This window comes from Pinus tabuliformis, chromosome 6, assembly GCF_031772625.1.
Source record: "Pinus tabuliformis cultivar Carrire ecotype Pingquan chromosome 6, CPIR1, whole genome shotgun sequence".
Taxonomy (NCBI): Eukaryota; Viridiplantae; Streptophyta; class Pinopsida; order Pinales; family Pinaceae; genus Pinus; species Pinus tabuliformis.
The window spans coordinates 395,675,803-395,747,891 of record NC_142292.1 but is presented as its reverse complement, the minus strand read 5'-3'; positions in this window follow the sequence as shown (position 1 = coordinate 395,747,891).

The window sequence follows — 72,089 nt, the reverse complement described above, 5'->3', positions numbered from 1 at the left end:
AGCCAAGATACTAGTACGTAGGTGCTGACCTACAATCTTCCTTCTTCCAGGTATCACTTTTCATACATTTTCAGACTTGGATATTCCTGAAGCACAACATTACAATCTGAAGACCACAATTCATTCAATTTTCACAACAGATCATTGAAGCATAAAACAACCCAACTTTGAATCACTGAACCACTGAACCCTGTCAATCACCAGTTACCAGAACACAGAGCAGACTACAGAACTCTGTAATAACAGTCAGACCCACTGTAAACCCAAATCAAGCTTCAAAAGATATACGCTACTTTAATGAGCAGAAACCGCGTATACACGCGCTTTTACCGAAGCCAACCTGCGTACAGATCTAAAAATAAACTTTCTCAATTTGCAGCTGTACCAGATATTAGTTAGACTCAGAACGTAACATTGCGACAATATGCAGATCTAGAAATACGCATAATCAACCATATCATGATAGTGCATTTCAAACCATTTGATCCCGATCTCTCCTTAGATCTAGTTCTCCATCAACCGATGAGATCTCTCCTTAGCTCAGATCAACCAACTCAGAACCTGCATATCAGATCTCTTTCTCTCTTAGATATTCAGCCTTGTCGAAAGATGATCTTTGCCTAATGATCTTCTTCTCCTTATATAGCCTTAGGCCTTTCTCAATACCAAGAGCCAAAACCATAGTAACACAATACCATCAACTTTAAACTAGGGATCGACACGCCGTCGAGACATAATGGTCCGAAATCATAGGCACAACTTCCAAGGTCTAACCACCATGAACCAAAGGAACCTTTCCACATACACGCGCTTTTTCTGAATCTAACTTGCGTGTACACGCGACTTGGGCTTAACGAAAGAGCGTGTATGAGCTTTCTTGCCATGCTGTACTGAGATCTGTCTTCTGATTGAGTTGCCATCACCTGTACTAACCTTTGAGCACCTGTACCATCCACTGAGTGAGTTGCCATCAAGGACAACACTTGAACCATAATGCCAACAATCTCCCCCTTTGGACTTGATGGCAACCACCACACCAAGTCACTCTCCCCTTTGACATCAAGGGCAAAGGGAGGACCAAGATATTCTCTTCCCCTTCTGCGTCCATATGCTGTCCATACTCCCCCTGAGTACATGTGAAATCTCAAGTGTGCTCCCCCTTTGTGATGCAAAGAGTACCAATCTATCCATCTGCTCACCAAGTGCTGTTCATGTCCCCTTGACTGTAGGCAAGATCTGCAAAAGATGTTCTTCAAGAAGAACATGACTCTATACATCATAAAAGACCTTCTATCACCAAAGACTCATACATACATCCATTTCTCAACAAGTGAGGATATACAAAAATGACTCATCCACCCAACCAAGTGGGGATACATCATATTGACTCATCCACTAACCATGATAATACATGAACATTTCATCATTCATCCCAGGCATAGTGGGGAAACCAACAAAGGCCGTTACATGACCTTGACACCATAAAAGAGACAAGAGAGATACATGACATAGAGACAACAGATCTAGACCAAGACTTAGGAAAGACATCAGCAGCATCTGATAAACATCTTGTTAGATCAGCAACTAGAATTTCTTTCTGAGCTCCTTCTCCTGAAACCAACAACCAAAAACATCTGAATGCCAACAATGCTTTATGAGACTTTTGAGCTGCTCCCCCTGAACCTGTGCCTGTTGCACTCCTGAAACTGTGCCTGAATAATTCTGACATTCCTATTGCTGTTCAGAACTTCAGAGTTTTCCCTTGCTGTTCAGAACTTCATATACGCGTTTTCTCCTGTATAAAACAGCGTATGTACGCGGATATTCTTTCTGCAACAAGCGTCCAGCATACACGCGACTTTCCCACATGAATCCGCGTGTATACGCTCATATTACTTCCGTAACCTGCGTATACCAACTTTTCTGTAGAACAAACAAATTTCAACAACAGGATGAAGCATTAACTACTCCCAGCTTTTGTCTGAGATATTCAAAAGTTTCCCTGGGCAGTGGTTTTGTGAGAATATCAGCAACTTGCTCCTTAGAAGGAACATACTCCAACTTGACCTTCTGTTCAAGCACTTGTTCCCGAAGAAAATGGTACTTGATTGGTATGTGCTTGGTCTTTGAGTGCATGACTGGATTCTTTGAAATGCTGATTGCACTTGTATTATCACATAAGATAGAGACAGGTGGAGTGCAAGTGATTTGAAAGTCCTGCAAGGTCTGCATCATCCAAAGAAGTTGTGTGCAACAAGATGCTGCAGCTACATATTCTGCTTCAGCTGTAGATAAGGCAATCGAACTTTGTTTCTTGCTGAACCAAGATACTAATCTGGAACCCATGAAGAAAGCACCTCCACTTGTGCTTTTCCTATCATCACACTTCCAGCCCAATCTGCATCTGTGTAAGCATGAAGAGTGAGATCTGTATTTCTAGGATACCATAAGCCATAGTTTTGGGTCCCTTGAAGATATTTGAAGATTCTTTTGACTGCCTGAAGATGAGTTTCCTTTGGGTTGGCTTGAAATCTTCCAACCATTCCTACTGCATGTGTAATATCTGGTCGAGTACCTGTCAAATAAAGCAAACTCCCAATCATGGATCTATAAGTGGGTTGGTGGACTGCTGCTGATTCATCATTTGCACTGAGGCTGCATCCTGTAACCATGGGTGTACATACTGGTTTTGACTCTTCCATGCCATACTTCTTCAAGATCTGCTTGAGGTATTTGGTTTGAGACAAGAAGATACCTCCTTCATTTTGTTGGATTTGCAATCCAAGAAAATATGTCAATTCTCCAAGAAGTGACATTTCGAATTCTTTCTGCATAACCAAGGCAAAGTTTTGACTCATAGTCTCTTCATTGCTGCCAAAAATAATATCATCTACATAAACAACAAGAATTAGCAATTTGTTATTTTCAACTTTTATATAGAGATTGCTATCTGCTGATCCTTTTGAAAAGCCTTGTTGGTGAAGATATTTGTCCAACCGATAGTACCAAGCCCTTGGAGCTTGTTTGAGCCCATAGAGATGCCTTTTTCAATCTGCATACAAGGTTTGGATCATTCCCAAGAATGAACCCATCTGGCTGCTCAATATATACTTCTTCTTCTAAGTCTCCATTCAGGAAGGCTGATTTCACGTCCATTTGAAATACCTTGAAGTTTTGAAAGCTTGAGAGAGCAAGGAACATTCGGATGGCCTCTAGTCTTGCCACAGGAGCAAAGGTCTCTTCAAAATCTATTCCTTCTTGCTGTGCATACCCTTTACAAACAAGTCTGGCCTTGTTTCTAATTACTTCTCCATTTTCATTTAACTTATTCTTGAAGACCCATTTTGTTCCTATTACATTCTTATCTTTTGGTCTAGGAACTAATTCCCAAGTGTTGTTCCTTTCGATTTGCTCAAGTTCTTCATCCATTGCTTTGACCCAACATTCATCTTTGCATGCTTCTTTCACATTTTGTGGTTCAATGGAGGAGAGTAGAGCCAAGTAGCTTGAAGCTTCTGCAAGTGTCCTTCTTGTTTGTACTCCTGCTTCTTTCTGCCCCACAATCTGAGTTTCTGGATGATTCTTTTGGACATATCTGGATGGAGTCTTCTCTTCTATTCTTGTCTGCTCCTCTGGTTCTTCTTGAGATTCTTCTTCTTCTTGAGGTTCTTCTTCTTCATCATTTCGCCTTTGAGAGTAACCTTCATCTTCTTCATGATGAACTTGCCTAGGAATATATCCCTTCTCATCAACCACTATATCAATACTGTCAACAATTCTGCCAAGTCTTTTATTGTAGCACTTGTATGCTTTGCTATGTGGAGAATAACCAAGAAGAATGCCCTCATCTGCTCTAGGTTCAAGTTTGCCAAGTTGCTCATCAGTATTCTTAATATAACATTTGCTCCCAAAGATTTTGAAATGCTTCACGGAAGGAGTTTTACCACTCCAAAGCTCATGAGGTGTTTGAGTGCTGTTTACTCGAACATTTGTTTTGTTAAGAATGATAACAGCAGCATGTGCGGCTTCTCCCCAGAAGGTTGCAGGAGTACCTGATTCATCGAGCATAGCACGAGCCATTTGTTGGATAGTTCTGTTCATTCTTTCCACAACCCCATTTTGCTGAGGAGTTCTAGCTGTAGAGAATTCTCTTCTTATCCCATGTTCATCGCAGAAATCAAAAAATTCATTTGATGTGAACTCCCCACCTCTGTCAGATCTGAGGCACTTGATTTTGTGTCCTGATTCATTTTCAGCCAATGCTTTGAAGGATTTGAATTTTTCGAATGCTTCATCTTTGTGCTTCATAAGCCCTAACCAAACAAACCTTGAGAAATCATCAATGAATAATATCAGATATTCTTCCCGTCGAGGTGTCCTTTTCCTAAATGGACCACATACATCTGTATGGACTAGCTCAAGAGGCAAGCTAGCTGATCCTTCCTTCTCTGGAAAGTTAGTTCTGGTCTGCTTTCCAAACTGACAAGATTTGCATATGGTGTTGTCTGGAATTTTGATATCTGGAAGATCGCGAACTGCCTGATATTTGCATGCTTTCCTTATTTGTGAGAAGCTTAGATGTCCCAACCTTCGATGCCATAACCAGTGCTCTTCATCCTTGCTAAGATAGCATTGTTGTTGTCCTTCTTCAAATATGTACAGATTATTTGGAGTTCTTTTGCCTTTGAGAACTGTTTTACCTGTATCAAGATCACGAACAAGACATCCATTCGATCTGAAAATAACCTCTGTTTTTTGATCACACATCTGGCTGACACTTAGAAGATTATGCTTCAATCCATCAACATACAAAACATTTCCAGCCTTGACCTTTTCTTTCAAAGGAGCAATACCTTTTCCTTTTATAGTTGCAGGAGTATCATTTCCAAAAGAAACTTTCTTTCCCTTTTCTAAAGTAGAATAAGATTCAAGTTTTTCTTTATCACCTGTCATATGTTTCGAACATCCACTGTCAATGTACCATAGATTTTCCTGTCCTTCTGCATAAAATGCTATCCCACATCTTTCTGTTTGAGGTTCCTTTATTCTCCATGTTTTGGTGCTTGTGGCTTGTTCCTTTTTCTCCTGAAACCTGCTCCTGCATTCAGAGTCTTTATGACCAAAATTATTGCAAATAGAACATTCAACTTCATTTTCAAGCACCGAAAAGTTGTTATAGGTCCTTTTTGTAATCCCTGTCATACTTCTTTGTTTTTGAGCTTCCCTAGTCATGATTGTTTTATATGCAACACATTGAGCTGCTCTGTGACCAAAGTTGTGGCAAGAAAAGCATTGTCCATTGAAGAAGCTTCTGCGGTTATTGAATCTACCAGCCAACTGATTGTAATTTCTATTTTCATCTATTCTTGAGCCAAACTGAGAAGATTTTACCTGTGGTTGGTTGTAGCTTTTGTTCATCCTTAAGGAGGATTGTCCCTGATAGTTTCTGTTTGTAACTCGTCCCTGCTTTACCTGATTATCTTCATTGTTCTTCCGCTCATTTCCTCTTGCTGCATCAAGATAACTTTTTGAGGTGGATGCTTGAGAGGTTTCTCCATTATAGCCCAAACCTGTCTTGTTTAGAGGAGACCGCTGCACACTGATAATCTCATCCAAAGTTTCAGATCCTTTGACAAATTTAAGATTAATAGCTTTTGTTTTCTCAATTTCTTTTCTGAGACCAACAATTTCACCTTCTAGTTTTTCAAGATGTTTTTCCTTTTCATCAATTTGAAATTGCAAAGTATCAATGATCACATTCTTTTCTTCTATGCCTCTCTTGAGTCTAGTGATTTCATTATAGAGATTATCCACATCTATAGCATCCTCATAATCATCATCTTCAAATGCCATTAACAACTTATATTTATTACCTTGTTCATCTTCATCACTGTTTGATAAGCCATCACTATCTTCATGGGTGTAGTAGCTTTTCCTATTTGCACTTTGTTTCTTGTTCCATCTAGCAGGTTCTTTTCCTTTATCCTTATAAGGACATTTTGCAGCATAATGACCTACTTTCCACAAGCAAAGCATTTGAAAGGTAGCTTACCTCTGAACCTTCCAGAACCCCTTTGAAGATTTCTGACAAAATTTGATTCCTCTTCCTCTTCTTCTGGAACATGGCTTGCTTCATAGTAATCTTCTTTTCCTGATGCCTTAAAAGCAGCTTCCCTTCTGTCAGATGGACCTCCCTTTCTCATTTCATAAGCGGTTAGAATTCCATGTAGCTGAGACATAGTGAGAACACGGAGATTTTCTTTTTCTTCTATTGCAGATACTTTGGATTCAAACTTGGGAGATAAAGATCTTAGAATCTTTTGAACTACTATAGTTTCTCTTATTTCTTCACCCAAATTTTTCATACAATTAACAATCTCATCTACCCGAAGAAAATAATTAGCCACACTTTCATCATTATACATCTTGAGAGTCTCATATTGAATCCTGAGTGTTTGAAGTTTAGCTTGCTTTACCTGTTCATCTCCTTCATAGCTAGTGATCATTTTGTCCCATATTTCTTTTGCTGATTTGAAGTGCATGACCTTCATGAATTCTGTTTGAGATATACTTCCTAATAGAGTACTGACTGCTTTTGCATTTGTTTCATATGCCTTTTTCTCAGCTGGATCTGTAGGAGTAGCTGAAGGAAAAGCATAGCCTGTTTCTACAATGTCCCAAACTTCTGTACCAAGAGATTGAAGATATGCAGTAACTCTTACCTTCCAATAATTGAAATTTGTTCCATCAAAAACCGGTGGCCTGATTGATGCTTCTTTCTCGTAGTTGCTCATGATGAATGATCTTCCTTCAAGCGATCAAGCTTCTCTGAAGGACCTGCTCTGATACCAATTGTTGGAAATAATACTGAGAGGGGGGGTGAATCAGTATTATCAGATTAATCAAACTTTTCAAATGCCCAAAAACATATACGCTACTTCAGTTAAGTGAACCAGCGTGTACACGCTACTGTGACGAAGTAAAACAGCGTATAAGCAGAAAACTCACAATTTAGTTGGCTTATTCTTCAATTAAGTGCATCAGGACATTATTCATCATATTAACAGTAAACATGTGCAGTATAACAGAACAGATAAAAAGCCACACACATGAACACCAAGATATAAGGTGGAAACCCAATGTGGGTGAAAACCACCTGCTGCAAGTTGTCTCTATCTTTCTTAATATGAAACTTCAGTTTACAATCTTTTGTACTGGTGCAGCCTTATACCAGTACGCAGGCTACAACCTGCAGAAGGCTTCAACCTTCTCTCGTTCTCCAAACTTCCTTGGAAGGGAGCTCCAACCCCCTTTTTCTTTTGTACTAGCCAAGATACTAGTACGTAGGTGCTGACCTACAATCTTCCTTCTTCCAGGTATCACTTTTCATACATTTTCAGACTTGGATATTCCTGAAGCACAACATTACAATCTGAAGACCACAATTCATTCAATTTTCACAACAGATCATTGAAGCATAAAACAACCAACTTTGAATCACTGAACCACTGAACCCTGTCAATCACCAGTTACCAGAACACAGAGCAGACTACAGAACTCTGTAATAACAGTCAGACCCCACTGTAAACCCAAATCAAGCTTCAAAAGATATACGCTACTTTAATGAGCAGAAACCGCGTATACACGCGCTTTTACCGAAGCCAACCTGCGTACAGATCTAAAAATAAACTTTCTCAATTTGCAGCTGTACCAGATATTAGTTAGACTCAGAACGTAACATTGCGACAATATGCAGATCTAGAAATACGCATAATCAACCATATCATGATAGTGCATTTCAAACCATTTGATCCCGATCTCTCCTTAGATCTAGTTCTCCATCAACCGATGAGATCTCTCCTTAGCTCAGATCAACCAACTCAGAACCTGCATATCAGATCTCTTTCTCTCTTAGATATTCATGCCTTGTCGAAAGATGATCTTTGCCTAATGATCTTCTTCTCCTTATATAGCCTTAGGCCTTTCTCAATACCAAGAGCCAAAACCATAGTAACACAATACCATCAACTTTAAAACTAGGGATCGACACGCCCGTCGAGACATAATGGTCCGAAATCATAGGCACAACTTCCAAGGTCTAACCACCATGAACCAAAGGAACCTTTCCACATACACGCGCTTTTTCTGAATCTAACTTGCGTGTACACGCGACTTGGGCTTAACGAAAGAGCGTGTATGAGCTTTCTTGCCATGCTGTACTGAGATCTGTCTTCTGATTGAGTTGCCATCACCTGTACTAACCTTTGAGCACCTGTACCATCCACTGAGTGAGTTGCCATCAAGGACAACACTTGAACCATAATGCCAACAATCTCCCCCTTTGGACTTGATGGCAACCACCACACCAAGTCACTCTCCCCCTTTGACATCAAGGGCAAAGGGAGGACCAAGATATTCTCTTCCTTGGTAATCCTTCTGCTGTCCATACTGATGTCCATACTCCCCCTGAGTACATGCTGAAATCTCCAAGTGTGCTCCCCTTTGTGAATGCCAAAGAGTACCAATCTATCCATCCTGCTCACCAAGTGCTGTTCATGCTCCCTTGACTGTAGGCAAGATCTGCAAAAGATGTTCTTCAAGAAGAACATGACTCTATACATCATAAAAGACCTTCCTATCACCAAAGACTCATACATACATCCATTTCTCAACTAAGTGAGGATATACAAAAAAATGACTCATCCACCCAACCAAGTGGGGATACATCAATATTGACTCATCCACCTAACCATGATAATACATGAACATTTCATCATTCATCCCAGGCATAGTGGGGAAACCAACAAAGGCCGTTACATGACCTTGACACCATAAAAGAGACAAGAGAGATACATGACATAGAGACAACAGATCTAGACCAAGACTTAGGAAAGACACCAGCAGCATCTGATAAACATCTTGTTAGATCAGCAACTAGAATTTCTTTCTGAGCTCCTTCTCCTGAAACCAACAACCAAAACATCTGAATGCCAACAATGCTTTATGAGACTTTTGAGCTGCTCCCCCTGAACCTGTGCCTGTTGCACTCCCTGAAACTGTGCCTGAATAATTCTGACATTCCTATTGCTGTTCAGAACTTCAGAGTTTTCCCTTGCTGTTCAGAACTTCATATACGCGTTTTCTCCTGTATAAAACAGCGTATGTACGCGGATATTCTTTCTGCAACAAGCGTCCAGCATACACGCGACTTTCCCACCATGAATCCGCGTGTATACGCTCATATTACTTCCGTAACCTGCGTATACCAACTTTTCTGTAGAACAAACAAATTTCAACAACAGGATGAAGCATCAACTACTCCCAGCTTTTGTCTGAGATATTCAAAAGTTTCCCTGGGCAGTGGTTTTGTGAGAATATCAGCAACTTGCTCCTTAGAAGGAACATACTCCAACTTGACCTTCTGTTCAAGCACTTGTTCCCGAAGAAAATGGTACTTGATTGGTATGTGCTTGGTCTTTGAGTGCATGACTGGATTCTTTGAAATGCTGATTGCACTTGTATTATCACATAAGATAGAGACAGGTGGAGTGCAAGTGATTTGAAAGTCCTGCAAGGTCTGCATCATCCAAAGAAGTTGTGTGCAACAAGATGCTGCAGCCACATATTCTGCTTCAGCTGTAGATAAGGCAATCGAACTTTGTTTCTTGCTGAACCAAGATACTAATCTGGAACCCATGAAGAAAGCACCTCCACTTGTGCTTTTCCTATCATCCACACTTCCAGCCCAATCTGCATCTGTGTAAGCATGAAGAGTGAGATCAGTATTTCTAGGATACCATAAGCCATAGTTTTGGGTCCCTTGAAGATATTTGAAGATTCTTTTGACTGCCTGAAGATGAGTTTCCTTTGGGTTGGCTTGAAATCTTCCAACCATTCCTACTGCATGTGTAATATCTGGTCGAGTACCTGTCAAATAAAGCAAACTCCCAATCATGGATCTATAAGTGGGTTGGTGGACTGCTGCTGATTCATCATTTGCACTGAGGCTGCATCCTGTAACCATGGGTGTACATACTGGTTTTGACTCTTCCATGCCATACTTCTTCAAGATCTGCTTGAGGTATTTGGTTTGAGACAAGAAGATACCTCCTTCATTTTGTTGGATTTGCAATCCAAGAAAATATGTCAATTCTCCAAGAAGTGACATTTCGAATTCTTTCTGCATAACCAAGGCAAAGTTTTGACTCATAGTCTCTTCATTGCTGCCAAAAATAATATCATCTACATAAACAACAAGAATTAGCAATTTGTTATTTTCAACTTTTATATAGAGATTGCTATCTGCTGATCCTTTTGAAAAGCCTTGTTGGTGAAGATATTTGTCCAACCGATAGTACCAAGCCCTTGGAGCTTGTTTGAGCCCATAGAGAGCCTTTTTCAATCTGCATACAAGGTTTGGATCATTCCCAAGAATGAACCCATCTGGCTGCTCAATATATACTTCTTCTTCTAAGTCTCCATTCAGGAAGGCTGATTTCACGTCCATTTGAAATACCTTGAAGTTTTGAAAGCTTGAGAGAGCAAGGAACATTCGGATGGCCTCTAGTCTTGCCACAGGAGCAAAGGTCTCTTCAAAATCTATTCCTTCTTGCTGTGCATACCCTTTACAAACAAGTCTGGCCTTGTTTCTAATTACTTCTCCATTTTCATTTAACTTATTCTTGAAGACCCATTTTGTTCCTATTACATTCTTATCTTTTGGTCTAGGAACTAATTCCCAAGTGTTGTTCCTTTCGATTTGCTCAAGTTCTTCATCCATTGCTTTGACCCAACATTCATCTTTGCATGCTTCTTTCACATTTTGTGGTTCAATGGAGGAGAGTAGAGCCAAGTAGCTTGAAGCTTCTGCAAGTGTCCTTCTTGTTTGTACTCCTGCTTCTTTCTGCCCCACAATCTGAGTTTCTGGATGATTCTTTTGGACATATCTGGATGGAGTCTTCTCTTCTATTCTTGTCTGCTCCTCTGGTTCTTCTTGAGATTCTTCTTCTTCTTGAGGTTCTTCTTCTTCATCATTTCGCCTTTGAGAGTAACCTTCATCTTCTTCATGATGAACTTGCCTAGGAATATATCCCTTCTCATCAACCACTATATCAATACTGTCAACAATTCTGCCAAGTCTTTTATTGTAGCACTTGTATGCTTTGCTATGTGGAGAATAACCAAGAAGAATGCCCTCATCTGCTCTAGGTTCAAGTTTGCCAAGTTGCTCATCAGTATTCTTAATATAACATTTGCTCCCAAAGATTTTGAAATGCTTCACGGAAGGAGTTTTACCACTCCAAAGCTCATGAGGTGTTTGAGTGCTGTTTACTCGGACATTTGTTTTGTTAAGAATGATAACAGCAGCATGTGCGGCTTCTCCCCAGAAGGTTGCAGGAGTACCTGATTCATCGAGCATAGCACGAGCCATTTGTTGGATAGTTCTGTTCATTCTTTCCACAACCCCATTTTGCTGAGGAGTTCTAGCTGTAGAGAATTCTCTTCTTATCCCATGTTCATCGCAGAAATCAAAAAATTCATTTGATGTGAACTCCCCACCTCTGTCAGATCTGAGGCACTTGATTTTGTGTCCTGATTCATTTTCAGCCAATGCTTTGAAGGATTTGAATTTTTCGAATGCTTCATCTTTGTGCTTCATAAGCCCTAACCAAACAAACCTTGAGAAATCATCAATGAATAATATCAGATATTCTCTCCTCGAGGTGTCCTTTTCCTAAATGGACCACATACATCTGTATGGACTAGCTCAAGAGGCAAGCTAGCTGATCCTTCCTTCTCTGGAAAGTTAGTTCTGGTCTGCTTTCCAAACTGACAAGATTTGCATATGGTGTTGTCTGGAATTTTGATATCTGGAAGATCGCGAACTGCCTGATATTTGCATGCTTTCCTTATTTGTGAGAAGCTTAGATGTCCCAACCTTCGATGCCATAACCAGTGCTCTTCATCCTTGCTAAGATAGCATTGTTGTTGTCCTTCTTCAAATATGTACAGATTATTTGGAGTTCTTTTGCCTTTGAGAACTGTTTTACCTGTATCAAGATCACGAACAAGACATCCATTCGATCTGAAAATAACCTCTGTTTTTTGATCACACATCTGGCTGACACTTAGAAGATTATGCTTCAATCCATCAACATACAAAACATTTCCAGCCTTGACCTTTTCTTTCAAAGGAGCAATACCTTTTCCTTTTATAGTTGCAGGAGTATCATTTCCAAAAGAAACTTTCTTTCCCTTTTCTAAAGTAGAATAAGATTCAAGTTTTTCTTTATCACCTGTCATATGTTTCGAACATCCACTGTCAATGTACCATAGATTTTCCTGTCCTTCTGCATAAAATGCTATCCCACATCTTTCTGTTTGAGGTTCCTTTATTCTCCATGTTTTGGTGCTTGTGGCTTGTTCCTTTTTCTCCTGAAACCTGCTCCTGCATTCAGAGTCTTTATGACCAAAATTATTGCAAATAGAACATTCAACTTCATTTTCAAGCACCGAAAAGTTGTTATAGGTCCTTTTTGTAATCCCTGTCATACTTCTTTGTTTTTGAGCTTCCCTAGTCATGATTGTTTTATATGCAACACATTGAGCTGCTCTGTGACCAAAGTTGTGGCAAGAAAAGCATTGTCCATTGAAGAAGCTTCTGCGGTTATTGAATCTACCAGCCAACTGATTGTAATTTCTATTTTCATCTATTCTTGAGCCAAACTGAGAAGATTTTACCTGTGGTTGGTTGTAGCTTTTGTTCATCCTTAAGGAGGATTGTCCCTGATAGTTTCTGTTTGTAACTCGTCCCTGCTTTACCTGATTATCTTCATTGTTCTTCCGCTCATTTCCTCTTGCTGCATCAAGATAACTTTTTGAGGTGGATGCTTGAGAGGTTTCTCCATTATAGCCCAAACCTGTCTTGTTTAGAGGAGACCGCTGCACACTGATAATCTCATCCAAAGTTTCAGATCCTTTGACAAATTTAAGATTAATAGCTTTTGTTTTCTCAATTTCTTTTCTGAGACCAACAATTTCACCTTCTAGTTTTTCAAGATGTTTTTCCTTTTCATCAATTTGAAATTGCAAAGTATCAATGATCACATTCTTTTCTTCTATGCCTCTCTTGAGTCTAGTGATTTCATTATAGAGATTATCCACATCTATAGCATCCTCATAATCATCATCTTCAAATGCCATTAACAGCTTATATTTATTACCTTGTTCATCTTCATCACTGTTTGATAAGCCATCACTATCTTCATGGGTGTAGTAGCTTTTCCTATTTGCACTTTGTTTCTTGTTCCATCTAGCAGGTTCTTTTCCTTTATCCTTATAAGGACATTTTGCAGCATAATGACCTACTTTCCCACAAGCAAAGCATTTGAAAGGTAGCTTACCTCTGAACCTTCCAGAACCCCTTTGAAGATTTCTGACAAAATTTGATTCCTCTTCCTCTTCTTCTGGAACATGGCTTGCTTCATAGTAATCTTCTTTTCCTGATGCCTTAAAAGCAGCTTCCCTTCTGTCAGATGGACCTCCCTTTCTCATTTCATAAGCGGTTAGAATTCCATGTAGCTGAGACATAGTGAGAACACGGAGATTTTCTTTTTCTTCTATTGCAGATACTTTGGATTCAAACTTGGGAGATAAAGATCTTAGAATCTTTTGAACTACTATAGTTTCTCTTATTTCTTCACCCAAATTTTTCATACAATTAACAATCTCATCTACCCGAAGAAAATAATTAGCCACACTTTCATCATTATACATCTTGAGAGTCTCATATTGAATCCTGAGTGTTTGAAGTTTAGCTTGCTTTACCTGTTCATCTCCTTCATAGCTAGTGATCATTTTGTCCCATATTTCTTTTGCTGATTTGAAGTGCATGACCTTCATGAATTCTGTTTGAGATATACTTCCTAATAGAGTACTGACTGCTTTTGCATTTATTTCATATGCCTTTTTCTCAGCTGGATCTGTAGGAGTAGCTGAAGGAAAAGCATAGCCTGTTTCTACAATGTCCCAAACTTCTGTACCAAGAGATTGAAGATATGCAGTAACTCTTACCTTCCAATAATTGAAATTTGTTCCATCAAAAACCGGTGGCCTGATTGATGCTTCTTTCTCGTAGTTGCTCATGATGAATGATCTTCCTTCAAGCGATCAAGCTTCTCTGAAGGACCTGCTCTGATACCAATTGTTGGAAATAATACTGAGAGGGGGGGTGAATCAGTATTATCAGATTAATCAAACTTTTCAAATGCCCAAAAACATATACGCTACTTCAGTTAAGTGAACCAGCGTGTACACGCTACTGTGACGAAGTAAAACAACGTATAAGCAGAAAACTCACAATTTAGTTGGCTTATTCTTCAATTAAGTGCATCAGGACATTATTCATCATATTAACAGTAAACATGTGCAGTATAACAGAACAGATAAAAAGCCACACACATGAACACCAAGATATAAGGTGGAAACCCAATGTGGGTGAAAACCACCTGCTGCAAGTTGTCTCTATCTTTCTTAATATGAAACTTCAGTTTACAATCTTTTGTACTGGTGCAGCCTTATACCAGTACGCAGGCTACAACCTGCAGAAGGCTTCAACCTTCTCTCGTTCTCCAAACTTCCTTGGAAGGGAGCTCCAACCCCCTTTTTCTTTTGTACTAGCCAAGATACTAGTACGTAGGTGCTGACCTACAATCTTCCTTCTTCCAGGTATCACTTTTCATACATTTTCAGACTTGGATATTCCTGAAGCACAACATTACAATCTGAAGACCACAATTCATTCAATTTTCACAACAGATCATTGAAGCATAAAACAACCCAACTTTGAATCACTGAACCACTGAACCCTGTCAATCACCAGTTACCAGAACACAGAGCAGACTACAGAACTCTGTAATAACAGTCAGACCCCACTGTAAACTCAAATCAAGCTTCAAAAGATATACGCTACTTTAATGAGCAGAAACCGCGTATACACGCACTTTTACCGAATCCAACCTGCGTACAGATCTAAAAATAAACTTTCTCAATTTGCAGCTATACCAGATATTAGTTAGACTCAGAACGTAACATTGCGACAATATGCAGATCTAGAAATACGCATAATCAACCATATCATGATAGTGCATTTCAAACCATTTGATCCCGATCTCTCCTTAGATCTAGTTCTCCATCAACCGATGAGATCTCTCCTTAGCTCAGATCAACCAACTCAGAACCTGCATATCAGATCTCTTTCTCTCTTAGATATTCATGCCTTGTCAAAAGATGATCTTTGCCTAATGATCTTCTTCTCCTTATATAGCCTTAGGCCTTTCTCAATACCAAGAGCCAAAACCATAGTAACACAATACCATCAACTTTAAAACTAGGGATCGACACGCCCGTCGAGACATAATGGTCCGAAATCATAGGCACAACTTCCAAGGTCTAACCACCATGAACCAAAGGAACCTTTCCACATACACGCGCTTTTTCTGAATCTAACTTGCGTGTACACGCGACTTGGTCTTAACGAAAGAGCGTGTATGAGCTTTCTTGCCATGCTGTACTGAGATCTGTCTTCTGATTGAGTTGCCATCACCTGTACTAACCTTTGAGCACCTGTACCATCCACTGAGTGAGTTGCCATCAAGGACAACACTTGAACCATAATGCCAACACATTCCACATGGGTTTCAAACTTGGTCCCTATTAGAAAGAATTCTGGGGAGATCCGCCTGTGCGTAGATTTTCGAAATCTTAACTGTGCCTCGGACAAGGTAACTACTAATATAGGTGGATGTTGGTGGCCACCCACCTATCCCACTTGGACCCCCACGACTGTCTCTTTCAGTTTTTTAGTTTCCATAATTGTACCACAATTTACTATTTTTAGCAGTTTTTTGGGTCCTGAACTTCTAGAGCCGTTTTGAGGCCCTAAACGACATTTTTTGGGAAATATGAGAGAAACATGGGTCCATGGATTGATGTTGCTCTTCCCAAAGTTGTAGTGCTGGGATATATATTTCTAACGAGCTATTGTATGCGTCAAACGAAGATTGGGTGCCAAAGTTACGACCCCGGGAAGTTGATGTATCAACTTACCCAAAACGGGGCCCACAATTTGGCGTTTCATCTTCTAGGGTTAGGTTTTGGGATGTTAAGGGTGTTCAGTCAATTTAGTGTCCTAAATTGCTACATAAATTATCAATCCCGGTATCGTAAACTGATGAAGTGTGGTGCACTATATGCGCTAGATGACCCTTTCTTACCTCTCTATTTTTGAGTTTATGTTTGTTTTGGGGTTTTGTTCTTTTGATTCCTAATTTCTGCAATGTAAACAAAATCCTAATCTACTGCTGGTAAGAACCTAGAGAAATGAAATGAAAGTTAAAAGTGCTTTTAGGCCAATTTTGGAAGTAAAGTTTTTTAAATAAGAAAGTGAAAAACAGAGCTTCTTTTCTTGCTATTATAATTGTTTACAAAACATGAACTGAAAGGACTTTAAAAATACTAAATACTTAATTACAAAAATAAAGCTTTAAATGCGAAAATAAAATGGCAGCTATCTAATGAAATGAGATTGCATCTATCTATGATAAACCAAAAATGGAATACTGGAAATAAGATTACTTCTACTGTCGAATCTATTTGTAGAATTAAAGCTTAATAAACAACTGAAGATGGAACTACAGCTAAACTAAGTGAAGAACTAAAAATGAATTTGCAATTATTCTATTATGAAAGCAAGGCTAAATGAAGTATTGTTGTCACTTAGCTACATAATTCAGGGAGAATGACTTCCTTATGATAGCAATCTTGAGAGGTTTCATTCTTCATCATTCTAAGAAAAGTAAACATGAAAATGCAAAGAAAGTCTCACTCATAAATAAAAAATCTCACCACTTAGTCTCAGGATTAATCATCAACTGAAAGGGTTCTTGGAAATATCCATTTATATCATGAGTTACTAAACTGAATAGAAAATGGCATTGAACTTCTTAACTCAAAAACTAATGAACAACAATTGTAATGAAAGACTCATTCATAAATACAACATTTCACCATTTAGTTTGAGGATTAACCATCAACGAAAGGCTTTTGGAAACATTCATTTATATCATGAGTGACTACACTAATAAGAAATTGAACAGCTTAACTCAAAAACTAATGAACAACAATTGTAATGAAAGACTCATCCATAAATACAACATTTCACCATTTAGTTTGAGGATTAACCATCAACAAAAGGATTTTGGAAACATTCATTTATATCATGAGTGATTACACTAATAAGAAAAAGGAATTGAACAACTTAATTTAAAATCTAGAAACTAAGGAACAACAGATGAAATAAATCAAATTATGCTACTGACATCAATTTAAAAACTACAGTTAAGAGACTAGAAAGCAATGAAAACTTAAAGGACTATTCTACCCTGAAATGAAACTACTCTGAGTTAGTGAAAACAAATGACACAAGCTGCAATATACACAGTGTTAGAAAATGATTATGATGAAAAGCACAATAAATGTACAATTAAACTAAGGAAGACAAACAAAAATAAAATGTACAGAAATACAATGTACCCTTGACCACGCAGGGGCCCTCTGCAAGGTCTCGGATTATCAATACGGAATCAACACTTCACATGCTTCAGGTATCCATTGAAAACAAAGTTGCTATATTAAAACAGTGCATTGAGTTTCTCACACTATAGAGCGGAAATGTGCACTATTACATAAGCAAAAACTTGAACTTCTTCTGTGTTCTAACACTGGTATTTATAGGAACAATATACCACTGTTTGAAGAGAGAAGTCATCTACAGCAAAACATGTAGACAGGTAATGTATCCGGAATTCTTGTCTTCGGTTGCCTTGAAACATAAATCTTCTAATAGTGGTTGTTGGATTCTATTTATGCAGGTGGCGGATGAGGTCCTTGGCTTCAAGAGACTACCTCGGATCCAACACTGAGAATCGTGCAAAAACAGAGTTCTACTAGCCATAGGTTTCTTCCGTTGACTTCCCTTTGACCGGGGTCCTCCTCATCGATCTTGGCCAAATGGATAGGATACCATCCATGTTCTGATGTTTTCCAAGGTACCCATGTGGTTTGTTTCCTCTCTTGACACCTGTAACCTACAAAAGTGTGGAGATGGCTGTGGAACAGCCGGTTAGCTGCGGAATGTGGCTGCGTTCCGTAGTTGAAAAACAAAAACCTATTCAAATAACAAACATAACAATATAACTTGTAAATCACTGAAATATACTCCTTAAGGCAATGTGTAATGGCTTATGATGATTAAGGATGCATTTTTCATGGAAAAGCAAAGGAAGAAGGATGAGAAAGTTGCTTAAGAAAGAGGCAGTTTTGGAACTCAACATACCCCCACTGCGAGACTATTGCACGTGCCCATGCAATCAAAACTGTAAAAACCCTCCTTCTACTGCATCTGCTTTGAGACTTCAGCCAAAACATCCAACCTTTTCTTGCTTCTCTTTGCTGCAACTGCCATCCTAGGCTTCCTCATGAGGAATCTATATTTGAGGTTAATGAGAGCCTGGTTTAGCTTCCTATTTTTCCTCTTTAATTTTCTGTTCTTCTTATGCCACAGACCCAAATGAAGCATGGTGTTATCATGAATGATCTTATCCAGCTTGTTTTGTTCTTTTAAAGCTTCATTTTCCTTCTGAATATGCCTATTTAAGACCTCTAGCTCATAGATTTCCTACTTAAGTGAGCTAGTCAAAGCCTCTTGTGATGTAGCTGGCTGCTCAGGGTTGGATGAAGTCCCTTGATCTACTAATGTATTCTTTTGCTCCAGTGACTCAATATAATCATAAATCTACTGTTGGATTGGGTCAATCCCTGGAGAGACTCTCTTTGGGCTGCTTTCAAAGTCTTGTTGAGGAGAGTGTTGTGGGCTCTGCTCAAATGAGATGTTATCTTGGGACTGAGTTGGAGTTTCTTCTCCCAAGTCTATGAACTGAGCCTCTGTTGATTTTTCTTTCTTCATTCTGCCCTTAAGTCTGGAACTTCTCCTCAAACTTTGTGAGCCTATGTTTTCTTCCTCTATAACCTGTCTTCTTTTCCCCTTCTCCTTCTCTTTCTTGGACTATTCCTTGATGTTGACTAATTTCTCAGAAAGTAATTTCTCATCCTCTGATGAAGGTTCAGGAGTGTTTTTATGGATTTCCTCAACTTTTCCTTTCATCTTTCTCCTCCGTTTTGTCTGCTTTATGATCTCTGTTAAAGTTTCAGAGAGAGGCTCTTCTTCACTGTTTTCTTTTGCTGAAGTTGTAGGAGTGTTTTGAATTGTAAGACTAGTTTTCCTTCTCCTACTCTTTTTCACTGAGCTTCCTTCAGGTAATTCTGGTGGATCTTGGAAAAAGTTTTTGATCAGAAAGTTCTCCCATGTGTCTCCTACACTCTTTAAGTGATATTCAACTAGAATTTTTATGAGACCATGGTGATAAAGATGAGGTTCTATGTCTTCTATTTTCTTTTGAACAGTAGTGGACATTCTCCTTAAGCTATTCAACAGAAAGAATGGGAGATTGATGGTTCCGTTTTCAAGGAAATTCATCAACAATCTTATGTGATATACATACATGGAACCAAATCTACCCTCGCATGTGATAAATTTTTGCAAAATCAATAGCATGCTACTCCATTTACCCTTTAGTGCAGAGATGGGAATTCCTCTCTTAAAATTTGAAGTGTCCATACCTCAGTTTTAGAGAATGAATTTCCAATTTTCATCATGGAATTATTTATTTTTGAACCACCTCTCTCCAACTTTTGGTAGCTCAGTTGCTACTGCAATGAAAGACTCGGTCACTGTAAACTTTATGTCACCAATTTCCACATCCATCCCATCAAACGATCTAGCAAATGACTTGGTGATTTCTTTATGATGTCCATCGAATTTTTCAATGAAGCTCAGCCAACCAACTTTCTTCAACATCCCTTTCAACTGAGGATATCCTTCCATATATTTCACTCCTATAGGTTCTGTTCTTACAATGGGACCCATCACTCTTGTTCTCTACTTTTCTTCAAATTTCCTTCACTGTCTACGTGTAGAAGACTGTGTATACGACAGTGGTATATGGAAGCAAAAACAGTTATAGATACGGGGATGAAATAATAGAGTATGTGGAAGGAAAACGATAGATGTGGGGATGAAACATATAGGGTATATGAAACAGGGAAATTGTATGTGGGAAATAGTGTAGAAACTGTATGGAATGGAGTGGTTGCACACATATACTGTGTGGAAAATGGAGTTCTGCTATACACAGAGAGAGAATCGAAAATAGAACGAATGATTGTGTGCTCACTGTATCCGAGTGCTTGTATACATAAGAAGGCTGCGGAAGTAAAATCGAGGAACTCGGTGTAATAAAGGAACAATAGGGTTGTGAAGAGCCATATCCAACTGGGTTAAGTCATGTAATTAGCCATTAAACAGGTGTAATGGAGAAGTACAGTGAAGTATGAGTTAAAATCGGAGATCAAATCATGAGACTGTTAGGCATTAAAGTCGGAAGGCATGGTGGAATAATCACAGCAATCAAATCGCATGATGACAAGTCAAGGAGTAGTGTGATTATACAAATTATACAACTTATGTTTTATATTGCTATTTGAAATAGGTTTTTATTCTTACCTCTAGAACCATACCTTTCCACTTGCTAACCTTTTGTTGTTTGCTTTTTTAGGTGCTTAGATGTTGATGTGTCTTCAAAAGTTGTTTTCTCCTCCTCCAATACCTGCATATGAAATTTATTATGAACTGGCCTTTTTATTTTTTTGAGCTAATGATCAAACTGTTACTACAGAGTCAGATTGGCTGCAGAACAGGATTAGTTGCGGAACTAGAACAACTGCAGAACATGAGAACAACTGCGGAATGTAAAACAGAGAATAAAATGTGACTTTATGAATGAATGAAATGGAGATGACTGTGTGGATGAAAATATGACAGAATGAAAATGAGAAATGGATATGGAAGAAATGCTGAAGAAGAAAAATTTATTGGTGGAATGTGGTGGTGGAGTGGAGTGAAACTTGCAGAAAAAAATAAAAAATAAAAATAAAAATAAAAATAAAAATAAAAATAAATAAATAAATAAATAAAAAATGAAAATGAAGTAAAACAATGAATTTTAGAATGCACTGTTAGGCCCCTATACTACTAGTGTAACCCCTTATTGTTATTAATACAACCCCCTTATTATATTGATGTACCCATGTAGTGCCCATATTGTTACTATTGTGCCCCATAGAAGCCCACTATTGTTATTATTGTGCCCTTACATTATTATTGTTATGTTGGTTCTGATTATATTATGACCCATTAGACTCCTATATAAAGAAGGGAGGTCTTTTCATTTGTATCATCCAAGAATTGTTCATTTGTGTAATGTAAAGGAGGTTGCCCCCTCGAAGAGGCTAAATTCTAAGGCATTGATCTATCTTTTCTATCTTTTTGTGAGCTGGTATCAGAGATTTGGATTCTAGGGATTCGTTGCTCCAAATAGGTCATTGTGGAATTTTCGCTATAATTTTTTTCTGCGACATTTTAGAAGAGAAAAAAAACCCATTTGAGGTGAAATCGTGTTAAACCTCGGGTCCAAATTTCAGAGCTCTTCGTGCAATATTTGTGGAGATATGATCTGAGGAAGTTGGTCTTTTTGCAGACTCCTGAATTTCATTCCAAACAAGTGACCTGTGGAAAATCGTCATAACTTTTGTTTTGAGCATCAGATTGAAATTTCGTAAGAAGTTACAGAAAGAGAACAAACTGTAGTTTCCTGTGTATAGTTTTTAGATCCTAAGGTTAACACAGTGACATGTGGCACTTCATATAAGCTCAATCTTCTGAAAAGGTATATAATCAGGTCACCTTGGGAGATTGTTCATAACTCTTTCTTGGAGAATCTAAATTTGATCAGATTGGTGGCATTGGAAAGAGGACGTAGAGGGCTACTGCAGGTCGCAATTTCAGAACTAGAGGAACCAAAATTACAGAGTTATAGTCATTTCAAGATCGAGCTCCTAAATCAAGAAAATGTGATATGAGGAAGTTTGATGGCAAGGATCTGGTAAATTGGATACTTCAGATGGAGCAATATTTTGATCTACATGGTGTACCGCTATTACAAAAGGTAAGTATTGCATCCTCATATTTAGAACTGGATCAATTTTTATGGTATAAAGGGTTTTGTTCTTGTAAACAACTTGTTACGTGGTCAATTTTCACGGAGGAAATGATAGCACATTATAAGGATACAAAGAGCAACACCTTCTTTAGAGCAACACCACAACAATTGGAAAGAGTAAAAGGGCTTTGTTACATAGTGGAAAGTAAAATTATGGCAACAAGGAAGTCTACCCCTCACAACTATAAAGATGGAAGTGTTGTTTCTCCTAGCCTTCCACAACCTACAAGGGTTACACCACAACAATTGGAAGAAAAAAGAGAAAAAGGGCTTTGTTACAATTGTGATAGCAAATGCACTAAAGGTCATAAGTGTGCTGAGAAGAAATTATTTTACATAGATTATGAAGAGGAGGAAGAAAAGGATCAAGAAACATCAAAAGAAGAGAATATACACCAGGACCCAACCTCAGAGAAAGAAGGAATGAATCAAACCATATCTTGTAACGCATTGGCAAGAATTATCACTCCTCAAACTCTCAAGATAGAAGGACATATCAAGAAGAAAAAGGTGCACGAAGTGAAAGATCACATCGAGAAAGAAGAAATGAATCCAACCATATCTTGTAATTCATTGGTCGGAATTACCACTTCTCAAACTATCAAGATAGAAGGACATATCGAGAAGAAAAATGTTCAAGAAGTGAAAGATCACATCGAGCATCAAGAAATGAATCCAACCATATCTTGTAAAGGATTGGAAGAAATTACCACTCCTCAAACTCTAAAGATAGAAGGACATATCAAGAAGAAAAAGGTTCAAGCAGTGAAAGATCACATCGAGCATCAACAACAAGTTCTCCAACTTTTAAAGGATAATGCCACTTTGGTGCAAAATAAAATGAAACAACAGGTAGATCAACATCGTAGTGAAAAATGTTTTGATGTAGGTGATTGGGTATTTTTACTGTGACATCTCAAGCAATCTATTTATGAGAAGGAAATGTTGGCAATACTACATGCACTTAAGAAATGGCGACCTTATCGAATGGGAAGACACTTCAAGGTAAAAATGGATCATGATAGTCTTAAATACTTTTTAGAACAACTATTATCTTTAGAAGAACAAAAAAAATGTGTCACAAATATTTTGGGTTATGACTTTGACATAATCTATAGAAAATGGAAGCAAAATTTTGTTGCAGATGCACTCTCAAGAAAAGATGAGGATGTGGAAGCATTGTTTTGTGCTATTTCTATTATCCAACTAGATTGGATAAATGAAGAAAGGGATGAATGAAAGAAGGACGAAGAAGTATGGCCACTTATTAAAAAGTTACCAAAGATCCCAATTCAAACAATATTGCCAAAAATTGAAGAGGAAGGAAAAATCATATTGGAACCTGGAGCAGTCACAGAAACAAAAACCTGGCAGCTACGAAATCGATCAATTTCAAAGTATCTCATCAAGTGGAAGAACTTACCCACTGAAGATTCCATATGGGAGGACAAGAATTTTATACAGAAGCAGCAAGAACTACTCAAGCATTGAGGACAACACTTTTTGAAGGAGAGGGGCATGTTAGGCCCCTATACCACTAGTGTAACCCCTTATTGTTATTAGTACAACCCCCTTATTATATTGATGTACCCATGTAGTGCCCATATTGTTACTATTGTGCCCCATAGAAGCCCACTATTGTTATTATTGTGCCCTTACATTATTATTGTTATGTCGACTCTGATTATATTATGACCCCTTAGACTCCTATATATAGAAAGGAGGTCTTTTCATTTGTATCATCCAAGAATTGTTCATTTGTGTAATGTAAAGGAGGTTTCCCCTCGAAGAGGCTGAATTCTAAGGCGTTGATCTATCTTTTCTATTGTTTTGTGAGCTGGTTTCATAACATGCACAATGAGTCACCATTTTTTGGAAAATATAGGGTGTTAGAATCTTCTGATTTTCACCCTATATTTTCTATATAAGCATGTCAATCAGTGATTGGTTTTCAATCTTATACAATTATTATTATTATTTAAGCAATGATGAAAAGAACAAAGACTAAGTTGGTGGAGAAGAAAGACTCTTCTTTACCAACTTCATTTCAGAATTATTTTGAAAGATCTTGATGAACTCCTCCTTTGAGATTGGTTTTTGATAAATTTTCAACCTATGACCATTTGGAAGGAGAGGAGTTTGATGCTCATCTATTGTTCTGATTCTTACTGCTCCATTACTGAAAACCTTTTCAATCTCATATGGCCCAAGCCAATGAGTTTGAAACTTTCCTTGAAAATCCTTAAACTTTGAATCAAATAACAGTGCCCAATCTCCCTCTTGAAACCTTTTGTCCTTGATGTACTTTTCATGCCACTTAGCACTTTGCTGCTGAACTAAACCAGTCCTTTGAACAGATTCTTGTCTAATTTCATCGAGTTCATTTAACTGGTCTACTCTATGCTTTTGAGCTTCTGATAAATCCATCCCCAACTTGACTGCCATCTTGAAAGTTTTAACTTGCAACTCTATGGGGAACAGGACTTGCTTTCCATAAAAAAGTTCATAAGGTGTATGTCCTGTTGTGTTCCTCCATGTAGTTCTATAGGCCCACAAGGCTTCAGGAAGCCTATCTGCCCAATCTCTTCTATGTAGATGCACAATCTTGGTGAGGATTCCTTCAATCACTTTATTTGTAGACTCCACTTGACCATTTTCTTGTGGATGATAGGGAGTGGATTTCCTATGCTTGATATTGTACTCTTCCATAAGCCTCTCCATCATTTTGGATGTGAATTGAGTTCCCTGATCTATCACAATTTCTCTTGGAACACCAAAGCGAGTAAAAATATCCTCAAAAAGAAAACTAACTACAGATTTTTCGTTAGCAAAAAGTAATGCTCTAGCTTCTACCCATTTGGTGACATAATCAGTGCATACCAATATATAATTTTTTTGCTTAGATGGAGGATTAATAGGTCCAATAAAGTCTAAAGCCCATTTTTCAAAGGGTTCGATAAGTACCTGAGGTTGTAATGGCATTTCATTTGAGGGGGCAGGTTTCCCTACCCTTTGGCAGCTGTCGCACCTTCTGACATATTCTTTAGCATCTCTGAAGATGGATGGCCAATAATATCCTAAAGAAAGGATTTTATAGGTTGTCCTCTTATCAGCAAAGTGTCCACCACATGGCTCGTCATGACATGCTTTGAGAATATTAGGCATTTCATCTTCCCTGACACACCTTCTGATCATAAGATCTGGCCCTGTTTTATACAATTCGTTAGTGATCCATGAATATCTTGCACTATTTTGAATAATCTTTCTTTTCTCTTTAGGAAATAAATGTGAAGGTAACTTCCCTGTAACCAAGTAGTTAGCAACATCTACAAACCAAGAAGTTTGAGTAGTTACTACAAATAGATATTCATCAGGAAACTTATCCTCAATCGGAGAGTCTTCTTTGATATTCTAAATCCTGGACAAGAAATCAACAAATGTGTTTTGTTTTCCAGGTTTGTCTAGCACAGTAACATTGAATTCTTGCAAAAGTAAAAACCATCTTGTAACCCTGCCATTAGTAATAGGTTTATTCATCAAATATCTAATTGTAGAGTGATCTGTATGAGCAAAAGTTTCATAGCCTGTTATATAGTGTCTAAACTTGTTAATTGCATGAACAACAGCTAAGAACTCTTTTTCAGTCACAGTATAATTCAACTCAGTGGGAGTCAAATTTTTACTTGTGTAGTAAATGGTATAAGGAATCAAATCTTTTTGTCCTAATACAACTCCTAGGGTTGTATCTAAAGAATCTGTAGAAATATGGAAAGGAAGTTTCCAATTTGGTCCTCTTAAGATAGGTGCTTCAAATATTTTTGCTTTCAAGGTTTCAAATGCTAGTTGGCAATCAGGATTCCTCTTGAATTCACAATATTTTGTAAGCAATTTCAAGAGTGGAGATGCTACTTTGGTAAAGTTTTCTATAAACCTTCTATAATATCCTGTAAATCCTAGAAAACTTCTAACATCTTTTTGGCAATTTGGAATTGGCAACTTAGAGATGACTTCAACTTTTGATTTGTCTACTTTAATCCCATCTCCTGAAATGTGATTTCCTAAAACAATACCTTCTGTAAACATCATAAAGCATTTTTCATGGCTTAGTGAAAGGTTTGTTTCTTTACATCTTTTAAGGACTTTTTCCAAATTTTCCAAGGCTTCTTCAAATGTGTTACCATAGACTGTAAAATCATCCATATATACCTCTACACAATCATGTATTAGATCAGAAAAAATTCCTAGTACTGCTCTTTAGAATGTTGCTGGTGCATTACATAACTCAAAAGGAAGAACTCGGTAGAAAAAGTTCCCCATGGACAAGTAAATGTGGTTTTATCCTGGTCTTCAGGTGCTACCTGAATTTGATTATAACCACTAAAACCATCCAAAATGAGAAATACTTTTTACCTGCTAATGTATCTAATACATTATCTATAAAGGGAAAAGGAAAATGATCTTTCAAGGTTGCTTTATTCAATTATCTGTAATCAATGCACACCCTCCATTTACCATTCTTTTTAGGCACAATGACCAAAGGAGAAACCCATTGGCTATCTGAGATTGGGTAAATGAAGTTTACATTGAGTAGTTTTTGGAGCTCTTCTTTCACAATCTCCCTAAGATTTGGATTCATTCTTCTTTGAGGTTGTCTGATTGGTCTACTGTTTTCCTCAATATAGATATGATGGATACAAGTCTTAGGATCAATACCTTTCATATCAGTATACTCCCATGCAAATGCAGTAGAATGTTTTTGTAATATCTTGGTTAGCTCTTCTTGTTGTAGTTTCTCCAAGTTTTTGTTTATGTTCAATGTTCTACTTGGAAAAATTTCAATTGTAGAGATACCAAACTCTTCCATAGAATAGAGATACATTTGCCTAGATGATAAGTATTCAACATTAGATTTTTCCTGGAATTGTGCATGATCATATTCTGAAGATGTTTCAAAATTTTCCAATGTGTTCAAAATGTTACTATCTTCACTAAGTTCTGATATAGTAAAGACAGGATAAATAACATCTTCATCTTCGATCCACTCCTTGTCATCTATTTTTGTGATTGCTTTTGCTGGAGGATACAAAGTAAATTTCTTTGTTGAATTACCATTAGAAATGTACATGTCACTAGATCTACAACTAATAAAAGCATCAACTGTGGCCAGCCAAGGTCTTCCTAAGATGAGTGGGTGTCCTCCTAAATTATTCTTGGGAGTTAAAATCATGAAATCAACAGGATATTCCCAAGAATCTAAGGAGACTGAAATGTCTTCTAGCACACCATCTGGTTTGATTATTGATCTATCTGCAAGTTGTAGTAAGGTAGGTGTGTAAAGAAGGTTAGGAAGTTTAAGCTGCTCCATAGTCTGTCTACTCATAATGTTTATTGCTGCCCCTAAGTCAATCAATGTGTTTGGAATTTCAATCCCATTTATGTGTGTCTTGACAATTGGACTTCCTGGATCTACATATTTCTACATGGCAATATTTCCCATCATGATATCTGCTATCTTTCCTACTAGGTGAATTCTTTTTGTTTCTCTTGGTTTCCTTCCTGGTCTTTTGATTCTCAACTCCTTTATTGTCTTAGCTAGAATAGCAATTTCTCTAATGGCTTGTAACAAAGGAATCTTGATACAAACATTTTTCAATTCATCTAGGAAGTCATAATTGGGCAACAAGATCTATTTTTCTACTCCTCTATCAATTTGTAATCTCTTAGGAAAAGGAGGTATAGAAGTAGATGCTGGTTGCTCAATAATATGAGTTGTGTTTATTGACTCTTTTTGTTTTCCTTTTTCACTAGTTTGGTTTTGGAGGGTTTTCTCTCAAAAGTTTTATTGACTTTTAGAGAATCCTCCTAAGAAGCATCTTGTTCTTGAATATCTATAGAAGGTTTTTCCTTTTCTAACATACTACCAGATCTAAGTTGAACATCATTAAGATCTAGAGGAGCAATCATGTAAGTAGGAAATTGCTGTCCTTTTACCATATAAGCATTCTGAGGGTTTTTATTATTTGGGTTTGGCAATGGTTGGGCTGGTAGTTGATTTGGTTTTTGTTGAAATGGAAGTAAGAGTTGAGGATTTTGACTTTGTTGTGGAGGTTTTTGTGGAAATGGCAGTGAAAGGTGAGGGCTTTGATTTGGAAGTTGAGGTTACTAATTTTGCTGCTGATTTTGTGGGGGAGGATAGCTCAGATAAGATGGAGAATATTGATAATATTGAGCAAATCTCCCATAAGGATTTTGTACCCCTTCTGCCCATGGTTGAGATTGATACTAATTTTGAGGTTGAGGCCAAGGTTGTTGCCAAGAATTCCAGTTTGGTGGGGGCTGAAAATACATTGGATTGTTAAATCCTTGATTTTGTTGCCCCTGCCAAGGTCTTCTTGCAACAAAACAAAGAGGTTCTACAGAATTTGGGACTGTTTCTTCTTGAAAGACAACCTTAAGACCTGGGATTGAAGGACAACCCTTGGTCTCATGACTTTCTGAACAAATCATACAAGTTTCTACAATTTTTTCATCTAAAGGGCATTCCCTTAGAGCATGTTTCTTTCTGCATTTTGGACAAAAGATGGCTAAGGCATCAGCCTCTGTTTTCTGCTTGTTTTGGATTTTGAGGGTGTCTAGCTATTCACTAAGGCTCCCTAAAATGTCAGTTTTAAACTCATCAAGCATATTGCCAATTTCTGCCCTACTTACAGATCCGGTTGCAGATTTGTTTGCTCTAACAAGAGAAGGATCTCTTGGTCCTTTCCCAGTTTTAGATTTCCCTCTTGAGAGATGAACACATAGTTCTTCTATGTCACTCAATGGAAGTTGAGAGATGTCTCCCTTTCCCATCATGTTAAGGATATCTATCCATTCATCTCTAATGGCCTTTAACAAAAGAGCTTTCAAAGTTTCTTCATCTAAATTGTTCATTTTTTCTCTTTTCAAATTGTAGTTGAATCTCTCAAGCAAATCCTCTAAATTTTCATCTTCCTTTTGTATCATTTTGAACACTTCATCCTTATGATTGGTAGGCATACAATAATCCAAATATCTATCCAAAAATGTCTGTTTCATGTCATTCCAATTTCTAATGGATTGAGTGACTAACCGCATAAACCATTTCAAAGTAGCCTCTTTTAGTGTTGAAGGGAACAATTTGAGCTTTTGAGAATCTTCTAGATAGTCATAGGTTCTGCACAAGACTTCAAACTCAAACAAAAATGTTTCAGGGTCCTCACTTCTCAACCCATAGAAGTTTGGCAGGACAGATGGTGAAATGTTTTCATTGTGGTATGTGTTTCCTCATCTACTATAGGGAATCCAAATGAGTTATCTATTTCCCTATTTCCTCTGCCTCCTCCATTGTTACCTCTACCTCCTCCATTGTTTCCTCTACCTCTTCCTCTACCCCCTCCTCCAAATAGTGAGAATTCTCCATCTTGTTCTTCTTCTGCCATTATAGTTTCTTCAGAGTCCTCTGGTTCTTCTATTAATGGATTATGGGAGAGAGTTTCTACTTCTTCCTCTTCACTAGGTATTCCTACTTCCTCAACTACAATAGGCTCCCCTGTAGAAGTGAAAAAGGTCTTCTCTCCTAGGTCTGTTTTAGTAGATGAAGTGGGAGAATCTTCTAACTGAGTTGCTGCCCCTTGAATTCTAGGAATTCTAAGGCTGGGAGTATGAGTCTGGGATGGAGGTGTATCTTTCCTAACTCTTGGTGGAGTAGGTGGAGTTGTGAAAATCAAACTTCTACCCCTAGCTATAAATCTACCCCTAGAATATCTTTCTCTATGCATGTCATTGTTTTGTTTTGTTGTTTTTGATTTTTCTTTATTTTTGATTTTTGATTTTATTTTATTTTATTTTATTTTTTTTATTTTTTTTTATGAATGTAAGAGATAAGGCTACCAAGTCACACTTCCCCGGCAATGGCGCCAAAATGTTTAGTCAATTTAGTGTCCTAAATTGCTACATAAATGATCAATCTGGGTATTGTAAACTGATGAAGTGTGGTGCACTATATGTGCTAGATGACCCTTTCTTACCTCCCTATTTTTGAGTTTATGTTTGTTTTTGGGTTTTTGTCTTTTGATTCCTAATGTTCTTCAATGTAAACAAAATCTTAATCTACTACTGCTAAGAACCTAGAGAAATGAAATGAAAGTTAAAAGTGCTTTTAGGCCAATTTTGGAAGTAAAGTTTTTTAAACAAGAAAGTGAAAAATAGAGCTTCTCTTCTTGCTATTATAATTGTTTCCAAAACATGAACTGAAAGGACTTTAAAAATACTATCTACTTAATTACAAAACTAAAGCTTTAAATGAGAAAATAAAATGGCAGCTATCTAATGAAATGAGATTGCAGCTATCTATGATAAACCAAAAATGGAATACTAGAAATAATATTACTTCTACTGTCGAATCTATTTGCATAATTAAAGCTTAATAAAGAATTGAATATGGAACTGCAGCTAAACTAAGTGAAGAACTAAAAATGAGTTTGCAATTATTCTATTATGAAAGCAAGGGTGAATGAAGTATTGCTGTCACTCAGCTACGTAATTCAGGGAGAACGACCTCCTTATGATAGCAATCTTGAGAGATTTCATTCTTCATCATTCTAAGAAAAGTAAACATGAAAATGCAAAGAAAGTCTCACTCATAAATAAAACATCTCACCACTTAGTATTAGGATTAACCATCAACTGAAAGGGTTCTTGGAAATATCCATTTATATCATGAGTTACTAAATTGATAAGAAAATGGAATTGAACTTCTTATCTCAAAAACTAATGAACAACAATTGTAATGAAAGACTCATTCATAAATACAACATTTCACCGTTTAGTTTGAGGATTAACCATCAACAAAAGGCTTTTGGAAACATTCATTTATATCATGAGTGACTACACTAATAAGAAATTGAACAGCTTAACTCAAAAACTAATGAACAACAATTGTAATGAAAGACTCATCCATAAATACAACATTTCACCATTTAGTTTGAGGATTAACCATCAACGAAAGGCTTTTGGAAACATTCATTTATGTCATGAGTGACTACACTAATAAGAAAAAGGCATTGAACAACTTAATTTAAAATCTAAAAACTAAGGAAAAACAGATGAAATAAATCAAATTATGCTACTGACATCAATTTAAAAACTACAGTTAAGAGACTAGAAAGCAATGAAAACTTAAAGGACTATTCTACGTTGAAATGCAACTACTCTGAGTTAGTGAAAACAAATGACACAAGCTACAATATACATAGTGTTAGAAAATGATTATGATGAAAAACATAGTAAATGTAAAATTAAACTAAGGAAGACAAACATAAATAAAATCTACAGAAATACAATGTACCCTTGACCACGCAGGGGCCCTCTAAAAGGTCTCGAATTATCAATACGGAATCAACACTTCACATGCTTCAGGTATCCATTGAAAATAGAGTTGTTATATTAAAACAGAGCACTAAGTTTTTCACACTACAAAGCAGAAATATGCACTATTACATAAGCAATAACTTGAACTTCTTCTGCATTCTAAACGCTGGTATTTATAGGAAAAATATACAACTGTTTGAAGAGAGAAGTCATCTACAGTAAAACACATAGATAGGTAATGTATCCAGAATTTTTGTCTTCGGTTGGCTTGAAACATAAATCTTCTAATAGTGGCTATTGGATTTTGTTTATGCAGGTGGCAGATGAGGTCCTTGGCTTTAGGAGACTGCCTTGGATCCAACACTAAGAATCGTGCAAAAACATAGTTCTACTAGCCATAGGTTTCTTCCATTGACTTCCCTTTGACCGGGGTCCTCCTCATCAATCTTGGCCAAATGGATAGGATACCATCCATGTTCTGACGTTTTCCAAGGTACCCATGTGGTCTGTTTCCTCTCTTGACACCTGTAACCTACAAAAGCATGGAGATGGCTGCGGAACAGCCGGTTAGCTATGGAATGTGGCTGCGTTCCGTAGCTGAAAAACAAAAACCTATTCAAATAAAAAACATAACAATATAACTTGTAAATCACTGAAATATACTCCTTGAGGCAATGTGTAATGGCTTATGATGATTAAGGATGCATTTTTCATGGAAAATCAAAGGAAGAAGGATGAGAAAGTTGCTTAAGAAAGAGGCAGTTTTGGAAATCAACAAAGGTTTTTCCATTGTTTCTCAACAATAAATAGGCCTTCGAGCCTCATTGTAACACATTTCAGAGGCATGTAGCTGCCACATCTCTTCGCAGAGATAAGCTACCATCGCCCTAGTTGGTTTATTTCCATTGCTATTTGTAAGCATATTTCAATATTTTACATTAATGAAATGAAGTATTATTTCCACTGCATCTCTCTGTTTATGGTTATCTCTGTGATTTGTTGCGTTCCTGTTTAAATCCAGATCAACTACCTAGTTGTATCACCCCCTCTCAAGTCCACCCAAAGTAACCATGCCAACATGGGTAAACACGAGAAGAGAGGCTACTATGATCAGATTCAACCTCCTATGTCACCTTAAGGAAGTGGAATCAACGGAACATCACATACAGTCATCCAAAATTATTGGCTTCAGGGGCTTAGACCCAAGTTCAGAGTTAGTATGCACTAACCAACAAAACCCTATGTTACCAACCCTTTTGGCAACGATCTGCATAGCTTAGACTGCAGTCTCACCCGAGGAAATATTGGGGGATGCTAGAACTAGGTTTTTGCATCCTGGGCTAGAACCAGGATTCTGCATCTGACCTTTCTGAACCGTTAACCTTATTGTTATAGTCGTAGAGCATTTTCCTATTTAACAGACTTGCGAGCTGCGCCTAACTAGTCTAACATGCATTTTTAATCATAGAAAATAATTTTTGAACCTTCGCGATGTAATTACATAAGAAATATACAAAAGTGAAACCTAATTATGCAAAATTACAGAAAATACACAAACATATAAAAATACATAGATTCGTTCAAATTTCTTCTTTATTATCTCAAATGTTCGCATATACAATCTTTCTGACCCTGTGCATGCAACTACAGGGGCCTGCACAGACATACTAATGTCTCCACGCACACAACTGCAGGAGCCTTCCCATTAGCCTGAATACAGAATGGTATATCAATTTCAGAATCAAAACCGTAACATCACATTAATTGAATTCCTTTGAATTTACTAAGACAATCCTGTATATATCCTTTTTCCTTACAATACCATGGTCTGCAAACCCTGACCCCATGCATGAAAACTATAACCATGACAATGCATGCATACATCCACATGGACAACAAACATGCACAATAATGTATATTCAACCAACATGCATTCACAACAACACCTTCAAGTTCTATATGAAAACACAATTGCAACAATTACTACAACCATTCATACATAAGAAGCACATATACATATTTCATGCATGCATTAAAAACACATTCCACCCATCCAGTCCAAGGGTTGAACCATGCTTTGATACCAATATGTAACACCCTCCTCCCACATTTACTCAAGCTAATCGGTCCACCGGACTAAACATGTGACAAAGAGTTACTATGATATGATTCAAATCCCCATGTACGGAAGTGGAATCGACACACCAAAAGCCAAATTGGCCTTCCCCAGGAGCTACAGGACCCCCAGGGACTAACCAAGCACTCCAAGTGGCCAACCCCTGAGTTAGCTTGCCTTTTAATTGAACTAGACCCTCAGTCGCTCCCATGACAAGTCCTCCATGCAACTGTAACCCTCCAGTCACTCCCACAATAAGGAACTCATGTGAAAAGTCATCCATGTGACTGTAACCCTCTAGTCACTCCAAAAATAAGGAAACCATTTGATTACAGTCTTTTTCAAGCAGTTCTATGCCAACGACCCCGAATTTTGAGCCAATTTTTCAGGGCTAGGACTTAGGCCTCTGCCCAAAACTTGATGAAATTATCAAAAATGATAAATAACAAGAAGACAAGGCCTCTAATGCAAAACTTGAACAAGGACCTAACCAGACTCATCCTAACCATGACATGAATTTTTTCAAACACATCATAAATATGTAATGTATAGGTCATATAAACACATTAGAACATAGGGACCTCATACTTATCTGAGATTCGTTAAGAAGGTCTGATGCGTTCTCGCAATAGCTACATGATCATCTATTAGGTCATACATTCATCAAAATTTCATTTAATAATAGAAACATGATGAGAGCCATACCCAAAGTCTCTCATAACCATGCTTATAACCAACAAATAACCAACATAATAAAAATGATAGAACAATAATTAAAGCCACATAATAAAAAGTACATTTACACATAGAACATAAGAGGGAAAGAGCTTCTTATTAATATATGAAAAATACAACCCAGTCGGGGACTTCCACGTACCACCCGACCATATATTGGCCTGAACCAAATCTTTCTTTCAGCCAATCACCCCCATGCCATATTCCAATCATGAATGTGGGACTCACAACAAAACCGACTAGGGCTTCCTCAGTCTTTACTGTATACCTCGCAAATACCGGTCAAGGATTCCTAGGCTTGAAACCCTCGTCTATACAACCAGGCTTTACCATAATCTTTCCAAGGGATTCCTAGGCTCAAACAAGAAACACACACTACTAGACTTTACCGCAATCCCATCATATACGGGTCTAGGGATCACTAGGCCTATACAAGCATGGATGCCTCCAGATCTCTCTACCTAAACCATAAGGAATTTTTCTGTATCCACCCTCTAGGCTTTACCATATATCCTATTATTTTTCCGTCAAGGATTCCTAGGTCCAATGAGGGTTTACACAACTAGGAATTATCACACTCCAATCTTTACCGGTCTAGAGATTCCTAGGCCCATTGATTTTTCCTAAGACAACCCCACTCAGTTTCGAAAGCATCTGACAATCCAACTCAACCAAGTAAGAGAAATCCCATCCCACCATGGTTATCTGGAAATGGAAACACAAGGGTGAAAACCACTGTCACACTTGGCGAAACCCATGCCAATGGTAACAAGAGAACCAAATACACACATGCATGTACAATGCATGCCAAAACTAGCAAGGAAATCACACATGCAACTTGATACCTACAAGTAATCCCACTATAGTCACTTGATCCTACTCTTCCTTGCTTGATATTTTCTTCCCTTTTCTTTCTCATGCTCCCTTTTCCTTCCTTCCTTCAATGCTAGAGTGCTCCAAGAATGCTCTAAGTGTGCAATAGTATGAGAGGTAGAGATAATAGAGAGAGACCTCCAAAAATAAACTGACAAAAAGTTGTGAAATGATCCTAAAAAGCCATTTTATTAATTTGGCTTCTATTTTCTTCAATTTCCATTATTTTCCTTCATTTTCCTCCTCACATGCAACCTATGACCTTTCACCTTCCTTTTCTCCTAATTTCCTTTATTTTCATAAATAAAATTCCAATTAATGCCCATTTTCCTTTCCAAATCCTTTTGTATTGCCTTTGATAATTTCCTTTAGCCATAGTGTCCAAATGAACACCCACACTATGATGTTTTGCCCAACATTCGGCCTAGAATACATGTCCCATGACCTTGGTTATTATTTTTCCTTTATGTTGTAGCGGCTGCAACACCCTCCAAAATTTTGGCTTGCATCCGTTTTTCCTTTGATGGTTGCAAACACTTGAGTTCACCCCATGAGATCTTGGGAAGTCTTTCCACCCTTTTGCTTGTTTGACCAGTGGTCATCTTTTGGCATATTAATTTCTTTTTCATGCTTGCGATCTTGTTCTGGTGAGTTTGAAGGTTTGTATTTGTGTGCTTGGGTTGTCTTCTCTATGTGAATATCCATCATATTCACACAAAACGTTGTAGGCACCGTCGTGCAAGTGTCGTCACGAACGTTTGAAGGTCTATCTCAAGTGTCACGCTTGTCTCTCTCAACTCTAAGATAGTCTCACCAAGGGCATGCTTTGTATTTTTGTATTGGTGGTCTATGTTGTCTTGTCATCGAAGTATGCTAAGTGTGTGATCACGATGTCATGTCTGCACATGTTCACTTGCTTTCAACACTTAGCCATTTTCCTGAAAATCTGTCTGACCAGACAACCTTCTTCCACCAAACCCCGACTAAGCTACACTGCGTAGTCTCAATCCTTAGTGACCCTGCTCTACTACCTGGAACTGTGTAGTTCTTGAGGTTTTCCTTCAGTTGCATTACACAATCCTGGAAGTGAGCAACATGTGTTCCTCCTAGAACTAAGTAGAAACTGCCTCCATGTCCAAACTAAACTATGCATTTCTCAAGCACAATCATCAAGCCTCCTTCTGGTCTGCTGAAACCCTGAACTGCACTGGGACTCGGGTCTACACCATTATCCAACACTGCGTAGATATGCCTATCTAATACCCCTTCTACTTTCTTTGCACTTCCTTCAGAAACTACGCAGTCATGATCAGCTAGTCTCCTACTGCCTTTCTCTGCACTGCCTCCAGAAATTGCACAATCATGTCTAGCAGTCCCCCTGCTGCCTATCTTTCACTATCCTAGAAAATGGTGTATATATGCCCCAACACGCTCCCTACTACCTGTCATACACTATCCTGGAAAACTACGTAGACATGACCATCATGGCCCCCTACTTCTTGCCCTACACTGTTCTTGAAAACTACATAGTCATGATCAACAGTGCCCCTGCAGCCCTGTCATGCCCTATTCTTGAAAACTATGTAGAACTTCCCAGCAGGTACCCTGTAGCCCTATCTTTCCTTCCCTTCAGAAACTATGTAGAACTGACTAGCAGTTTCCCACCTTGCAGCGGCCACTAATGTCCTTCATTCTGCAATTCTGCCTCTACTGGTCACTGCGCAATTTTTCTCGACAGTGCAGGTTGTCCACCCAGAGTCCCTCATTCCAACCTAAGCTATGCTCTTCGTTGTCTCTATGAGTTTTCTTCCTTCCCTGTCACCCGGAACATGAGAAAAATGCATCATGCTAGACTAGGAGGTTTTTGGATTTGATGTAACCCCATCATGAGTGAATTACAGGAACAGGTACACTGATAAATTATTGCAAGACGATGAATGGTATGAAGAAAGAGCACACATGATAGAAGGCTTTCTTGTAGCTGGAATAATGTACCAAGCACATCAAGCAACAAGCAAGAGGAACACATGCACAGAACCATCAAGCAATGACCAAGACCATTGAAGACCCCACAACACTATGCCATGCGGAGGACAAAACAAAGCACACCAAGAATACATCCATCACTCAGAACCGCAACAAATTGACATGGACACCAAAGACAACTAATACATGTTAGTAGTGTCATGTCGAGTTGTGTCATGAGTTTTCTCAGCCACATCACTACTACGGGCCATAATTGTTGTAATCAAATGTAATGTAAATTGAAAGTCCAATGGACGTACACATGAAGTTGAAGAGTCATGTCAGTTGAAAAGTCATAGGATGTTGAATGGTCATGAGGGAAGTCCAAGAGTCACAAGGGCCAAGCATCACCCTTGGTTATATATATCCCCTCATTGTATGAGCAAGAGATTTTTAACCTTGTCTCCTCACACATAGCCTTGAGAGTCTATAGTCCATTCTTTGAGGAGAAAGCAGTGGTTCCAACGTCCCACTACTAGGACTAGTGATGTATGTTTTAGAGATGTGTCTTGGGGATTTTTCTTAATTCAAAATTGTGTTAAGACAAGCACGTTTTCACGCATGTTTTTTAGATGTTTGTAAGACTACTCTTTAAACATTTGTAATACATGTTTTCTTAACTTATCCTAAGATAGTTTAACTACTTTGGTTATTTTAGTACTTACATTGTTGAAGATGTGTTGTATTGTTTATCATTGTTGTCTTGTCCGTGTTGACTACTCCACAGGACATTAGACAAACCATTCTTGTTTACTGGTTATAAAGATCGTCACCTCCGTGTGGACTACTCTGCTAGAAAGTGTATTTTTTTTCCCTTGCACATTGGTTTTAAAGATTGTCTCATCTGATGTGGACTACTCCACTAGATGCTAGACAAACCCTTGTTGGTTCACACATGTCTCTCCCTGGGTGGTACTACTACCTCTCATCTAGAGGCCCACTTTTACTCTCTCCCCTTACAGTAAGAGAACCCAGACAAAATTTACATTACGCACTCACCAAGCATACTCACCTCGCTTTTCGAAGTTACAAGAATAACACTCTCATGTGATGAACAATCAAGAGCTAAGGAAAATCTCTAAGATAATGGCAACTAGGCCATTGTACAGGATGGGAATCCTACACCAAACAGTGTGAGGTCTAGTTGGGACTTCATACTGGGGAGATCCCCTGAATGTTGGTGGGTCCAACACCATAAACATTTCTGGCACTAGAAGGAGGGCTGCCAGCAGTTTATGGTTGAATTTCCTACCAACTAGATTGCTTGCTTGATGGGCCCTGACCCAGGTTTAGCTTTAATTAGCCAAGAAAATCCCTGCACAATTGGCCCTTTCGGCATCAATCTATGGAGCACAGATAGAAGTCTCACCCGAGGTAGTGTGGGGGGATGCAGGAACCAAATTTGTGCACCCTGAGATGGTAGTGATGTCATTTTATACCCTAACCCTTCCTTCACACAGGTCGATAAGATTTTTAGGGCTTATTGTATACTTCTCTTATTCGGCTTTAAGACCTTCGCGAAGGTCTGTGATCATCCTTCGCGTACCTTAAATAGGCAATTCAGACACTTACATGCCTCTGTTATTACTCTTACTGTTGTATCTACGCATATTAGCTTAAGTAGTGGATAACTTCAATATGCATTATGATTATCTTCTTGTAAACATATATTCTTACTAGCATTCATATAACAAAGTAAAACACATAGATTCACACATCAATACAATATTAAATTAGAGACCCAGTATTCAACATAACATAATTGCATGCATTCATAACAAAAGTAAAATAGATCATACACAGGTATTTCCAAAATAATTCTCTTTATTGGTGTTCAGATCTCCTTTACAGACTCTAATTACCCTACGCAAACAACTGCAGGGGTCCGCACACTCAGCTACAAACTTCTACCCTAGGCCTCTACGCGCACAACTACAGAGCCTCTTTCCTACGCTAAGACTCTTCGCTCTTATCTCTTACAGACCCATTACATTCATCAACATCAACTATGAACTAAAGACTGCCTTAAACTCTTCTAAGACTCCCCTTTTTATACAAACCCATGGTCCACAGACCAAGGGTGGATCTCATAAAGCCGACACAAGTTACATAACTTAAGGGCGGAAACCCTTAATAACTCTTTACATCTTCACGCTTTGTGACCACAAAATGTTGAGACTTTACATTCTTTAAACAAAACTTGGGCCTTTAACCCAAAAACTTGGGCTTTTAACCCAAAAACTGACCCTAGGGGACTCGTTCCCAACAGGCCCCCAACACAAATCTGGTGAGTCGCCCCCGAGTCACTCTGCTGGCGTGAATATCTTGTCGTGAAGACCTCCTAGCTCCACCTATACAACTATAACCTCGGTGGTACACTATGTCGCCTTGTGCTTAACCTGCTCCGTCATTGGTCCTGCGCTAGCTGCATGTATTTTCTGCATTTAGATCACCTTCAGTTAAAGTGATTGGGTCAAGTGATGATTTCCTGGCCTTGAACTTCTTCCACGGCCCTATTTTTTCCTGCTCCCTAGTGCGTTTAACTCAGAATGGAGTAGTCTTCGGGTCTGCACCTCCCTGTCCAGACTGCTACTCTTCTTCCTCCATCTGCAGGGAAGGAGACTTTTGACTTATGTCAGAGACATGCTCTTCCTCTTATTCCTCCTCTTTAGCCTGCTTCTTAGCAGCGTGCTCTGCCTTGGATTTTTTTCGGCTTCCTTTTTCCTTCTGTCGGCTAACTGCTGCATCTTTAGCCGGGCCTCTTCCTTCTTCTGCTTCACGATAGACTTACTAGACCTAGCTGACAAGTTTGAAGCCATGCGCCACTCTGATGGCCAACTCTCCAGGACCGCTACGATTGCATCTTCTGTTTCCAGGTATGGAAGGTCATACCATTTTTGCTCAGGGTCCTTCCGTCCCTGGATGGAGACAATGGAAGTTCTCTTTGAACTCCACATATCCTGACAACTTCTCAAAGACAGTTGGTGATAGCCTTGGCTTGCGGTTGATCACAGCGTGGATGCTTGCCTCCATTAGCACCCGAAATATTTTAGAGTCCTTAACCCTCACGGCATCCTTGGTGGCCCAAAGGGAAGCAAACTTCGTTGCTTCTGGTAGATCTGACGTGACCGGAGGAAACTGGCTATCCTACAGTAACTCCCATGCAGCCAACACAATTGAGAGTAAGAGCCAGACATAATGGAAGGTATTAATGTTGTCTTGTGCTTCTTTGCAGTTTGTGAGGAACTCACTATAGAGGTAGCATGCCTAATTAAATTGTATGCCCTTCGTGCATTGGGCCGCTAATGACATAATAGGTGCCCGCTCTTCATCTGCACAACACTTCCTCATGATTTTCCCAGCCAAAATATGGGTGGCGAATTTAACCACGGGATTGGTTATGCTGGAAATTGAGTACCTGCGCAGTTTCTTGACATGCTTGAATTTATCCTTCATTCTTACGGTAAGGTTGTGCTCGCCCGTCTTTCTGCCAAATGCCATGGCCAGATTCAACCCTAAATATGGTAACAACGTGACCCTATGGATCAAGATATTTGTGATGGGTATCAGTTCTCCTAACCACAGGCACCCATTGTGCACTAAGCATAACAACTATTTGATCACCACAGGGTTATGGGCACACGGTGGTAATGCAAAGCCCTTAACAGGTTTAACAGTCCTGCCCTGTCCACCCACTTTATCCACCATTATGGCTCCAACGCAGTGACACTAGAATCCTTGTAAAATACATGGGTCATAAAGGTATCAGTCGCCATGTGGGAGAATCGCTTTGTGTCTGCCAAGTCCCAATCCTCCAGTTTAAGATCGGGAATTTGCATTAAGCGCAACCCTTAAAATGTGATATGGTCTGGCAGCAATGGGGTATTTAACAAAAATTTCCCTATATTCAGATCCTTCGAGACCTTCGCCTTACCCTGGTGTGGAGGGATGTACTCGGGTAGCTTTGAGATAGGGTCTACACCCTATGTCAATGTCATGTTTGCCCATATCCACATCTTTGGTGGCCTCCTCAAATTCTAAGTCTACCACCTTGTCTTTCTCCTGTGCGGTGGGATTTTCCTTCTTCTGGTGTTTCCTTGGTGACTCACGCACCAACTATGTTACTTTCTGCTTATCCTTCTTTATCTTGGGACCCTCTTTGGGTGGTGTAGGCCTCGACCTAGGAGACCTCTATGATTTTGGCACTTCCGCAGGAATTTCCACACTCACAACCTCCGAGGCAGTGCCCTTAGATGCTATTGATCCTCCAGCACTTGTGGTTTCCCTGGTCGTCGACATGAGTTTAGTAAGAAGCTCCTCGGTTGCTTGAGGCAACTTGTCAAATACAAAACTAGCCACCAAAGCCTCGAAATAGTTAGGGTTCATGCACCCCTGATAGCTCAACACCTCAATTCTCAGAATGTAAAGTATTTTTCATTGGGCGGCCATCTATAATTTATAGGAAAATTCGAATTTGAATCTGACTGCTCCCCCCAAAATCCACTCATAAATGCTATATTGGCGGCATATTTTCGCAGATATCGCTCTTAAATTCTGTCTTAAATGTTGTCCCCCCGCTCCTCTTAGTCATTTTCCCACTGTCACTTCATGAAGAGTGACCATAATAGTCACTTTCTAGCTTCCTTGCGTGGTCTTTCCTTCTATAGCGTAGCTCCCTTCGTGCTTTCACCGCTACTATGACATTCCTCCCTTCCACACAGTTCCCTAGTCATGCAACTCTACAACCTAGGTAGTGTAGTTTATAGTCCTGCGCCTCATTTCAGCTGCCTGGAGCGCTAAGATTGTGCCTCCTCCATATAGTCATCTGGCCAGATCCCCAGTGTATGGCTTCAATCGGCTGCCATTCACCTTCCCTGGAAATGGCTCTCCATTCAACTTCACCAACTAAACTGCTCCACCATCGGTAAACTCCTTAATGACATAGGGCCCTAGCCAATGAATCTGAAATTTTCTTGGAAATTATCAAACTTGCATTCATATAATAATAATAAATCATTTACCTTGAAATTGCACAGTTTGATGTGCTGATCGTGCCATGCCATTTCGTGCTCCTTTTGAACTTGCTGATGGAATCCAACCAAAAACCTATCTTCTTCCATCTCTACCAGCTGCGCGAGCCTTTCTTCTAGGGCCTCACGATCCACCATTCCTGTAAATGCCACTATGTGAAAAGTAGGTATAATGTACTCCATCGACATCACAACTTCTACGCCATAAACCAACTTGAAAGGCGTTTTTCCAGTCAGCTTTTTGCGAGTCATCCTGTAAGCCCATAGCACCGCGGGTATGTGCACATCCCAGTCATTCCTTTGTACATTGTAGACCTTTGTCAGCGCGTTCTCCAATATTTTGTTAAATGGTTCCATTGTCTCATTTTCCTGCAGGTGATAAGGCGTACTCTTCTGATGATAAAGCTGGAACTCCTCCGTTAGCGCGCTGATCGTCTCATTAAGGAAATGCGTATCATGATCGCTCATCAAGATCTTCGGACAACCAAATCTAGTCAATACGTACTCAAAGATGAACTTTGCTATTGTTGCCCTTGTACAGTCCTTTACAGGTTACGCCTCCACCTATATGGTCAAATACTCAGTCGCGGTGTTGATGTACTGCACCCCGTCTTTTTTCCTGGAGGGCTACATTGGTCCTACAAAGTCAATTGCCCACTTTTTGAATGGCTGTAATGATAGATGTGGATTCAGAGGCATCTCATCACTCCACGATGGCCTACTCAACCTTTGACATGCATCACATGCCTTATAATATGCCTTGGAATCCTTATGAAGCATCGGCCACCACAACCCAGCGCATAAAATCTTCTGCTTTATTGCTTTTCCTGCATAATGTCCTCTTGCGGCCCCTCCATGAGCTTTAGCAAGGATTTTGTTTCGTTCAAAGTCAGGTACATAACATCATAGAATTTCATCTGAGCCCATTTTATATAAATTCCTTGCAATGATAGAAAAGTCTGCTACGCACACCACCAACTTCTTATTTGTTGACTAGTATACCCCTCTGTCCCCGTCCCCATCATCAGGAAGTGTATGATATCTACAAAGTGATTGTCCGTGACATGCACTACAAAGAGTTGTGCGTCAGGCAGTCCTTCCCCCAAATTAGTAGGCTCCTTTCCTATTTCAATGTGCAATAGATGATTTAGTCCAGAATTCAATTGTACTAGCTTTACAATAACTTTGAAGTCATATTTCTAAAACAACAGTAGCCATTTGCATATCTTCCACCCCAACACAAGATTGTTAACCAGGTACTTCAATTCAGAACGGTCTGTATACATCTTGAAGTGTCTACCTAGTAAGTAGTGTCTGACCTTCTGGAGCACGTACATCATGGCGAACCCTTCGCGCTCTGTTGTTGAATAATTCTTCTCAGTTTTAGACAACTTCCTACTTGAGAATGCTATAGGATGAACCGATTCTCCCTCACCGGCCTGTGTCAGTAATGCCCCGAGCACAATACATGACGTGTCCACATGCACGTGAAATTCCTTCTTCCAATCTGGGAAGACTAGGACTGGCGCAGTGATCATCTTTTCCTTCAACACGTCTAAGCTTTGCTAACACTCTTCATTCCAACAGAATGTAGCATCCTTCTTTAGCAGCTTCTCCATCGGTGCGGCAATCTGGCCACAGCTTTTGATGAACTTCCTATAGTATCCCATATGCCCCAACGTTGCGCGGAACTATTTCACACTTCTTGGTGCCTCCAAGTTAATTATGATCGCGATCTTAGCAGGGTCTACCATCAAGCCTTGTCTGCATACCACATGACCCAACAATATCCCAAAAGGGACACAAGACAAGCATTTCTTCAAATTGAGCGTGATCTGGTACCTCTGGCATGTATCCAACATCAAACGTAGACTAGCTACGTGACACTTTACCAACCCAAACATCATCCAATCATCAAAGTATACCTCCAAAAACTTGTGAATGAAATCCTTGAACGTCGCAATAACCACGTGTGAAAAGATCATCGGCGTGTTCTTCAACCCAAAAGGCATTACTGTATATTGGAAGCACCTCCACTCCGTGGAAATGGTTGTCTTACTTCTATCCTTCGACACAATCTTTATCTGATGGTACCCCGAGAATCCATCCGTGAACGAATATGCCTCCTGTCCTCCTACGTTATCCAGCACTTCGTCAGTGAATGGAGTTGGAAAGGGATCATGTACACAGGCGTCATTCAACTTCTTGAGATTTACGCATATCCTTATTTCATCCTTTTGTTTCTTGTCCTGAACTACCATCAGACTTACCCAATCAGACTTTTCTACTGGTTCAATGATGCCCATTGCCAGCATTTTATCCAACTCTAAGTGGACCCTTTCTTTATATTTCAAATTGAGGTGGTAAGGCCTCTGATTGAACATCTTCATGTCCGGTTTCAACATAATTTTCATAACCCTGAAGTCTCCTATTATCCCATTTAGGTATGAGAACTTTATAGGGAATAGGTCCTGGTATTCGCGGAGCAATTCAGCGAACTTATCTACTATTGCGTCGTCCCAGTAGTCCCCAATATTTGCAAACTTCGGCTTTGCCTCTGTCCTAATGTTTACTTGTCTTGTTTTTAGTGGCGCAGTGATATCTAGATTTTCAATTTGCAGTCCTTCAACTTCGCGGTGACCTTCAGTCTCTGGTATGTTGATGCTCCTTGGGTTCTCATCCTCTTATTCGATAGTCACATTATCGCACTCCAGCATGTGGCTCAGCTGGGTGGTCCAATCTGGTTGTATTAAGTCCAAGGGGTCCTATGGTACTCTGAAGATTGATGCCTTAACTTCCTGCAATGCCTCATTAATACTCTAAAACCCATCCTCAAAGCTAAACATCAGCAGGAATCCCTATCGTAAAACATCCCATTCTTCAGTTCCATAGCGGAGCTTTGTCTCCAAGTACCATTTCATCGGTATTACATCCAAAGTATGACAAAACAGATGCACCCAGTCAAGTTGAGGCTCCACTCCTTAGACCTTAGTCCATTTGGTCAGGTGATCGCGCAGATCATCCCTTACATCATATTTCTCTGTTAGTCGCACTTGTGGGTGACCAAACCGCAATCTCATCATCTTTCTATATACATGCCAATCATCAAATTTGTCCTTTTGCGTACCCCACCATCTCATAGGCGTAGCGCGCAATGCCCAATCTAAGGCCTGGAAACGATGCTTCTCTAGCACTTCCCTTTCAAATGCATCCAAAAGGTTATCGACATCAGTTAAACCATCATAATAGGGCATATTCCTTACCTCCAATGATACATAGTGCAACAACTTGGTCATCATATTATAGCATAGTATAGATATTTCATGCAGTTGGTTCTTCCAATGTTCCAACTCCTAATCTGAATTTGAAGTGTAGGAGCTTTCACGGTCCCATGCAATATGTCCACAGCTCTTGGATTCACCCAATCCTGATCTCACATCGTTATCTTATAAATATGGTCCAAATAATCATCGCTTTCATAATCGCGGAATGGATCAATATAGCGCGGTCCTTCTGCATGGTCCAAGGGCACTACTACACGGAGCGATTTCTTCTCAAATATCATCTTCCACTTCTTCAAATTGATTACCCCATTCATGTTAGTGGCCCAATCGATCCCAAGGAGCACAGGGTAGGGATTTTTGTCATCCATAATCTCTATCACTTCGAAGTTAACAAATGCACTCACGCCCTCAATATCAACTGTCACTCCCCATAATCTTCCCATGGGGATGATTTTCTGCTAATTTTTCATTTTTAACTGAATCAGAGACAACTGCAGTGTAGGTATCCCCATCCTCTCTCAGGTTTGTTTAGGCAAGACATTCACGTCTTACCCTAGATCCAAAATTACTTGATCCATCTCATATTCTCCTATCTGCGCAGTGAGCCTCATATCACGTCCCATTCTTGCCTTATGTTTACCAATCTTCCTGACTACGCGTAGTCCATAAGGAGTGTTTTATTTCTCGGCACACTCATTTATCAGTTCCTGTAGTCCTTTCACAACCTTTCTGTCATGCGGTAGCTTCATACAGGTCTCCAAGAAAGTAGTAAGCATGGAAGGGTCCATCTCCTCAGCTGGCTTGTCCTGACTTCCTGAGGTAGAGGCCTCAACGAAGCTTTTCTTTGATTCCATAAATGTTTCCTGTGCGTGCTTCAGATCAAGCTCAACCTCCTTTTCTGGATCTTTGTGGACCCATTTACTTTCTTCAAGTTGGTTCCACTTATCTTTGCCAGTCGTCATCCCACTCCACAGCACAATATTTACCTTGGGATCCTCTTCGCGAGGCTTAGCCCTCATCATCTACAGGTTCTGAGTCGACTATGGAGGTTGTGCCCCCTTTTCACGTATCTTAGCCAGCAATACCATGCAATCTTTAGTTGCATGGTCAAACTGAGTACAGTAGCGTCATGACAGACACGTCAGATTGGGGTAGTCTAGCGGGTAGTGTCCCGGTCCTCCACATTTGTAACAAATTACCTATCCCTGACCTCTACCGGGTCCTCCTCCACCTCAGCCTCGTCCGCGCCCCTGATATTCGCCTTGCGCACCTCCAACACCTTGGTCCAAAGGCCAAGTTTGTACCTACACCCTATAGCCAAGCGTTCTATCCATCATTAACTCGTAGCTATGACAATTGTGCTCATCGTGACCCACCAATTGACAAAAATTGCAGAAGAGTTGTTGCGGTGTCTGTATGAATTTCTGCAGTAAATGGAAATTGTCTATCGCATGTTTTCCAACTACTTGACAGATAACACACCATAGCGTGGGCCCTGTACTTGGATCTGCTGGAGCTTCTGGCCTCAGAGGTGTTGGTCCCCGTACTGCAACATAATTTGTGAAGACTGAAAAATGATCTTTGTCATGCCCCTGACCTTTGAACTTCAGGCACCAAACTTCTTCGTGCACCTCTGGCTGAGCTGTTCTATCTTTCTTCAAACTCTACATTTCTAGGAAAAGGTTCTGCAGCTACACATGAATCTATTGAACCCCCAAATTAGCATCTTGCATTGGTGTCTCATGCAATCTCATTGCAATTTCCAAGGCTTCCACTTGGGTCCCAATCCTTTGATGTGATAAGGCAACCCTTAGATGAGGCAAGAGCGAAGCCACAAACCATTCACGATGCTTCCCATCTGTCAGATTCATGTTAGCTTTGTGGATTGTACACTTCAATCTCTGATCAAGATCCTAGGGTGTCTCATCAGGCTTCATCATGCTCTCTTTGAATCCCACAATTGATTTCGCTTTAGGCTTAGGTCTACTAAATTCCTTATGTAGCACGGTCTGGATATCTGCTAACACAACGTCGGGTTATCAATGCAGTACTTAATCTACCACGTTAGTGCGTGATCCTGCAAAGCACTAACCAACGTTTCTTTCTTCATTTGATCATCCAGGAAACCCTGAGCTTCCCATATATCCTTCACGATGAACCAAAACTGGTCTGTATCCTCATTTCCCAAGCCTTTGAATACAGGAAACTTTACCGAGTTTGCCATACTGAACGGTGGCGGAGGTGGTGGTGGCAGTGGTGTAGGCGAAGGTATATGCGGTAGAGGTGAAGATGGAGGCAGTGTGGGTGGGTGGGGTATTCACGAGAACCCTTACTTTATCAACTTAACAAAGCTCTATGGAGAAGCCTGTGTTGCCTCCTCCTCATCACTCAGAGGAGGATTGATTAGAGGGCTACATTCAGGGCCTGTTTTCCCTTTTTTCTTGAATTTCCTTCCACTTCACATAGACCTAAACATCAAGGTAGCTAGATAACCCACTTTTCACACAAGAGCATCTTAATCTAGGTATTTAAAGACTTTAAATACTTACCTTGTGGCCCCTTGAAGAAGCGGTGCTCTACTTCGTTGTAACTGACCGAGGTATTGACCACGAACTCTGTCATGAACCCTCCTATGATACGATCGAGCCAATGATCGACAACACATGCGATCTTATCTTCAGAGGCTTCTAATCTTCACACTAACTCTGAGGTCTAGACTATTGGACCGTTAAGCCTCCACCTTCCTTGGTCGTCTGCCAATTTCACGATCCACTCGTACAATTCAACCGAGAAGGAACAGAAGAAGATCTCATCTATCTTTGTGTACAAATATCTGTCCAACCACTATTCTTTCGTCAATCACGGATTCCTATTCTCTTACGTTGTGAATTCATGGATATTTCTATCCAACCAGTATTCGATCTCTTTCTTAGTTGGATTCTAGTGATGCGACATCACACATCTCTTTATGCAGATCCTAGTCCCGACAACGAAACCATTTGTTGGCTTGATGGGCCCTGACCTAGGTTCAACTTTAATTAGCCAAGCAAATCCCTACACTACTAGCCCTTTCAGCATCAATCTCCAGAGCACGGACTGAATTCTCACCCGAAGTAGTATGGGGGGATCCAGGAACCAAGTTTCTGCACCCTAAGATGGTAGTGATGTCGTCTTATACCCTAGCCCTTTCTTCGCGCAGATCGATAATATTTTTAGGGTTTATAGATATACTTCTCTTATTCAGCTTCGAGACCTTCACAAAGGTCAACAATTGTCCTTCGTGTACCCTAAATAGGTAATTCAGACACTTACACGCCTCTGTTATTACTCTTATTGTTGTATCTACCTAGATTAGCTGAAGTAGTGGATAAATTCAACATGCATTATGATTATCTTCGCGTAAACAGATATCCTTACTTGCATTCATATTAAAAAGTAAAACACATGGATTCGTGCATCAATACAATATTAAATCATAAACACAGTATTCAACATAACATAATCGCATGCATTCATAACAGAAGTAAAATAGCTCATTCAAAGATATGTCTAGAATAATTCTCTTTATTTATGTTCAAATATCATTTACAGACTCTAACTACCCTATGCACACAGCTACAGGGGTCTACGCACTTAGCTACTGACTTTTACCCTAGGCCTCTGTGCACACAGTTGCAGAGGCTCTTTCCTACGCTAAGACTATTTTCTCTTAGCTCTCAGAGACCCATTACATTCATCAACATCAACTATGAACTAAAGACAACCTTAGACTCTTCTAAGGCTCCCCTTTTTATACAATCCCAGGGTCCGCGGACCAATGGTGGATCTCATAAAGCCAACACAAGTTACATAAATTAAGGGCGGAAACCCTTGATAACTCTTTACATATTCATGCTCCACGACCACAAAATGTGGAGACTTTACATTCTTTACACAAAACTTGGGCCTTTAACCCTAAAACTTGGGATTTTAACCCAAAAACTAACCCTAGGGGACCCGTTCCCAACACCCACTCATCTATCATCTGGTCAAGGCAGTAGCACACACTCCCTCTCTCCTACATGCAAATATGAAGTTGGTCATTCCTCACCTCCCAGACCTGAACAAGAAATTTCATATCAGCACATCCACGTTGTCCGTGCCATCACCCATCAATTTGCTAAATTTTTTGGACTGATTCTGTGAGTGCACGCTCTTCCCTATGCACAGAGATGGCAAAAGACTACTCCCACAGGAGTGATAGTCTCATTAGTGGAAAAAGAAATCTTTGCCACTTTTGAAGAGCTGGCAGAAGCTGTTGAAAATTAAAAGGAACCTCTAGTCTTCCGAGCGGAAGAAGATGACAAACTCTTACTGTTGGGGTCAGGTTCTGGATAGGAGTCAGAGGGGAAGGAAATGGAGGAGGTGGAGGCGGAGACAAACCAATAAATTCATAGGTAGAACTGTCACATTTAGAAGAGGAGGAGGATGAAGAAGAGGACAACATGGGTGATAAAAATCTGGAATGGATGACCTAGGGCCATTTGGCACTCTTGGGTATCTTGCACAAGATACCAAGACACGCAGAGAAGATGTTAACCAAGTACGACCCTGAAAATACAATTAAGGCAGAAGATAACTTAGACACGTTCTACCTACATCATTCGACACTTGAAGTACATTATGATGACATTGCATGTAGATTATTTCCATGTACCTTGGATGGCAGAGCAGTTGTATGGTACCACAAACTTCCTGTGAACTCCATTCAAAATTGGGGGATGTTCAAGATAATTTAATTTCATAAGTTTGTTGAAGAAAAAAATCCCCCCCATGTTGCTAAAGGAGTTGGGTAGTATCAAGATGGAGCAGAAATAAAAATTCAAAGATTTCAACTAGAGGTTTAGCTATAACTTGAACAATTTTATAGTACACACCAAACCTCACGACTCCATCACTATTGAATAATACACGTCTGCAATGTCAACCAAAATTTTGCAGTTCGTCAAGCGAGCTAGGAAACCAACACTATTGGAATATTACCAAGAGGCAATTGTTGTGGAGAAAGACCTGTGCGCTATTGGAGTCATTGTAGATGACGAATCAACTAAGGAATCCAAAGACATGGGCAAGAGGTCTCAGACTTCCATGAGTAAGGAAAAGGAAAAGGAAGCAATTGAAATTGAGAGCCTTACTCGTCTCATCAAGTCCTTAACAACCAAAGTTGTAGAACTCAAACAACGGAGGAATGAGACAATTGTTAGCAATAGGCTTCCCAAGTTCGTGTAGAGGAAGAATGTGACTTCAGGCAGTAGCAATAGCCACCTGACCAAATATGCAAATAACTCTAACCTTGTGCTCAACCTGGACCAAATCGGGACAGATCATTACTGCAAGTTCCATAATGAACGACATTCATAGAAAAATTGCCAGGGTTGGAACCAAGGAATGATCACCCTGACTACACAGATGACCAACTAATTTACATCTAGTGAGTAGGATTGTCCTGAGGATGAAGATGAGGAAGAAGCTACTGCATCTGATGAAGTTCCAAGTGTTGGGCATGTAATCAACATGTATCAATTTCCTCGCGCTGCCCAGAAGATGACCACCGAGAAGGAGTCTCCAAATGACCATCCAGCCCCAAAGAGAAAAAATTCTTACAACTTGAGAAGCCAAGGGGTCCTCATTGTGTTTGAGATACTGAAAGAAAAAGTAAGACAACATCTACTCAGTTCAATTGATCCACTAGATAAATCAACACAAAAAACTCAAATCAAGTCCGAAAAGACAACTACAACAAAAAGTACGTATGTGAGCAGCAAAGACAAAAGCAGCCCACCAGACACCTAGGTGATTATTCCCACTCTGGAATATGACATTGTTGAAGACATGAAAAAGACCCACATATATTTGTATGAGTTAACCAAGTTCATGGGTCAATGGGACATTCTTCTGTGTGCATTGGGGTAAACATCCACAGACATTGTTACCTCTTCCAGTAAGGGAACCATCAAGTCTCCCAACCCACTCACATCCGTACTCAACGTGCTTCACATGGAGGAAGCAAACTCGCTCTACCCACCATTTTTGTTGTCATTCGAAATATTCAACTTTAATTTTCACACATGTTTGGTTGACTCCGGAACATCAGTTAATGTCATGCCACTCTCCATTGCAAAGAGGATCAATGCTCAATGGAGAAGCAAAACTGCACAGATCATCCAACCTGACAAAACATGTGTGCCAACCATTGGTGAACTCATCGATGTGATCATCCGGTTATCGTCTGACAGAAGAGTTCATCAGTGCATTAACATTGTGATTGTGGACACCCCGAAAGCATATGGATTACTACTTAGCAGAGACTGGTCTAGCAAGTTGTAAGGATACTTTGCTATGTACTGGTCACACTTATGACTTTGCAGAAGGGCAGAAACAACTAGATCTGGGTGTTGTCAGAAAGATACATGAAGCACAATGTTACTCTCTTGAATGGTGAAAACGAACTGTTGGATTTCAAAGAACTTATGTTGGGAAATTTCTTTCTGGAAACATAGTTGGGGTGTTATCTTGCACAACCAGCTCCCACCCCACCAGACACACAGTTGGGTCGCCTTCCTTGCCCAAATGGAAAAAATTAAACTTGTATATTACAATGTAATAGTAGTAGCAGTAGTGGTAGTAGTACTATGACGACAAGTGTTACTTATACAAATGATACGTGGACCTTGTACTTTGATGGATCCAAGATGCAGAGAGCTCTGGAGCTAGTTGTGTCTTAACAGACCCACTACAGAGAAACCACTTAGTCTCTAGCCGCTAGGAGTTGGAGTGCACAAACAACACTGCCGAGTATGAAGCACTCATTTCGGGCTTACAGAAATCTATCTGCCTCAATGTTGTTGTGCTAAAAGTGGTAGTTGAATCAGAGATCATGGTGCATCAGGTATGGCGACTCATCCCTAACTTCTAGGCTTTCAATATTATTTATGTACCAAGAATGTGTAATGCAACTGTAGATGCTTTAGCGAATGCAGCTGGTAGGATGACACCATTGAGGGATAGATTTTCTTTGTAAATTTTGTATAAGCCATCTATCCCTGACAATATCACTAACTTCTGTGTTTTTTATGATGATAAATAGATATTGCATTTCATGGCTAACGCTGACATCTTCAAGGATGCAGCAGTAGATGAAGATGAGCACAAATAATCTCTACAGAGCCCAGCTGATGAAAACAAAGGCAACCTCATCCCCAAGGGTGCGGTATCACTCAAGAAGCTGTATGACTTGCAAACCCGCTTTCAGGGGCCCGTGAATGCAAAAACCCACAGTTCCACATTGATGCATGAACATATTAATCTAGGAACAAACAAAGATATGAATTTCTTGAACCTTTGTACGTGTTGTACACCACAAGAGAAGCAAGATTTTGTCTGCCTGTTCAAGAAGTATAGTGATGTGTTCGTGTGGATGTACAATGAATTAAAAAAATATGACATGAAAATAATCCAACATTTCATTCAATCAAGGAAGGTTCCAAGTCTTTTGAGTAGAAGCTAAGGAAAGTGCATCCATCACTTGATCCCCTCATATAGAAAGAATTGACTAAGTTGTTGGATGCTCGGATCATCTACAAGGTTCGTCATTCCACATGGGTTCAAACTTGGTCCCTATTAGAAAGAAGTCTAGGGAGATCTACCTGTGCGTAGATTTCGGAAATTTTAATCATGCCTAAGACAAGGATAACTATCTAGTTATAACACTCCCTCCTAGGTCTACCCAAAGTAACCATGCCAACTGGGGTAAACATTAGAAGAGAGGCTACTATGATCAAATTAAACCTCCTATGTCACCTTAAGGAAGTGGAATCGACATAACATCACATACAATCATCCAACATTTTTGGCTTGAGGGGATTAGACCCAAGTTGAGAGTTAGTCTACATTAACCAACAAAACCCTTTATTACCGGTGGTTTCAGCAACGATCCACGTAGCGCAGACCACAGTCTCGCTCGAGGCACTATTGGGGGATGCTAGAACCAGGTTTCTGCATCCAGAGGGCTATGTAATGTGGTTGTATGGTTTCTTTCAGTTTAGGGCTTAATCTTACCTTCGTGAACCATTAACCATATTGTTATAATTGTAGAGAATTTTCTTACTTAACAGACTTGCGAGTTACACCTAACTAGTCTAACATGCATTATTCATCATAGAAAATAATATTGAACCTTCATGATGTAATTACAGAAGAAATATACATAAGCGAACCCTAATTATGCAAAATTAAAGAAACTACATGAACATATAAAAATACGCAGATCCATTACAATTTCTTATTTATTATATAAAATCTTCAGAGATACAATCTTTTTGACCCGTGCACGTAGCTACAGGGTCCTGCACACACAGCTCTAGACTTACCAAGGTATCCACGCACACAACGGAAGGAGCCTTCCCCTTCGCTCGAATACAAAAAGGTATATCAATTTCAGACTCAAAACCATAACATCACATGAATTGAATTCATTTGACTTTACTAAGACAACCCTTTATATATCATTTTTTCCTTTACAATACCATCATCCAAAAACTATGGGCGGAACTTAAAACATTCAAATTAATCCAACCCCTTTATAGAATAAGGGGCTTTGACCCACCCTAAAGCCCCTATGATTCCAATAACTCTACGCGAATCACACTCTGCTCCTCAAAATGTAGAGACTTTACATGACTTAGACAAAACTTGGACCTAGGGGACCCCTACCCAATAGGCCCCCGAAAAAAGCTTGTGACTCTTCCTCGAGTCACTCAGCTGGTACGTCCTGAGTCTTTGCATTGAGGCCACTATATGCAAACTTCAATGGATGAAGTGTCTTTGTGCCCCGCACTGCAGCCTGTCGAACTTCCTCAATGAGCTTCTCTATTGTCGACCCTTCTGTGACTAGAATTATTGTTCTATGTGTCTATTGCACGCTCTTCAACTTTTTCTCCATTGTCTATGAGATATGATGGGACTCATCTGCCCAAGCCTATTTCTGCGTGGAAATTATATGTGCCTTCCGTTGTAGCTCATCAATTTTTCCTTACAGAAATGTTCCCTCCTAAAGATGGGCAAACCATTGCACAAGTGCTAAGGTCTACGTCGTTGCTTTGAGCTCATCGAACTACAATTATTTCTCTCAGATTTCTACCTCAATCTTCTACATATATGGGTCCTCCTACAAAGAGGCCCATATCTCCATTGTATCCTCAAAACTATGACCACAATCCTTGACTATAGTGCCTATTTTCTTCATGTCGGATTTTATTTCAGATTCACGTTTCTCTTGAACTTTAGGTGGTGTGGTAGGTTGCAACTTCATCTGGATTTTCGTAATCTACATCTATAGCTCAAATGAGACTTTTTCCACCTTTGCCTTTGATTCCTTGACCACTGCTGCAAGCATCTGAAGCTTCTCCTCTGAGGTGGCTTCTGTCTAGATCTAGAGCTCTGGAAGCTCACTACAAGATTTAGTAATAGCCTCTTCCAGCTTTTTTCTGGATGCAGTTTCCTTACCACGATCCTATATTGATTTATTCTTCTCATCGAACATATGTTGGTTGTTCTTTTTCACTTCTTTTATGACCAACAGAGTGCGTTGCTCCCGCACCTTGAGTTCATATATAACGCCCTAATGTAATTCACACAATGTCTGAAGGGGGAGCTCTGAAATATTGAGACTCAGATTCTTTAAGTTTTGTATGTTCTCCCGCTCTTCTGCATTGTTGAAATGTAGGGATCCATTTGGTAAGTGCACAACTCGGAGCTCAGTTGTGAGTACCGTCTGTGGTCTGATTGAAGTTGAAGGTACTGCGCTCACTTGAACCTGCAACTCTTTGAGGCCCTATTGGACCTTTTTCATTACTTCCTTGTACTGATCTTCAATGTTTCCCCAAATATCCTCCATCACAGCTCTGACAGTGTCTCCAGTTTCATCAAAGTCCCCCTTAGTGAGAACCAGTGGCTCTACACTAATGGATTTCTCTGACTTCTACTTCTTCCATGCTCCTCCAACACTTTTCTTCCTCTTCCTTTTCAATATAAACAGGGAATCAAAGTCCTCCGTGTCCACAAAATGGTCTTCAGCACCCTGATCACCCTCTATGATTATTTGTTTCTCCTGTTCAACTTCATTCTTTGTTTCATGCACATTGTTCTTCTCAAGGTCGATTGTGACCTTCTGAGGAAACTTCTTTTTATCCTTCTTAGCCGCTATATTTTTGGCCTGCGCACCTTCTATGGCTTGCTTTGTCTTACTTGTTCCTACCTTCTCTACCTCTTCTTCAGTTGGAGTGAGCAAATTAATAGACCACTTACTTATTATTAGCAGGATTTCCTCCTCAGTAAGTAAGAATGGAAGCTCATACCATACCTCCTCCAAATCTTTCTTCGCATGGATATATACATGGTGAAAATATGCTTTAATGTTAGCAATGCGATGATATTCTTGAAACAAAATTGGTGATAGCTGCGGCTTCTTACTGATCACTATGTGCAGATCCATCTCAAATAAGACCCAGAAAAATTTATTCTCTGTAATCTAGGTCAGTTCCTTAGATTCTCACAACGAGGCATACATCATAACCTTACACTCATTAGGTCCACAATGGGGAACTGTGACTCTTCCAGCATTCTCCATCCTACTAGTGTGATTAAGAGAAATAACCTCACGTAGTGGAATTACTTCCCTTCTTCTTGCACTTCTCGACAGTCATCCAAGAATTCTTGACATAAATACCCTGCTCAAGTAAATTAAAAACCCTGCCCAGGTAAATTAAAACCCTTGTTGCACTGCGCAACCAAAGATACAACTGGGGCTGACACTTCATCCACCCGACACTTTCTCATTATCTTACCAGCCAAAATGTGCACAGAAAAACATATATCCAGATCACTAATAGAGCTAACGGTATATCCCCGGGATTTCTTAACCAAACCGAAGTCATTCTTCATCTGATCAGGCAACGTTTTCTCCTGATACTTCCCAAAAAATGTGTTGGTGGGGTTTGCTACATGGTAAGGCAGTGCAATTATTCTTCTAATTAACATATCATCAATGGGGATCTACGTTCCAAGCCACAGACACCCATCATGCACTAATGCCAACAAGTGATGCACACAAATTTTATTTATGTTACTACGCCCAAAGTGTGGAACATAGAGCATATTCAACAACCCATTGCACTAAATACCTGCCACCCATTTCATCGGCTGAACCCTTGTCACTCCAACTTCTTCGTAGTAAATTGAGTTTAAGTACTTGCTAGGCTCGAAGAGGAGATACCTATTGTGATATTTCATATTCCAGTCATCCATGTGCAGCTGTGGCACCCTTTCCAACAACTCTCCCTCAATTGGCACCTCCTCTGGTAACAAGGATGTAAATACCTTAAATTTTATAGTATCTAGGTCGCTAGTCACCTTTGAGGTTGGCTTCTGCGATGACATATAGGGTGGAAACCAGGAGATCAGTTCCACCTTATCTATGTTGATATCCTCTATTTCTCCAACCACTTCTTCGTCATTAAAATCTTGGGGTTCCATTGGTTGCTTCAGCTTATCCATTCTCTCCTTAGTTCATTGTTCAATGGGGATTTTCCTCAGTGATTGCCTAACTGGAGGCTTTTGTGGCTTCTTTTGCTTCTTGGTTGTTGCTACTACGACAATAGCCTTTGTCCTCCGTGATCATGGTGTAGTGGCATGCACTAGATGTGTAGGAGTCATAATGGATCCTAGCCCTCGTCTAAGAAACTCTTGCTCAATCTCCTCCCAATTCCAACCAGACATGCAGCAGAATGCTCAGCTTAGACTTAGGCAAAAAATCACACTTCAAATTCTCAACAAGCAAAGTGTCTGAATGTGGAGTGGGGTGCCATATTTATAGCCTTTTTCAAATTCAAACTTCTTGATCTCCTTCAGATCCTCCTCATAAATGTGAATTTGGCAGCAAATTTTCCCATATATGCTCCTTAAATGCATTCCCCCAATCTTTTTAATGACAATTTCTCTGCTAAATCAACTGTAGAAATCCCAATGGTCATATTATGTGTGAGCTACATTAGACCCTCCCCTACAGTGCAGTCACTTCTCCTTCGTTGTATCTTCCTTTATCTGCACCATCCCCCTGAATACCGCACAACAGTTTCTTTGTGACAAATTCCTTCTTTGGCAGAGTAATTTAAAGTCTCATGATTCCTTCCAACTACCAATAGCATTAAGACTTTCCTCCTCTCATATAGTGATTTCATAGTCCCAGGGACGGAATCGTCCCTGTAGATTTTTAGTTTACTACCATTTACTCATCCAAGGAAGAGTTCTCCATTCAGCGTCACAGGCTGAACTATGCCACTGCATTGTCTGTCCTGTTTGTGACTGCGAAAATTCTAATGCTAGGTAGTATGTATTCCATGGACAGTATGACTTCCTATCCATAAACCAATCTAAATAGGGTTTGCCCTGTCAAATTCTTGCAAGTAGTCCTGTATGCCCATAAAACTCCTGGTATGCGCACATCCCAATCATTCTGATTGACATTGCATACTTTAGTCAGAGTGTTTTCTAAAATTTTGTTGAAAGCTTCAACCTTGTCGTTTGCCTGAGGATGATACGACATGTTTTTTTGATGGTGTAATTGAAATTCATCCATTAATGCTTCAATAGTGTTGTTTAGGAAGTGTGCTCCTCAGTTGCTCATCAAGATATTTGGGCATCCAAACCTTGACAAAATATATTCAAAAATGAATTGCGCAGTAGTGTCTGCACTACAATCCTTTATTGGTTTTGCTTCAACCTACCTAGTCAAGTAATCCATCACAATGATAATGTATCGTGCACCAGTATTCTTTCCCGGCAGATCGATCGGCCCAACAAAGTCAATCACCATCTTATCAAAACCCTACAAGGTAAGCTGGGGATTTAGTGACAATTCGTCCCTTCTCAATGATATTCCGGTCCTTTGGAAGACATCGCAAGTACTACAATACTCTTTTGAATCCTTGTGCATTGTGGGCCACCATAGTCCTGCTCTAAAAATCTTCTGCGTGGTGGATTTTTGTGTGTAGTGTTCTCGTGCGACAGCACCATCTACCTCTACTAAATTATTATTCCTCTCATGCTCAGGGAATACCTGCACAATATCTCATCAAGGCCCATTTTATACAATTGTCTGGTAATCAGAGAAAAATCCATAGCTCTGGCTACGAGTTATTTCTTCTGTTGAGTCGTATATTCCACAGGGGCTTCTATGGAAGACAAAAAGTAAATGGCATTGGTGAAATTATCATTAGAAACCCTTACTACAAATATTTGCGCATCTGGAAGTCCTTCTTCTATGTCCATTGGCTCTTCGCCATTCTCAATCTAGGATAGATGATCTGGCCCAATGTTCAATCATCTTGGCTTGACGATCAATTCAAAATCATACTCCTAGAATAGCAGTAGCCACCTACAAATCTTCCCCCCCCAACACAGGCTTGTTCACCAAGTACGTCAGTGCAGAATGGTCTGTGAACATCTTGAAGTGCACACCTAACAAGTAATGCCTAAATTTTTGCAACACGTACACCATAGCCAGGCCTTCCCATCCTGTTGTGGAGTAATTCCTTTAAGCCTTAGATAACTTCCAGCTTTGAAATGTGATGGGGTGGTCGAGATCCCCTTCTCCTGGCTACACTAAGACAACCCCCAAAGTTATGCACGATGCATCCACATGAACGTGGAACTCTTTCCAATTGGGAAACACTAAGATCGGCATAGTGACCATATTTTCCTTTAAGACATCGAGGCTCTTTTGACATTCATCATCCTAACAAAAGGTGAAATCTTTCTTCAGTAAATTTTCCATTAGCGTAGTGATCTGCGCATAGTCCTTTATGAACTTCTGATAATAGCCAGTATGCCTTAGAGTTGCATGTAGCTATTTCACATTCTTCGGTGGATCCAGATTGATAATAACAACAATATTGTTGGAAATAATACTAAGAGGGGGGGGGGGGGTGAATCAGTATTACCAAATCAAACACTTTTTCATTTCCATACTTAGATTCTTATACGCTACTTCAGTTAAGGTAACCCGCATGTACATGCAACTCTTTCTAAAGCAACTAGTGTATATCCAGTAATCTTATGATTCAATTAATTGATCTTCAATGAGTGCATCAAAACATTATTAACCATGTTAACAGTAAATAGGTGCAGTAAAACTTAACATATCATCACACATGAACACCATGATATAAGGTGGAAACCCAATGTGGGTGAAAACCACCTGCTGCAATTCGTTTCTATCTTCCTTTAATAAGAAACTTCCTTTTACAATAGTACTGGTGCAGTCTTATACCAGTACGCAGGCTTCTACCTGCAAAAGGCTACAACCTTCTTAGCTCTTGTACTATCAGATCCATTTACTAGTACGTAGGCACCGGTCTACTGAAGGCTCCAACCTTCACTCGTTTTCCAGCTGCTCTTGGAAGGGAGCTACAACCCCCTAGCTCTTGTACTAGCCAGTATGTTTACCAGTACGTAGGCGTCGGCCTACTGAACTCTACGATCTTCTAGGGACCATGTTTCATAAATTTTCAGACTGGATCCATAAATACAAAACAATTACCACTATAATACAATCATCAACTTATACCTGCATCATCAATCTCTGAATCACCCAATACTGAAACATTGAAACCTTGTCAACAACACAGTCACCAGAACACAGAGCAGACAACAGAACTCTGCAACAATAACCAGATCATATCTCATAATGTATACGCTACTATGATGAGCCAAACCGGCGTACATACGCGCTTTTACCAAAGCCAACCCACGTACAGATCTGCAAATATTTACTCATAACATTGCAGCTGTTCCAGACATCAGTCATACCCAGATCATAACATTCATACAATAAACATGCATCAATAGATCTAGTCTATCCATAATCAAACCTTATAATGATAATCATTCCAATCCTTAAGATCCCGATCCATCATTCATCATCCTCCACATGAGTGCATCCTTGGTTCAAATCAAGCAAGGCATCACCAACCCATAACCAGCATCTGGATCTCACACTTCATCAGATATTCATCACTTGCACACTTGCTCTTCTTGGCCTAATGATCTTCTCCTTATATAGGTTTAGGCTTCTCTTAATACCATGGTCCAAAACCATGTAGAACCAATACCTTGGACCCAATACCTGGGGTCGACACTTCGGACCAAATACCACGGACTAATACCAAAATACCATGGACCAAATACCACGGACCAAAACCATGGTTTCCAACATGTACGTTCCTTTCCTTCTATGAAACTGCATGTGTACATATACACACCTTTTGTTCTGATAACCCACGTGTATACGCACTTTCATCAAGGTTAACCTGCGTATACCTCTCTCTTTACCTGCTGCACTATGATCTATCATCTGAGTGAGTTGCCATCAAGGACAACACTTGTACCATACCTCTGAGAGAGTTGTCATCAAGGACAACACCTGTATCATAATGCCAACAATCTCCCCCTTTGGACTTGATGGCAACAACCACACCAAGTCACTCTCCCCCTTTGACATCAAGGGCAAAGGGCAGACCAAGTTGTTCTCTTCCTTGGTATACCTTCTGCTGTCCATACTCCCCCTGAATACCTGCTGAAATCTCTGATTGAGCTCCCCTTTGTATATGCCAAGATGTACCAATCTATCCATGCTCCCCCTGAGAACATGCAAGGTCTTTTAAAAGCATAACATGACTCTTATTCATACATCAATCTCCCAACCAAGTGGGAATACACCATTTTAGACTTATCTACCCAACCAAGTGGGGATATATCAATTGTTTATACAAGACTCAACAACGAGAACCATTACATCATCCATCTCATGCATAGTGGGGTAACAAAATATGTCATATGACTCACAAAGACCAAGATCAACAACTATCATACACCATGTATGATCTGCACCAGACCTGTAACCTGCAATACCATTCTTTTGACCGACCAACAATAAGTAGCAAGATGTATCATTTAGCTACATAAGCATCATCACCAAAGACTTCTCATCAAAATGCCAACAATGCATTATTTAAGTATATGCTCCCCCTGAACCTGTGCCATGCCATCATCAAACAGTGACTGAACCATATCAGACATCTGTACTACTGCTTTTCTTCAGAGCATCATATACACGAGTATGCAGCGTCTAACTTGCGTATATACGCGACTTGTCTTCATTAAAAATGCGTATGAGATTTAGAACATATAGGTTCCACATTTTCAGCTTCCTCTGAGTCTGTCATGTTTGTGTACTCTGCTATGCCACATATTTCTGGCTGTACTTCCTTTTTCTTCCATATCATCAACTGTGATGATGTTTTCTTATTTTGGTATGAAGCCCAAAATATTCTCCTGTATTCCTTTGCTATGTGTCCAAGCTTGTTACATGCATAACATCTTCCATGTTTCATATTCCTTCTGTAGCAATCAACAGCTTTGTGACCAAACATATTGCAAGAAAAGCAATATCCCTTGAAGTACCTGGAATGTGATGATCTTTCTGTGTGATGGTCTTGAACCATTCTACTTCTGCATCTGGCTGCAACATGTCCACGATTATGACATACATAACATTCAACATTATTCATTGGAGGAAATAATCATCTATCACTTCCATAATTAGGAGCAAAAGATATTCTTTGAGGAATTTCTTTCCTTGGTTGTTGACAGGATTGTCTTCTCATCTCCTTGTTTAGCATTTCAGATTTTGCATTAGAGTTCCTTGTCTTACTTTGTGAACTAGATTCACCTTCAATAGATTCATGAAAACCAAGACCAGTTTTGATAGCAGGAGACCTTTGACTACTAAGAATATCATCCAAGATCTTAGTACTATCTTGAAATTGTAATAGTTTATCTTTTTCCTCTACTTTACCTTTCAAGATATTTACCTCAACCTGATGTTGTTCTTCCTTTTCCAGACATTGCTTCTTCAAGGTTTCTTTAGACTTTCTTCCTTCTTCCATTTGTTGCCTTATTTTGAGAATCTCCTTTTCTTGTTCTTCATTCAGCTCCTACAACATTTGACGAACTCTAAAGGCACATTCTAGTTGAGCTTTTAAGCTGATAATTTCTTCTTTGAGGGCACTCTCCCTTTTGCTAGGTAGATCTTGTTGATCTATGATTTTATCTGATGCTTCATTTTCTTTTCCATCTTCAATCTGAGGTGATTCAGGATCTGAATACTTGCTTTCACTCAACAACAGGCTGTCATTGTTCCTTTGAGCTGTCTTCTTCTTTTGTCATGCTTTCTTTCCCATTATTCTACGAATCTCCTTCAAGCGATCAAGCTTCTACCAAAGGACTTGCTCTGATACCAATTGTTGGAAACAATACTAGGGGGGCGGGGGGGTGAATCAGTTTTACCAAATCAAACACTTTTTCATTTCCATACTTAGATTCATATATGCTACTTCAGTTAAGGTAACCCGCGTGTACACGCAACTCTTTCTAAAGAAACTAGCGTATATCCAGCAATCTTATGATTCAGTTAGTTGATCTTTAATGAGTGCATCAGAACATTATTAACCATGTTAATAGTAAATAGGTGCAGTAAAATAGAACAGATCATCACACATAAGAAGCACACATGAACACCATGATATAAGGTGGATACCCAATGTGGGTGAAAACCACCTGCTCCAATTTGTTTCTATCTTCCTTTAATAAGAAACTTCCTTTTACAATAGTACTGGTGCAGTCTTATACCAGTACGCAGGCTTCTACCTGCAGAAGGCTACAACCTTCTTAGCTCTTGTACTATCAGATCCATTTACTAGTACATAGGCACTGGCCTACTGAAGGCTCCAACCTTCACCCATTTTCCAGCTGCTCCTGGAAGGGAGCTACAAACCCCTGGCTCTTGTACTGGCCAGTATGTTTACCAGTACGTAGGCGCCGGCCTACTGAACTCTACGATCTTCCAGGGACCATGTTTCATAAATTTTCAGACTGGATCCATAAATACAAAACAATTACCACTGTAATACAATCATCAACTTATACATGCATCATCAATCTCTGAATCACCCAATACTGAAACACTGAAACCCTATCAACAACATAGTCACCAGAACACAGAGCAGACAACAAAACTCTGCAACAATAACCAGATCATATCTCATAATGTATACGCTACTATGATGAGCCAAACCGGTGTACATACCCGCTTTTACCAAAGCCAACCCGCGTACAGATCTGCCAATATTTACTCATAACATTGCAGCTGTTCCAAACATCAGCCATACCCAGATCATAACATTCATACAATAAACATGCGTCAATAGATCTAGTCTATCCATAATCAAACCATATAATGATAATCATTCCAAGCCTTAAGATCCCAATCCATCGTTCATCATCCTCCACATGAGTGCATCCTTGGTTCAAATCAAGCAAGGCATCACCAACCCATAACCAACATCTAGATCTCACACTTCATCAGATATTCATCACTTGCACACTTTCTCTTCTTGGCCTTATGATCTTCTCCTTATATAGGTTTAAGCTTCTCTTAATACCATGGTCCAAAACCACGTAGAACCAATACCTTGGACCCAATACCTGGGGTCGACACTTCGGACCAAATACCACAGACTAATAAAAAAATACCATGGACCAAATACCACGAACCAAAACCATGATTTCCAATATGTACATGCCTTTCCTTCTGTGAAACTACATGTGTACGTATACGCACCTTTTGTTCTGATAACCCATGTGTATACACACTTTCATCAAGGTTAACCTGTGTATACCTCTCTCTTTACCTGTTGCACTATGATCTGTCATCTGAGTGAGTTGCCATCAAGGACAACACCTGTATCATACGTCTGAGTGAGTTGCCATCAAGGAAAACACTTGTATCATAATGCCAACAAATATTTGTAGGGTCCACCATCAGCCCCTGCTTGCAAACAATATGTCCCAGTAATATTCCATATGGTACCCAAAAAATACAATTTTTAGATTCAACGAGATTTGATACTTCCTGCGGGTATCCAACATCAAGTGCAGACTTGAAACATGTTTCATTAACACCACAAATATTGTCCAGTCATCAAAGTAAACCTCCAAAAATTTGTGGATGAATTCCTTAAACGCTGCAAGGACAACTCTGGAGAATATCGCAGGTGCATTCTTCAATCCAAATGTCATCACTATATACTGAAATGATCCCCATTCAATAGCACAAGTCTTAATCCTATCTTCTAGCGCAATCTTAATTTGATGGTACCTGGAGAACCTATATGTAAAGAATAAGCCTCCTAACCTCCCACATTATCCAAAACTTCATCAGTGAATGGTGTTGGGAATGGGTCACACACACATGCGTCGTTCAACTTTCTTAAGTCAACACAAATCGTTATTTCTCCCTTAGTTTTTTTCTCCTGTACTACCATCAGGCTTACCCATTCAGATTCTTCCACAGGTTCAATTATTCCAGCCACAACCATATTCTCAAGTTCCTCCTTCACCTTCTCCTTGTATTTTGGGTTTAACCTATATGGTCGTCGTTTCACAGGTTTCACATATGGCTTCAAAGTGATCCTCATGAAGCCCAAATCACCTACAATGGCTTTAAACTCAGTAAACTTCATTGGAAATAGTTCCTGGTACTCATGCAGTAATTCAGAAACATTTCCTACTATATCCTCATCCTAGTAGTCTCTGATGCGCGCAAATTTGGGCTCCGCCTCTGAGCATATATTGACCTGCTTTGTTGACAAGTTGTGTTATGTCAAGTATCTCAACTTTTGGTCCCGCAACCTCGTGCTATCCTTCAGACTCAGGGATGTTAACTTTTTTTGGATCTTCCTCGCCTTCTTCTGAAGTCATATTATATCATTCTACTACGTGCTGCAACTACGTGTTCCAATCAAGTTGCACCCAAGTCGTTGGTTCATTTGGTATCCGAGCAATCGTTGTTTTGATTTCTTGAAGGGTATCATTGATACACTCAAACCCATATTCAAAGCTAAAGGTTAATAGAAAGCTTTCCTTCAGATTGTACCAGTCAGTGGTGCCATGGCCCAACTCGGTTTCGAGATACTAGCTCATTGGTATCACATCCAAAGTGTGAAAAAATACATGTACCCATTCTAGTTGAGGTTCTTTACCCCATGCCTTAGTCTAGCATGAAAAATGTTCTCAGGGATCATCCTTACCATTATTATTCTCTGCAAGCTTTGTATTTGCATAACTAAACACGATCCTCATCAGTGAGCGATATTCCTTCCAATCTCTTGCATTGTCTTTATGCATGCTCCACCATCATGCAAGTGTATACCTCAAATATATATCCATGGCATGGAATCGTTGTTCTTCTGATACATCCCTTTCAAACTCATCAAGCAATAAGTTGATATCCCCTTTCCCGTCATAATAACGCAAATTGTGTACCTCTATTGAGATGCATCGAAGAGATTTTGTAAGTCTATTAGAGTGCAGAGTAGAGATTTCGTGCAACAAGTTCTTCCAGTTCTACAATCCCTCATCAAAGTCCAAGACACATGAACTATCCTTTTACCAGCTTATTCTCCCATTTGTAGTGGGGTTGATCCAATCCTCGTCCCGCATAGATAACTTATAGATTTTATAAATATATTCATTGCCATATTTGTCGCGAACAGGTTTTGTGTACGTCACTCCTTCATAGGGGTCTAAAGGAACAACGACCCTGGTACCATTCTTCTCGAATACCATACTACTCTTCAGATTGATTATAGCGTCCATATTAAAATCACAAATGATTCCAATTAAAGCTAGATACGGATTGCTATCATCCATAATCTCAATAACTTCAAAGTCTGCGATCACACTTGCTCCTTCAATATCCAAAACAACACCATGCAATCGGTCCATTAGGATGATTTTCTACTAATTGGCCATGCGTAGTTGAGTCGATGACCATTGTAGCTTTGGTTGGCCCATTCGCTCCCAGGTTTGCTTCGGAAATACATCCGCATCTGATCCCAAGTCAATAATTACTTGATCCATCTCAAATTCACCGATTTGTGCAGTTAATCACATTTCTCGGCCAGTACTCTTCTTGTTTACGCATACCTTGTTGACTACACATTGTTCAGGTTTTGACTTCTCTTTACAACCGTAGTTTTCAATTAGTTCTTGCAATCCTTCCACTAATTTTTGATCCCTTAGCAACTTCATATAGGTCTGCAAAAAGGACTTTAGAATGGTCGGATCAAGGCTCTTTGTCGCATTAACTATCTTAGGATTATCCTTCTGTGGCACTAGTTGCATCTCAGGTTTTGACATCAAAGCTCCTTAGTCCATGGAAATCTTCTTTTCTTCCATGAAGGTTTCCTTCTCCCTCTACATATTGAACATGATATTCTTTTCTGCAACCTTCCTAACCCATGTATCCATCGTAGGTTGTTTTCCCTTGGTTTTATCCCCCCTATAGCTACACCACTCCATGTTACAATGTTAGCACTTGGATCATCTTCATGTGGTTCAACCCTCATCATTTGCAAGTTTTGCGTAAGTTGGTGATTGTTCTTTTCCTGCATTTTAGACATCAAAACAGGACACTCCTCTATTATATGATCGAATTGTCTACAATATTTACAGGAAGGGGTAGTAGGGTTCTGACAATCCCACACAAGATGTTTGGCTTCACCCCACTTACAACATATGATCTGACCACGACCTCGTCCTGTGCCCCCTCCTCGGCCACGTTCTCGGCCTTGAAGTCCTCCGCAGGCTGACAATGACCCATGATCTTCCTACGCATGACCTTCAGCGTGCATTATGTATGTTGTAGTTTTCTCTATCATCAAATCATAGTTGTAGCAATTTATTTCGTCATGTCCTACTGACTAGTAGAAGTTACAAAATAAATTCTTAGGCATCTGCACATACTTCTGTAATAAATAATAGTGATCAGTCAGGTGCTGGCCCGCGACTTGGCAAATACTACACCAGACACTCTACCTGGTACTTGGTCCATCGCTCGGCTCTGACTTCAGAGGATTAGGACCTCCAACAGTCAAATAATCGCGGTAGATGGGACACTGGTCTTTATAGTGACCTTCCGCTTTACACTTTTTTCACCAAACATCTGATTGCATATCAAGCCAAACTTCTTTTCCTTTCTTGAAATCTTGGATCTCCATATGCAAGCTTTCTAACTCGGTCTCTATCTTCTAAACTCCTAAGTGAGTATCTTGTATCGACGATGCTTCTAGCTTCATCACAATTTCTAGTGCCTCAGCTTGCATAGTGATATTTTGCTGTTATAGTGGTAGTATAAGATGCGGTAATAGCACAGTTATATACCACTCCTTGTGTTGTTCATCAATGATATGAAATTTCCTATACCCATCAAACATTTTAACCTCTGGTCTAATTCCCAAATAATCTCATTGGGTGCTTTCTTAATCTCTTTCATCTCCGTAATGCACTGTAACTGCGACTTTGGTTTCTTGAATTCTACGTTTAGTGTTGTATTTGTCTCAGCTAGAAAAGCAACGGGGTTTTTTGTACTGTACTTTATATACCATGAAAGCGCTCTATCCTGCAGCACTACGACAAACTTAGCTTTCTTCATATTGTCATCATTGATCTATTGCACTTTCCATACAGCTTCAGTAATAAACCAAAATTGCTCAAGATCCTCTGATCCCTGACCCTTAAAACCAAGCATCTTTACTACATTAGCCATTTTGAAGGGGGGTGGAGGTGGAGGTGTAGGTGTATGAGGTGGAGGTAGAGGTGGAAGTGGATTGGGTAGATGGGGAATCCCAGAAGTACCTTGATTGCCTAATTGTGACGCACCTCTAGGTGTGCTAGGGATGCTTCTTTCTTCTTTGTTTTTCGACTGACCTAATAACGGACTGTAAATAACCTCAATGTAATTGTCGTGTTTTGTTATTAATCTCTTCTCACTCTGCGTAGATCCGAAATTGCTTCTCTTAAATATCAATATGCTCGCATACACCCTTTTCATATAACGACATATTAATCCAAAGATTTAAAGAATTCAAAAAATTACCTCATAGACCCTTCAAGAATCGGTGCTCATCTTCGCTCTAGGATACTGATGTGTCAATCGTGAATTCAGTGATAAATCCTCCAAGAATACTATTGATCCAGTAATCAACAACTCTTGTAATCTTAGTGTTAGTTTCCTTGAGTCTCTTAATTAGTTCTAGGGCCCACATAGTATGCGCATCGTGATTCCAATGGGGCTAACTGTCATATATATTCAAAAGCCACTCATGCAACTCGTTAGAAAATGATGGGGAAAAATACCTCATGTTTTTCTGTAAAGACACACTTTTACAACCACCTTTCTTGTCCTGCAAATTCATGGTCCTTTCAACTAACCCAATTTTGAATTTCTTTTCTGGTCAGATGCCACATCACTTTCCCTTAGATTGATCCCGACCTCAGAAATAGAACCATTTGTTGGCTTCAGGGGCTTAGACCCAAGTTCAAAATTCATCTACGCTAACCAAAAAAATCCTATATTACTAACCCTTTCAGCAATGATCCACGTAGCGCAGACTAGAGTCTCACTCTAGGAAATATTGGGGGATGCTAGAACTAGGATTCTACATCCAGAGGGCTACGCAGTGTGGTTGTAGGGTTTCTTTCATTTTAGGTCTTAATCTGACCTTCGTGAACCGTTAACCTTATTTTTATGGTCGTAGAGAATTTTCCTACTTAGCAGACTTGTGAGTTGTGCCTAAATACTCTAACATGCATTACTCATCATAGAAAACAGTATTTGAACCTTCGCAATGTAATTAAAAAGGAAATATACAAAAGTGAAAACTAATTATACAGAATTATAGAAACTACTCAAACATATAAAAATACAGATATATGTTCCAATTTCTTCTTTATTATCTCAAATCTTCATAGATACAATCTTTTTTACCCTGTGCATGCAGCTGCAGGGGCCTGCACACACAACTGCATACTTACAAAGGTCTCCATGCACACAATGGAAGGAGCCTTCCCCTTCACCCGAATATAGAAAGGTATATCAATTTCAGACTCAAAACCATAACATCACATGAATTGAATTCATTTGACTTTACTAAGACAACCCTTTATATATCATTTTTTTCCTTTACAATACCATGGTCCAGAAACCATGGGCGGAACTTAAAACATTCAAATTAATCCAACCCATTTACAAAATAAGGGTCTTTGACCCACCCTAAAGCCTCTATGACTCCTTGAACTCTGTGTGAATCACGCTCTACTCCTCAAAATGCAAAAACTTTACATGACTTAACAAAACTTGGACCTAGGGGACCCCTACCCAAAAAACATCATCAACATACCCCTCAAGAGATGAGTCAGCTACTCAGACAGCCTGTCCCTGGGTCCCACTGCTATTTTGCATATCTTTGGCATCCGTTTCTCTCATGCTATGGGCAAGGGAGCAACCAAAAACCTAAAGTCGCTCTCACAGGCCTGCCTCCCAACGGATGTTGTCAAGAATATCAAGTTTTGTGCCAATGACCTCGAGATTTAAGCCACTTTTCTAGCCCATAAGCCTGGCCTCTTCCCAGAACTTCTTGTAACTTCAAGAAATCATTAAAAACATGATAACAATGCTGACCAATCAAAATCACCCTTAGGACTAGGCCTGAGCATCCCCAATTGGGACTAACATTCTGTCAAACACTTAGCATGAATGAAACCTATAGGTCTGGGATACAAGACATAGCATAAATGACTGAAACAACTTATGAAACATCATAAGAAGGATCACCTCCTTCCTCATTGAACTACTAGATCATCAATTAGGTCTCGCATCGATCCATTTAATAGTTACAAGTAAATACATGAAATAACCATGACATAAACTAGTCACATAATGATGCTTATAACCAACATTAAACCATGTAAATAGAAGAGATAAGAGAGCCATTAAATACACATATAAATCATTTCAAAGTAAGAGAACTTAAATTTGATTAATCATAGGAAAATCTGACTAGGTACGGGACTTCCACATACCACCTGACCATACACATGGCTGAACCAAATATCTCTTTCAGCTAGTCACCCCCGTGCCATATTCCAAGCATGAATGTGGAATCTCATAGAACAACCAATCCAAGAAAAACTAAGGGATTCTAGAGGTTAAACCACCTCCACCTTCATCAAACCATGATTACACCAAAACCGGTGCTCTGAGCATAACCAAACAGAACTTGGAATGCCATCCGAAATCCATCACTAACCTTGAGGAATTTTCCGTCTCCTTGTCTCTCAAGATTTACTGCAATCTAAACCCAGATCATTAGGCCCTAAACCGATACTGCCCCCTCAGTCTTTGGAATGAAACTTGAGACCACCTCCGCCCTGGATTCTTAAATCCATCCAATAGACCAAAGCTCCAAAAACCGAGATAAACATCCCGACATACCATGGCATCCAGAAAAAGGCTAGGCCAGGCTAAAAACCACTGTCATAACCTAGAAAAACCATGCCACCGACAACAAGATAACCATACAACAACATGAAAAGCCATGCATGTCCAAACCAACTAGAAAATCACATATGTAAAAGGTTACCTACAAGTATTCCTTCTGAAGCTACTTGATCTTGCTTTTCCTTTCCTTGATCCTTGCTTTCTTTCCTTTCCCTCACTCCAAAATTGAGTACTCCAAGAAAAATCTAAGTGACCAAGAGTGCGAGAGAGAGTGAATAATGAGAGAGCTCCAATCTTGAACTGACAAAAGGCTAAACTGAAAAAAGCCATGAACTAGTCCTCAAAATCCTTTTTGTGAATGAGGCCTCTATTTTCTTCATTTTCCATTATTTTCCTTCAATTTCCTCCTCACATGAAACCTATGACCTTTCACCTTACTTTTCTCCTAATTTCCTTTATTTTTATAAATAAATGTGCCAAAATGCCATTTTGCCTTTTAATGCCTTTGCATTAACCTTAGCCAATTTTCCTTAGCCAAAACACACATCCAATGATGCACACTAGGATATATTTGCCTGACATTTAGCTTGGAATAAGTGTCCCTTAACCGTGGTCTTATTTTCACCAGCGTTGTTGTAGAACCCTCCCCCTTGGGGAAGACCATCCTCAGTATCAAACCACACCATGACCTCAACAAAACAGTTGAAAAGAAAACATACTGCCTATGGATATTTATAACTTGGCTCGTTTAAGTATTTACAATGAAAGACCTGCTCAAAAGAAAAACATCATGGCAACATGAAAATATAATAACCATACTTCATATTCGAGCTTTACAACACAACTCATTATGATGCTTACATCCATATACGTATATATACATATACCAAAACATCAGGAAAACATATG